This window comes from Lolium rigidum, chromosome 4, assembly GCF_022539505.1.
Source record: "Lolium rigidum isolate FL_2022 chromosome 4, APGP_CSIRO_Lrig_0.1, whole genome shotgun sequence".
Classification (NCBI taxonomy): domain Eukaryota; kingdom Viridiplantae; phylum Streptophyta; class Magnoliopsida; order Poales; family Poaceae; genus Lolium; species Lolium rigidum.
Window position 1 is genome coordinate 251,180,008 of NC_061511.1, and position 72,089 is coordinate 251,252,096.

Consider the following 72,089-nt stretch of genomic DNA (forward strand, 5'->3'; position numbering starts at 1 on the left):
CGCAGGCTTCCGATGTTGGCATTGCCGATCTAGCGCAAGTACGACAGAAGCGCGGGGAGACAGTGGCAGAATACGTCCAGCGTTTCAGGACCATTAGGAACCGATGCTTTTCGGCTCATATAAGTGAGAAAGAAGCAGTTGAGTTGGCGGTGGTGGGTCTCTCATCATCAATCAAGGACGTGGCCTCCCAAGCAGACTACCCTTCGTTGGCGCACATGGTGCAGAAGCTGTCAGCATATGAACAGCGTCACCCAGATGTTTACCAGGACAAATTCAAGCGTGCGGTGACCTTGGTCGAGGCAGACGGAGATGAATGTGCTATGGGAGATCAGGAGGTAGCAGTGGCTGAATGGACTCGAGCGACGGGCCCCGTGACCTGCAAATGGGTGAAGCCACAAGGCCCTCCAAAAGGGTTCGACTTCGACGTGACCAAGACGGAGCAGATTTTTGATCTCTTACTCACGGAGAAGCATATAAAGGTACCCGAAGGCCACAAGTTCCCCACGGTGCAAGAGCTGAACGGAAGGCCGTACTGCAAATGGCATAACACGTTCTCCCACACCACCAACGACTGCAGGGTGTGGCGGCAGCAGATCCAAATGACGATAGAAAACGGACGGTTGATTTTCAACCAATACGCCATGAAGGTCGACACGCACCCCTTCCCCGCCGTAAACATGGTGGAGTATACTTACCATGGAGGGTGCCAGCCGGATTTCTCGTGCCAAACCAATATGGTAGATCTTGGACACCACGCTGGCAAGGATGGAGATGAGGGCAGCTGCTCCCATAACGAGGATACAGAAGAAGCCGCTCCACGCGATCGGCTCCGCCAAGATGGCAAGCGCTACGTAACAGAGGGAGAAGTGAAGAACATAAGATATCAGCGACCTCTCTCGATCACCTCCTCAACAAGTATGTGAGTCGGTACGACCAACGCCGACGGTCCAGCGATGATGATGAAAGAGATCGTCTGGCTAGAGAAGCCAGAAGACATCGTCGGCATAATCGCGATGAGGAGGAGCACGAGCGTTGTGCCAAGGGAAAGGCAAGGGAGCGAGACGACGAGGACAGGCACTCGGGATTGTCCCTTCTTCGAGCACCTGCTGGGATTCGGGAATGAGCCGATTGCCAACAATCGGCAATTGCCCGAATGCAACCGGAAGAAGAAGGAGGCAGCCAACGTGTCCGTGTTCGAGCGCTTAGGACCTCTCCCGCCACAGAGCAAACGAGCTGAGTCCCCTCGGTTGAAAGATCTCGAAGATTCAGAAGACGAGGGAGAAGAAGAAGACAGGTATCACCGGCCAAGGTGGTGCCCTGATGGACTCAGCCGTTCCCAGAAACGCAGGGTTCAACGATTGCGCGGCCTGGAAGAAGCCGAGAGGTTATATTTGCATACATTGAGGAAAGCAAGGCCTGATCTGGCTGCGAAGGTTCAGCGAACCCTGGATGAAGAGGGTCATCCACGGAAAATGGAGTGGCGCCCCAAGCAAAGGAAAGCCGATGATGAAACATCGGCTGGCACAAACTTGGTGCTCGTTCTTCCGACGAAGCTCAGCGCTTCACGATTACACGATGCACCCAAGATGGGCGACAGCAAGCGCACCAACATGATAAAGTCAGAGATTGGGCTGGTTTTGTCTACCGGCTTGAACGAGTAGCAAGAGCACATCAATGAGCAAACGTGGTGAGGCTGGTCCTTGTGATCGGCCCCAAAAATTTATGAAGGGACATTACAAAACCTTCACCAAGCAAGCAAAGTGCAGGCCGATTCCAGCAATCGGCCAAAAAATTATCCTCACCATACATTTTGCCCGGGTTCAACATGTTATCCGACGAGCCGATACCATCAATTCTCTTGACAGAATCGGCTCGGGGGGGCACCCAGGTGGATAAAACACGAGGATATGCAACGGAAGCGTCTCATCCTTTGGTGATGGGTATTGGAATATGGGGGCCGATGCACTAGTCGGCCGTAAAAAAAAAAATTCTGGAAATTCGAAAATTTCGAGATGGATCCACCCGGACCCAAACTCCTGGTCATACAAGGCCAAGCCATAATCGCGCAAATCCTAGGACTTGTAAATGCAGATCTCACAAGATGGCATGTTAAACTTAGCGGCAAAACTCCTGAAATAATGTCCAGTCTCCTTATTAATTTTAAATTTCAGACATTCTTCTGCCGCATTATCCTCTCCGAATTCCGCTCGCTCAGCTCCGGCAGCTCCCTTCTGCAATAATCCACTGTCTTTCGAACGAGCTGTTATGAAGAGTAAACCGATTTCGACAAAAATCGGCTAAACCTCGAGGGCGAGCTGCCCCCCGAGCCTCAGCCAAGGCGAGGATAGAAAAAATGGACCAGATTTCTTACACCGAAGAGCTGATTGCTCTCAAAAGGGAGTGCTAAGGGGATACATTGCCGCGTCTACTGCTACTGATCCTAGCTAGGGGTCCTATCTACGGGCTGTTGCAGCCCTCGTCATCGCCTTCATCGCCGCTGTCGGCGCTGCTCCCGGCCGGCTCGTCGTCGCTGCTCCAGCGGCTGCCGGCAGGACCTTCGTTTTCCTCGTCCTCCTCATCGTCGTCATCGCCGTCGCTGTCGAAGTCACTCAGATTCCCCGGCCAGGGGCAATGGCGCTTGGCCGGCGGCTCGTCGGGGAGGCTGTCGTCATCATCCTCCTCCTCTTCCTCCTCCTTCACCTCCTCGGAGGTGGTGAAGTCTGCCCAGGAGAAGCGATCGTCATCGCTCTCCTCCTCCGGTTCCCCGTCAGCAAGGAAGCGGAGGTCGCTCTCCCCGTCGGTCAAGGATTTGTCATCCTCGGACCAGACGGAGGAGTCGTGGTCCTCTTTGTCCCACGCCGTTGGGGTGAGGATGTCGTACGCCGCCTGCGTACCCCACTCGGGCGTCGACTCTCGGATGGGAGAGGACACGTGGGAAAGATCCGATGAAGAAGAAGAGGAAGAGGAAGAAGACATGGTTGCAGAGGAGGGTTTTTTGGAGTGCTAATGCGGAAGGGGTGAAGAGGAGAACTGTTCGATGCGGTTAAATAAAAGGAGATGGGGATTTAATTTTCGAGCAGTTTTCGAGGACATGGTACCAAAACTGTCAAATCGTGCAGAGAAGTTGGGAAGGCAAGTCGTCATGATGAAGCATGCTGCGACGGTTCTGCTCTGCCATGACATGACCCCTCAGAGGAAAAACAGAGTGGTTTTGAAATTATCATTACCAAAACCAGGGGGCATGTGTTATCACCAGAATTTGACCGAGTCAGAGGTGGGCCGCGATCAAGATGGGCTTGAAGAAATATATATAGAAGGAATACGTGAATCGGCCTTTTATACCAAGTTGGGCTTGTTTGCCCATGTATTTGTAACATATTAGATCGCATCTTAGTTTAGAAGTTAGAATTTTACTCGTGCACGGTTTGGTGCACGCCCACATTAGAAAGTCCGCTGGACTATAAATATGTATCTAGGGTTTATGGAATAAACAACAACCAACGTTCAACCACAAACAAATCTCGGCGCATCGCCAACTCCTTCGTCTCGAGGGTTTCTACCGGTAAGCACCATGCTGCCTAGATCGCATCTTGCGATCTAGGCAGACTAAGCCTGCCCACGTTGTTCATGCGTTGCTCGTACTGAAGCCTTTTTGATGGCGAGCAACGTAGTTATCTTAGACATGTTAGGGTTAGCATAGTTCTTCATATTACATGCTATCGTAGTGCAACCCTTGCATGTCTAGCCGCCCTTACACCTATCTTAGGTGTAGGGGCGGCACCCCGCTTGATCATAGTTTAGTAGATCTGATCCGTTACGGTTGCTCCTTGTTCTACAAGGATTAGTTTAATATCTGCGATAGTTAGGCCTTACAAAGGGTTGGAGGATCCAGCGGCGTGTAGGGTGGCGTTTGCTAGCCCTAGAAAGGATGTTCCGGGGATCAACCTCGTGTTGGTTTTTAGGCCCTGTCTAGGATCGGCTTACGGTCACCGTGCGCGAGCGCGAGGCCCAATCGTGAGTAGGATGATCCGATTATGCGGTGAAAACCCTAAATCGTCGTAGATCTAATCAGCTTTACCTTGATCAAGCAGGACCACCATATATTCGGACACCTCGTCTGAATCATGGGTGGATCGGCTCTTTGAGCCGATTCACAGGATAACCTGAGAGCCGATCGAGGCTCATATTTAACGTTTACGTGTGTGCCCTGCAGGAAACTAAGCGAGGCATCATCCACACCTTCCTGACCAGGTATAGGTCAGGTGGCACGCCCTTGCAGTTGGCATCGGCGCGTGCGACCAGGAGGCTTTGCGGGCCGTTGCTCTGAGGGACTGGGGCCAGCCGCAGCCCTAGTTGTTCCCGGCTCTACTGTGTTGCCCGTCTCTGCCCGCCAGGGGGTTTCTGACGTCAACACATTCTATTCTGGAAATTCGAAAATTTTCAAGCACAGCCGATGCAGCAGACATCGACTTAAGGATATGAAAGCCGATGCATGGCCATCGACTCTAGAGGAATAACTGTTACGATCAGAGGGTCAATGGAGCACGAAGAGGGTCAAGGATGGATTGCATTAGATCCACCAAAGGAAAGGAGCCGATCTAGCCGGCAAGAACTGAAGAAGCTCGGGGGGCAGCTCACCTTGAAGGCTCTCTGCTTTGAGAAGCCGATTTATGTTCAAATCGGCTGGCTCTGCATAAGAAGCTCCCTCAGACATGATCAAGCCCAGGTCCATACGACTAATTTGCGTATCCTCGTCTCTGTTTTGCCTTGGCTGAGACTCGGGGGGCAACAGGCCTGGTAGATGCTCTATTGAGGAACCGATTGAGGTACCATCGGCTGATCTTCGTTGCAGCCTTCTTCACAAAATAATAAGCGCTCGCTAAGAGGGATCGCTGAAACCGGTGGAAGAGATTTAAGGGCTCTCTTGGGAATCCCACAGTATCTGCCGGAAAGAGAATCATCAGTTGAAGAATGGAAGGGTAAATGTCGAGGGACCGATGCGTTGCTATCGGCTCGTTACGCATTGGCAAAGGAGGGGAAATCGACTAAGATAAGCTAAGAGGAATCGGCAAAATCAGATTGGGGAAAGTTCTTCATTGATAGATTTCTTACATAAGGAGTTGATTTCTCCCAAAAGGAAGCACTAGGGGATACATGGCCCCACCTACTGCTACTGGTCCTAGGCTAGATGTCCTATCTACGGGCCGTCGCTGCCCTCGTCGTCACCGCCGTCGGTGCTACTCCCGGCAGGCTCGTCGTCGCTCCAATGGCCGCCGACCGGGCCCTCGTTGTCCTCGTCTTCTTCGTCAGCTTCGTCATCGTCACTGTCGAAGTCGCTGAGGTTTCCCGGCCAAGGGCAGAACCGCTTGGCCGGGGGCTCGTCGGAGGAGGTGTCATCCTCCTCCTCCTCCTCTTCTTCCTCCTCATCCTCCTCGGGAGAGGAGAAGTCGCAGGAGAAGCGATCGTCGTCGCTCTCCTCCTCCGTTGTCCCATCGGCGAGGAAGTGGAGGTCGCTTTCCCCGTCGGTCAAGGACTTGTCGTCCTCTGACCAAAGGGAGAAGTCATGGCTAGACTCCTCCCCGGCCGCAATGGCGCGACGGGTGTTGGCTGCGTGGACCTCCGCCGGGTTCGGCTCCGGCGTCGGCTCGCGAGACGAAGAGGACCGGGCGGAAAGATCCGATGAAGCGAGAGGAGGAAGAGGACATGGTGGCACAGGAGGGCTTTTGGAGTGCTAATGTGAAGAAGATGCAGGAATAAACTGTGCGGAGCGGTTAAATAAAAGGGGATATAGTGAAAGTTCAATGCCACAGCAGTTTTCGAGGAAGTGGTGCCTAAGAAAAAAAAACTGCCAGGTCACGCGGAGGAGTTGAGGAGGCAGGGCATCATGATGACGGATACTGCAACAGTTCTGCCACGACATGACCCGACGAAAGAAGAGCATAATGATTTTGGAAATGTCATTTCCAAAACCAGGGGGGCATGTGTTATCACCAGAATTTGGCCGAGTCAGAGGTGGGCCGCGATCAAGATAGGCTTGAAGAAATATATATAAAAGGAATACGTGAATCGGCCTTTTATACCAAGTTGGGCTTGTTTGCCCATGTATTTGTAACATATTAGATCGCATCTTAGTTTAGAAGTTAGAATTTTACTCGTGCACGGTTTGGTGCACGCCCACATTAGAAAGTCCGTCTGGACTATAAATATGTATCTAGGGTTTATGGAATAAACAACAACCAACGTTCAACCACAAACAAATCTCGGCGCATCGCCAACTCCTTCGTCTCGAGGGTTTCTACCGGTAAGCACCATGCTGCCTAGATCGCATCTTGCGATCTAGGCAGACAAGCCTGCCCACGTTGTTCATGCGTTGCTCGTATCGAAGCCTTTTTGATGGCGAGCAACGTAGTTATCTTAGACATGTTAGGGTTAGCATTGTTCTTCATATTACATGCTTTCGTAGTGCAACCCTTGCATGTCTAGCCGCCCTTACACCTATCTTAGGTGTAGGGGCGGCACCCCGCTTGATCATAGTTTAGTAGATCCGATCCGTTACGGTTGCTCCTTGTTTCATCAAGGATTAGTTTAATATCCGCAATAGTTAGGCCTTACGAAGGGTTGGAGGATCCAGCGGCGTGTAGGGTGGCGTTTGCTTGCCCTAGAAAGGATGTTCCGGGGATCAACCTCGTGTTGGTTTTTAGGTCCTGTCTAGGATCGGCTTACGGTCACCGTGCGCGAGCACGAGGCCCAATCGTGAGTAGGATGATCCGATTATGCGGTGAAAACCCTAAATCGTTGTAGATCTCATTAGCTTTACCTTGATCAAGCAGGACCACCATATATTCGGACACCTCGTCTGAATCATGGGTGGATCGGCTCTTTGAGCCGATTCACGGGATAACTCGAGAGCCGATCGAGGCTCGTATTTAACGTTTACGTGTGTGCCCTACAGGAAACTAAGCGAGGCATCATCCACACCTTCCCGACCAGGTATAGGTCGGGTGGCACGCCCTTGCGGTTGGCATCGGCGCGTGCGACCGGGGAGGCTTTGCGGGCCGTCGCTCTGAGGGACTGGGGCCAGCCGCAGCCCTAGTTGTTCCCGGCTCTACTGTGTTGCCCGTCTCTGCCCGCCAGGGGGTTTCTGACGTCAACAGTGCCTTGCTCATGAGAGCTTTGCACTTGCAAGAATATTAGCTTGCCTTGGTTGGGATAGTGATCACAGTTCTCTTCTTCCTCTTCTTGGTATAAGCCTTCCTCCTCTTGGTATTCTCCGGTACTAGCGTCTAAAAACGAATACGAGATACAATCACCCAACAAGGTTGAAGAGCTATACTAGGCACACACAATGGGTTCACACAACTATCCTAGCATTCCACACTTACTAGTATGTGAGTTGGCTTTGTTTTCTTTTTAAGAGAAAAATAATTTCCTCTCATTACAATCATTACTTTAGGGTTTCTATTTAAGTCTTTGAGGAAATAATTTCCTCTCATTGAATCTTATTAAGATTTAGGCTTCTCCAAAAATTATGCATGAATCCATGTTGACCCAAGTCAACCATTCATCATCATCATTTGGGTAAAATAATTTAAATGAGGTAGAATACCTCATACCATTTATCAATACCACTTATGATTTAATATCACCAAGTAATTCCATGTGAGAGTAATTACACCAGGGTCACAACTTCATATGAAAGTACTTGGGACAAGATTTAAATGAGAGCAAGCCTCTCATAAAATTTACATAATAGTTTTGGACAATATCAATTGACTAAAATAGCCATATAGTCCTTTATTTAAACTAGGACATGATCACTCAAAGTAACCATGCCATATTTTTGCAGAAACAATTAGTGTAAGTGAAATGTGAGCTATGAGAGTTGAAATCAACTCAAAAGCATTTATGGTTGATTTTTAATAATTGTTTGAATGTGCAAAGTCCCTGACTTGTTCTTTTTGTCACATTAATTCCACAATGAATCTCAAGATGAGACCAGTGGGGTTGTGTAGATCTTTTCTCTAGCTTTCCAACGGTATATAACTCATCAAATTTGACTGAGCCAAATTGATTCTATTGAATTTTGAAAACAGGGCCAGTATTGAAATTTGAAATAAACTGGAAAATACAAATTTGAATTAACGGGTCGGTGGGAAACTAAACGGGCCGATTTCATTTAAACAGGCGAAGGGCCAGCCCACAGGTGAGGGGCCACCCGTCAGCGTCTATTCAAACGCGAAGGGGTACGGGAGAGGTTGAGCCGTTGGATTAGATTGGGATCTAACGGTGCTGGGTCGTCGTCATCGCCGGCGAGAAGATCTCACTAGCGCGGCGGAGCTAGGGGGTCGGAGAGCTCACCGGGCTCCAGCGGTGGTTGGCAGTGTGCTCGACGAGGGTGTAGACGACGGCAAAGCTCCAGGTACCGGCGGCGTGTCCTGGGGCGGCTCCAATCGACGGCGAGCTTCCGCGGCGGTGCATGGCAGTGGTGTGGCAATTGGCGAGCTACGGCGAACAATGTCAAGCGGCGAGTGGCTGAGGAGGTCGAGGGAGAAGAGGGGAGTGTGATGGTGTGCAGAGAACGTCGAGGGGAGGCCTCCTTTTATAGGCGCGGAGGTAGCCGTGGGTGCTGCGGCGAAGTCGACAAGGGCGCGGCTTCTCCGGCGAGCTATTGGGCTAGGCGAGGGTGGCGTACTGCTCAGCGTATCCAGGCGATCCTATGGGCGGCGCTAGCTAGCTTAGGCGGTGCCAAACCTGGTCGGGATGCTGCGAGACGTTGCGCGCCCGAGGCGGGGTTTGGTCATCGTCTCCGGCGGCGGCGGGCGCGGGTCTGGGTCGAGCGCGTGTCTGGCGGCGTCGGCATGGCCTGGGCGCCATGGGCGCGTCCGTGTCTGGCGCGTGCATGGCTTCTCTCCGGCAATGGCACGCGTAGGCAGGTGCAGTAGGGTGAGGTGGCACGAATTGGCAAGGTGGCCAGGGTTGGGGAAGGAAGGAGAGAGGAGAGGGTGGACATGGTGCTCATGGCCGGCATGGCCATGGCATAGCCATGTGTGGCCCTTCTCTTAGGGTTGCTATGTCATGTGTAGGTGGAGAGGGAACCAGGGGACATGTTTGACCAAGTGGTGAGAGTAGGGTTGGCCAAACACTATTTGAAATAGTGTTTTGGATTTGAGCATATTTGAGAATTCAAGTTTGTGCCAAATTTGCTCCATGCAATGCACTTCCAAGATTTGAAATTGGGTTGGTTGGATTGGTTTCAAATGACCAGAGACACACAAAGGTGGTGGTGGAATTTCAAAAATAAAAGAAATGCAAAATTTGCAAAGTGGGGTGATGTTGAAATTGTTAAAAAGTCCCAACTTTGCTTGAGCATAGTTTTTGATCCAAGATGAATTTGATATGGTGGTCTTTACAAAAGTTGTTCACCTTGATGTGTACTTGGATGTGGTGCAAAGAATTGGATTTGTTTGGTTTGAAAATCTCCAAATACAGAGGCTCAAAGTAGTGACCAGATTGCAAATGGCAGAATTGACCATCATTGCATGTGATCCCAATTTGAGTTCAAATTTGATTTGATTTGAGTTTCTTTGATTCCAAAAGTGGTAATAAGTGTTTAGTAACATATTACAACTAATGGTGAAAGTCAAAATGGTCTAGGTTAAAGATTTGCAAAAATGGCATAAACCATATGTGAGGTTTTAGGGTTTCTCCATTTTATTTTCTTTCTTTTTCTTTGATTTGATTTGTGATCCTCTCAAGATAAATTTAGGGTTTTAGGGTTTAGTATATAAACACACGAGAAATCATCATGGCATATCACACAAAAATGCACAAGTCCTATTCATAGCACTATATGCAAATAAAAGTTTTTGTTGGTTCTAAAATTTGGATAATTGAAATTCATCTTCTTCATTTGATTGAAATTTGGGATGTTACAAACCCTTCCCCCTTACAAAAGATCTCGTCCCGAGAACTTAAAGAAAATTAGGTACTAAAGAGATCTGGGTACTCCTTCTTCATATAGTCTTCTCGCTCCAAAGTGGCTTCGTCTTCGGTATGGTTGCTCCATTGTATCTTCAGAAACTTGATACTCCTGGTGCGAGTGGTCCTGAAAGCTTCCTCCAGTATGCGAATCGGCACTTCGCGATACGTCAAGTCCTTGTTTATATCCACCGATCGGTGATCGATGTTCTTGAACACTTCGGTCTTCTCGGGTACTTCTAGGCACTTCCGGAGTAGTGAAATGTGAAACACGTCGTGCACAGCCGACATTTCTTCCGGTAGTTCCAGTTGATAGGAGACTTCGCCTCGGCGACTCAGAACTTTGAAGGGTCCGACATATCGGGGTGCAAGCTTTCCTTTCAGCTGGAATCTCTGCATTCCTTTCAGGGGGGATACTTTGAGATAGACAAAATCTCCGATCTCGAAGGTCATCTCTCGGCGTCTCTTGTCGGCGTAACTCTTCTGTCTTGATTGCGCCGTCTTGAGGTATTCGCAGATCTTGTGTACCTTCTCTTCGGCTTCACGAAGAACATCTGGTCCAAAGACTTGTCTCTCTCCGACTTCCGACCAATTCAGGGGGGTACGGCACTTCCTTCCGTACAGGGCTTCAAAGGGGGGCAATCTGTAAGCTGTCTTGGTAGCTGTTGTTGTAGGAGAATTCTGCGTAAGGCAGGCAGTCTTCCCACTTGGATCCATATTCCAGTACACAAGCTCTCAACATGTCTTCCAGTATCTGGTTGACTCTTTCAGTCTGTCCATCGGTCTGCGGCGCATGCACCACGGCGATCTCCGATTTCAAGCTGCAGATGTGGGACAGGTTCAAGATGAGCGATCTTGGCCTGCTCACTCTGTACTTGGGCATCGAGGTGTCACAGAAGCCCGGCTACATCACTCTTAAGCAAAGCGCATTCACTGCCAAGCTCCTGGAGAAGGCAGGAATGGCGGATTGCAATGGAGCACAGGTGCCGATGGAGCCAAGGCTGAAGCTGTCCAAGCAGAGCTCCAATCCACCGGTCGATGTCACTCTCTACCGCAGCATCGTCGGTAGCCTCCGTTACCTGGTACACACGAGGCCCGACATCAGCTTCGCCGTCGGCATGGTGAGCCGCTTCATGGAGGCGCCCACCACTGAGCATATGAGTGTTGTCAAGCACCTACTCCGCTACGTCGCTGGGACGATGGACATTGGCTGCTCCTACACCTCAGCACCGGGTGGAGCTCATCTGATCGGTTACAGCGATGCAGACTTGGCCGGCGACATCGATGACAGAGTACCTCAGGCACACTTTTCTTCTTCGGTGATTGTCTGGTGTCCTGGCAGAGCCAGAAGCAGAGGGTTGTGGCGCTGTCATCCTGCAAGTCTGAATATATTGCAGCAGCAATCGCAGCTTGTCAGGGAGTCTGGCTAGGGCGTTTGCTCGGTGATCTGTAAGGAACTGATCCTCTGGTCGCCGATCTACATGTGGATAACAAGTCTGCAATTCAACTCATCAAGAACCCAGTGTTCCACGACCGCAGCAAGCATATTGAAGTGCGGTACCACTACATCAGAACTGCGCTGAGAATGGCACCGTCGTGGTTCAGTTTGTTGGCACTGAAGATCAGCTCACAGATATCCTTACAAAGGCTATGGGCCGTGTACGTCTCCAGGTGCTCCGTGAGAAGATCAAGGTCGCTAAGGTTCAGTAAGCGCACTGCATCTGCCTTAAGGGGAGATTGTTGAATAATTCAGTGCAGTGCTAGTGTAGAACTTGTTTTTCGTCAGACATAAGCAGGCTAGCTGCAGTAGTTTCAGTTTCAAACTAGGTTCAGTTAGTCGTTTTGATTCAGTCAATTTAGACTTGGTCTAGCTTAGCTACCTTGGATGCTCGTGGGGATGGACACGACTTGTTCATGCAGCTAACTTGTAGGGGTGATGGATCTGAGCGGTAGTGGGATGGCACTGTCCTGTAGGCTCGGGTGTTGATCCTATTTTCTAGCTTTTCAGTTGTACGCAAAAAGAATAAGAGTCAGAAGGGAATACAGAAAAGTTGAGTCTTTACGCAACTCAAAACACCTGAGTCCCGTCGTCACCAACGCCACTGCAACGCGCCCTCATCCGGCGGCGCGATACACGGCGAGGGCCACGGCGTCCTCCTGTAGCTCCGGCAACGTCCGCTCTTCAAGGGTCAAGACTCAAGAGTGTATATTTCGAAAGATAAAGAACACAAATTTAATATATCTGAACTTAAGTAGCATAAGTGCATAACCAGAAATAGAATTGAGTTGCCATAGGTATCAAACATACAGGTTCATGATAGGACACTGGTAGAAATATAGGAGAAAACAATAGTATAACAGGCTTAATTGTTGTCGTCGTCGCCATCATCAGGATTGTAGTCCTCGAAGTCATAGCCATCAAGATCTTGGTCCAATCCAAGATCATCTCCACCTGTGAAGAAACAAAAATAATGTTAATTTATAATACAAAGCAGGATAATATGATAATATTGTAAAGTAACTCCACGTACAAGCTTCAGTTAAATTATTGACCATATTCTCAACTTCCTGTTCGGGATCAGCCTCTTGTTCTTTCCCTGATTCCCTATGGGCAATTCTGTCTAGAGCACGCAACCAATTCTTCTGTGGAGGAAGAACAGGTTCCTCTTTTTCAGTTATCCATTCATCATCAGAAGATCAGAAGATACATCTTCTGCATCATAGGTCACCTTTGCTCGTCTTACTCTTCTAGCTTGGCTATCTAACAGCTTCAAATTATACATGACAAAGACTAGATCATTCATCTTCTCTTGGTGCAAGCGATTTCTTTTTTTAGAGTGTACCTACACAAGTTTCAGAATAACATCATTAGTGTGTCGCCATCATCAGGAGTATAATATTGAAAAGGAACGAATTAAAAAATGAAGGTCTTACTTGCTCAAAGGCACTAAAATTTCGCTCACAACCTGAAGAGCTACAGGTTAAGCTCAAAATTTTAATAGCAAATTTTTGCAACTCGGGGACATCGTCTCCATATGAATCCCACCAATCCGCTGGTGCAAGAAATTAAGACAATGTTACTTACACAAACAATAACATGGCTATAAAGTTGTGCAAAGTAACTAACCAGGGGGAGCGGCGATTTGGCTCCCGGGAGCATTTGCTCCCGGTTTTTTCGAAAAATCAGATTAAATCGAAAACTTATCAAAAAATTCCGAAAAAAAATCATGCACGTACGTGACCATGGCACGCACCACCGTGTAAAATATCGTTGCAAAATATCATTGTATGCGCCCTGAACAAAAATGACAAATTTCTGACATGAAATGAGATCCAAAAATTTGAATCTCAGATCTGGAAATTTGTCATTTTTGCCCAGGACACATGCGATGACATTTCGCATTGAAATTTCACAAGGTGGTGCGTGCTATGGTCAGGTATGTGCATGACTTTTTTCGAATTTTTTTGAAAAGTTTTGAAAAACAAAATTTGCTCCCTAAAAATCCGAGAGCAAATGCTCCCGGGAGCCAAGACGAATTTCCGCTAACCAGGAGCTTTCTTTGTTCTAGTCATAACTGCTGACTCCATCCCAAAAAGTCCTAATCCATTTTTAAATGCATCAAGTTGTATGTCTATCTTCACTCTTTCATCTAAATCAGGAACCATTTTCTCGAGGCATGTGTAAAGGCCACGTTTTACTTCTGCAGCCTTAAAATTGGCACTATAATGGCAATGTGGATTCAGGTAGTATGCAGCGGCATGCAAAGGCCTATGGAGCTGTGTATTCCATCTTTCATCAATAATCTCGAATATTTGCTTATACCTGTACAGAGAAAATGCAGAGTATTAAACATACAGTATAGATATTAGGACAAGAATCTACACCATACTTAGCATAAAGCATGAATAAGTGATGTACCTCTTTTTCACATTGCCAAAATTATGCTTTATCTGTTCTTTTGCATGACTCATCTCATCAAAAATAAAAGGCATTGCAGGCTTCTCATCTGAATCAACTAATCGAAGAACTCTTATAAGTGGCAATGCAGCTTTCAGACATAGTGCAACATTAGGCCAAAACCAACGGCTATCCAATACAATTTGCTGAACTTCCTTGCCTTCTTTTGTAGCAGCAAATTTGCTACCCCTTCACTTGTTTGAACTAAACATGTTGACTAATGCACCTTTCAGCTCATGTAGACAACCCAGTGTCAAATATGCAGTAGCAAATCTTGTGACCGCAGGCCTAATTAACTCTCTTCCTTTAGTGAACTCTCTCAACCAACTAAGTGGCAATGTTCGCGAATAAATATACGTGCAGATTTTCCGTCCCTTTGCAATTGTTGTGGCGTGCATATTAATCTTTTTCTCAAAATCTTCAAGAATTAGATCAATGCAATGTGCAGCACACGGTGTCCAGAATAGCTTTTTTCTCTTTTCCATCAATAGATCACCAGCTGCCTTGTAGTTAGCCGCGTTGTCCGTCACAATTTGCACAACATTATCCTCTCCTACTATCTCAACAACATCATCTAGCATTGCAAAAACTTTGTCTGCTGTTTTGGAGATATCAGAAGTATCAACAGAGGCCAAAAAGACAGTACCCTTTGGACTATTCACCACAAAATTGCATATGGATCTTCTCTTTTTATCGGTCCAGGCATCCGACATGATTGTGCAACCTATCTTTTTCCACTCTTCTTTAAACTCAGCAACTAGATTCAGTGTTCTCTGAACTTCTAGCTTGAGATATTTTACTCTTACTAGGAAAGTTGCCCATGCGTTGCATCGGGAGAGATAACATCAACTTTTAGCGCCAAAGACTTAAAACTATTTTGGTAATGATGTTGTTGGCATCTTCGGCACGTGACCCGCGAGGTTGAATGCAGTTGCTTTTTATTTTTACACATTCATTTGCTAATTATTAGAAGAGATATGTGTTTTCATTAAGCCTTGACAAAATGGCCAACATTGGATATTTTGGGAATATTTTGATGAAAAGCACAAACCAAAAATCTAAATTCTAAATTTAGAACAAAAGTGACCTATTTTTTCTCATATTTATTTAAAGTAGGACCAAATTTACGGGAGCAAATTGTATCATATCCGTATAGCGGAACTGGAGCAAAGAAATATACTCCTATATGAATTCAATCTAAAGTCCCATATAACTTTTTTTTATCATATCTATCAAATTTATCTCCATACTACCATGGTTTGGAATTTCAATTTTGGATATATTTCGGCCACTATGAAATCACTGGAATTTAGTGAATTTTAGTGATTTAGGTTTTCATCCTAGCCAAAGTGCCAATTTTTTTGCCAAAAATCATTTGAATATTCAAATTTTTGAAAACAATTTTAAATTAGTGTGTAGTACTGAAATGCCTGAATTATTTTGACCAAAATGTAATTATTTCGAGGTCTACGGAAGTTCAATGAAATTCGATGAAATGTTGATATCCATGGTATCTACTCGAGCGAGGCACTCTACATCCGACGCATGTCCAATATAGTTAAGAGTTGAGTGGCAGAAATCCTCTTTTTAATAGTGGCTGTCATACATACCTTTATCCACTTCCGTCGTACACTACAGCATGTAGTTTCTTGTCAGCTCCGTCTCACTTATTCTTCTGTTTACCCGAAATTGAGGTCGATCCAGGAAAATCTTGGACCGTTCGTGGAGAATGGAAATGGTTTTGGAGCAGGCCACCGCACCTGAGCTGAGATGATTTAGTTACCTGTCCGTGATGGATTTCGAGCTGCCTTTTTGACAGTCCCACCATCCGTCCTGCGTGGGTCATGTCTAGCCGTCGACGAGCGCTAGGTGCCACGGTGTTCTGTCGCGAGCTGCAGCCTGCAGGCCCTGCTCCCAGTGCGGATGCGCGACTTCTTTATCCTCCAACTCTGTCGGCTACCTTCCCTCCCGTTGCCGTCTCATCCCCTCCGGTCGAGCTCGCCCCCAACTTTGAATCCTACCTCCTCTGCATACGGCGCCGCGCGTGGCTGCTCGCCCACCGCATTCTGTGTGGCCTCGCTGTCGGCCGCCGCCTGCTCCTCCACATGAGTTCGTCGACGGATTCGGTGAAGGTTCCAGTCCAAGATGCGGGACGACCTGAGCGGGGATAGGCCGCCCGCGGTCCCGGATGCTGAATTGCACCGGATCCGCGAGGAAGACTGAGGATAAGCCTCATAGGGCAGGGTGATGGGGAACCAGGGAAGCGCTCACCGTTGTGGAGGCGCCGACCGGCGCTGTGCGGGTCGGGGGAATCGAGCAGGGAAGGGATTCCTCCCGTGCGTGCCTTGGTCTGCTTTTCGTCTTTTTTTTTCTGCGAGACACACGAAGCGGTATCCAACTTACCGGTGGAAGTGGATTGTAAATTTAGCCAATTTCAAAGGTATTAAAAAACGGACCAACAAGAAGCTCTTTTGCTTTTATTATTAGGTATAGATTTCATGGTACGATGGAGGCTTTAGATTTTTACCATATTGTCCTATCATTTGAACCATCTTTACGAATTCTGGATTCTTCACGGCATTGAATGAAATAGCTGGGGTATAGAAGAAACGACAAATCTGAATGCAAACCTCCTCTCTCTCTTGTTTTTTGTAGAATTGATTCACAGTTGTCTGGGATTTACGCGTGTTAGCCAACTGATCTCCATCTTGACCTTGGTCATTCTCTGCTGGAGGATTTTGTTCTTGAGAACCGCTGACTATCTGCTCCAACTTCCTCTTCTTTGCATCACTCTCTTCTTCTTGACAATTTAAAAGCTTCAGGAACATTGCTCGGACTTCATCGGGTACTTTTGAACAAGGCTCCACATTAAAGCGAGTCCCTGCTAAATGATGCTTCAACCTATAAATCCCTCCTCCTCTAACAACAGAGCAATATCTGCATTTAACTGTTTTCTTTTTAGGATCAACTTCCTCTCCATGACCCCATCCAACGTCAGACCGATTTCCAGGAGCATTCTTCCTTTTCGTTCTACTGCTAGAACCTTGGATAGAAGCTCTAGTAGACATAGTGCCCTAATGCAAATAATCACTGAAAAATTAGATACATGCTACTTTCTCCGTTCCAAATAAATTGACTTAGATTTATCTAGATTCACACGTATCTAGACATATTTTAGTATGTAGATACATACGAATTTGGATAAATTTAGATCAACTAATCTGACACGAAGAAATAATTACGGAGTAAAGCTCCATGTGTAGGCTAGCTAGCTGATTACTATTTACTAGCTTAAGCCGATTAGTAATAGAGTTGCTGCCGCGCCCATGGACGCAAGCCTTCACTTCATACCAGATCTGATTATAAATAAAATAATGAATAGTAATAAGCTGAACATTACGTGTGAAGTGGAGCACCTTGTGACCTTGTCGTCAGTCCTTTCCCCTCCACGTGCTTACCACCTTGGCATGGATCTCATAAGCTCTAGGTCAGATGCAGATGAATGCCTGGATTAGAGCCTGGGCTAGAGTCGTGCACGGTAGCGACTCAGTGCGCGATTTCATACGATCCGGCGACCCGTAGCGCGACCCTACGACGACTCCAACAAAAACGACCCCGCGTACGTTTTGGATCGTTTTCCAAATCTAGGATCGTAAAGTCGGCCGATTCTACGATTTGCCTCACGACTTTGACAACTTTGCTCTCTCCTACTTAATTAGCTGCCACATCAGCATTTTTGTGGGACCAATGTGCATGATACTAGCACTATGGCTAGCCTAAGAAAAATAAAGTAAAAATTGGGACATCTAGGAAATTGAAAAATGACAGTCGTTTTTTTATCAGTATTGTAAAGCCAAAAAAACTGCATTATATGTAACCTTCTTCTGTACTCTCCTCAAACTTAAAACTAAAGCATGAAATATATATACTCCCCTAGAACTTATAGTTAGTGGAATCATAATGCGAGATAGAATCACTCTAACCACCGAGGAGGCGAGGATCGGCCTCATGCGTAATTTCTGCATGAGACTTAATAGTTAAACTCAATAGTTTCTTAATATTAGTATCAGATGGCTACCCCATTTCTCGTAAATGACAATTACCCCGAAAACAATAATGAGAACACACAAATGCAGGAACAGAGTGGTCGCCTTGGCAGCAGCCATAAGATCCCTGCTATATCCCTTGTGTTGCTGTTATGACCGGTCTGGTCTACCGCCGGAGGGGACCCACTGGCCCGGCCGGCCAGGCTTAGTTAGGGGCTTAGCCCAATTAGCAGATTAGGGTTTCGTAGTTTCTCTTATAAATACGAGTTGTAATCGACAAGATCAATCAAGCAATAAACATCTTTTGTTGCTGACTCCCTCAGGAGTCGGAGTCCCCAAACCCTAGCCGCCTCCCTGCCGTGTGCGTCGCCTCTCCCCAAGCCGCGCGACGGCGCCCTGCCGCCGGCGCCCTCGCCTCCGCACGCACACCGTCCCCTCCTTCCCCTACAACCTCCGCCCTAGGCCTGGTAGATACGCCGGTTCTACCAATTTGGTATCGTAGACCTCGGCTTCGATCATGTCTTCGGCCGCCCCACCGCCACCACCGCCGCCACCTCCGAGCCGCCGCCGGCCTCCACCGCCGCCGCGCACCTGCCGCCGCCCTCCACGGGCGACGCGGCGCCCCTGGTGGATGCCGCCGACGCCGCTCCCCTCCTCTCGCAGCGCAGAGCTCTCGACGGCCATCCGCGACCTCGCCACCGCCGTCCAGGGCATCCGCCTGTACTTGATCAGCACGCAGGGGATATGACCGCTCCACCCCTGCCGCTGCCCCTCGCCGCGTACCCGGCGGCGCCGGCGGCCCCACCCGCCCAGGGCGTGCCTCGTGCCGCCCTCGGCCTCGCCGACTCCGCCGCCGTGGGCGCCGTGGCGGCCGGGCCCCGCCGCGGGCCCCGCATCGTCGCCCCAGGGCGTGCCCATCCAGCGGGTGCAGTTCCCGCCGTCACCCTCCCGGCTTCCGGCTTGGGTGACCGCGACGGAGCCCCCGCCCGTCTACTCGGCCGCACCGGCGCCTTCCCCCGTCTACACGGCCGCCGGGGACCATCCGCGCCCGTCCTTCCCGGACCCGACGCACTCGCGCTTCGCGGAGCCCTCCGCGGGTTGCGCGGAGTACCCCGCCCAGGGCGCCGCCGGCCTCGCGCCCCCACGCTACGCCAAGCTGGACTTCGCCACGTATGACGGCGTCGAGGACCCCCTCAACTGGCTCAACCAGTGCGAGCAGTTCTTCCGGGGACAGCGTACCCTTGCTTCGGACCGGACGTGACAGAAATTCAATAATTATAGTGATGTACATTCAAATTTCAGTGAAGGAAGTGTGAGCATCCATACCAAACTTTATTGTTTGGTTTAAGAGAGACATCAGGGTTCGAAGTACGCTCTTTGCAGTACTCGTCAATAATAAGATATGCATGAATATGTATGTGATTTGTACAGGTCACGTAAGGAAAAAAAATCCTCATTAAATAGATGTATCACCTCTCATGACATATCAACCTACAAAAAACAGCCATTAGATTAGTCAGTTTGTGCAGCTACTCAATCAGCAGGTATTCCCAATATGAATAATGGATGAGAGGCTACAACTTGATTACAAAAATTATATTAAGCCAATTCTATGGAGTTAGAGTCAGACAAACAGGAGAGAAGGCATCGGAGCTACTAAATCACCTTTGGGGACAAGGCCAAGGCCACCAAAAGCTCTGTTGATGCCATAATGCCATACCAATGAGTGGCCGAGGCATGGCAAATACAAATTGATCCAAGAAAAGGAATAGAAACCCCAACTCTCAGTATGTCACAAGCAGATACAATTCTTCGGCATAAGGCAGCCATTTCTGATAAAAAGAATAGTATTTGCAGGCTTGAAACATGGAGAAAAACACTAGGCAGTAGTGCACTGAGAAATTGATTGTGCTTTGCTGCTTTGGTCAGTTAGCAAACCTCCAATTGTTGCATCAATTTGTTAGGTAGAAATCATGGTTTACAGAGGAAAACACTAAGAAATAGTGCAGTAAGCAACAAACTGTGTTTCACTATCGTGGTCGGTTGAGCAAACCTCTGATTGTTCCATCAAATCATCAATTTATGAGATAAAAGTGATGGATTAATTGCTCGTATTAAAAATATGTGTGCATGAATATTTTACAAATCTCCCAGCTCTGAGTACGTAAAGGAGGCTAGAAGAGCAAATCAATATCCAAGCGTGGTCAGCAGGGTTGGTCAGGAGTTCATGTTGGTCAAAATTTTGGCTGTAGAGTGCAGAAAAGCAGGTGCGTAATTTGGGCAAGGCGGTGGTCAGGAAGGTTGATCAGCATATAATGTTGGTCAGGATTTTGGTTGTACAAGATAATAACTAGGGATAGTGGAGAAAAGTAGGTGTGTAAACCCCGTTAAATAGCCAAAAATTGGCATGCCCCGGGGAGAGTGTGAGAAGAAGAGAGGAAAGGAAAGATGAGAGGGGTGGTAGTGGTACTCATGGCGGCCTTGGCGGTCGCAGCGACGGCCAACATCGCGCAGGAGCCGGTGGGACCGGCGGCCACTCCGGCCGCAGTCGCGGCCACTCCGGCGGCCACTTCTGGAGTTGCCGATGGAGCCAACACCGCCGAGGAGGGGGCACACTGCTGTGCCCCCTTTTGCTGCGGAGAGTGTTGTGCGTGGGAGCCGCCAGGACCGCCGCCGGCGACACCGACCTCGGCGGAGAACGGCGACGGCAAGCAGATCCCGCCGGCTGCCCATGGAGCCAACACCGCCGAGGAGGGGCACACTGCTGTGCCCCCTTCTGCTGCGGCGAGTGCTGCGCGTGGGAGCCGCCAGGACCGCCGCCCGCGACGGAGAACGGCGACGGCGAGCAGATCACGCCGGCTGGCGATGGAGCGACTCCAGCTGCGAACGTCGACGGAGCTCAGCTCCCGGCGACTCCGGCGGCGAACGGAGCCGGCGCGCAGCTCGCGGCGAAGGATGATCCCTGCTGCACCTGAGAGCTGCCAGAGCCGCCGCCGGCGCCCTGACCGCGGCGGTCCTGTGAGTGTGAATGAGAGATGATGAGATGACTCGTGCTTGGTTAGTTGAGTGAGATGTGATTGGCACCCATCCTGTATGGCCAATCGATGGATGATGATGAATAATAAAATAAAGAATATTTGAGACACGCAATCTAAAGGTATATATGATGCCCCCATAGGGGGCCTCACAGCGATTAACACTTCTGAATCGTCGGATCTTTTCTTCAAGGAATCCTGGCCATCAAAATCTTCACCGTGCGGTATAAAAAGGAGCAGCTCCCGCCGTGAAACCCTAGCCGCCAGCCCCCCAATGAACATCTCGATGCGCCTCCTCCAATCTCTTGGCTTCGCTTCTCTCCCCAATCCCCTTCGTCGTGCTTCTCCCCCAATCTTCTTCCTCCTCGCGTCGACGCCACCACCACCAGCCACAACCGCCAGCAACATCCCTCTCCTCCGTGCGCCTTCTCCTCTCTCACCTCGTCATCCTCGCATCGTGCCTTGCCCCGAGAGCAGAGCATCTCACCGCGACGAGTTGCATCGTTGCCGGAGGAGCGGTTGAGGGCTCGCAGCCGGAGGAGCGGCTGGGGCCTGGAAGGAGCATCCCAGGTCGTTGGGATGAGCCTCCTCCTGCCATACCATACCATTGGAGGAGGAGCGGCTGGTGTCCATCAAGAGGAGCAGCTCGCTGGGATGAGTCTCTCCCTGTTGTACAGTCGCTGCAAGATGTCCAGGTTGGGTTCGACATACAGGTCTCTCTCTCCCTCTCACACACAAAATATCCTTGTCCTTCCAGAAATTCAGAAGGGGAAAGTGGGAGGTTGCAGGGAGATGAGGTAGACCACATGGATTTGCCTCTAGAAGACATGAATAACTCGATTCAGTGACGGTTAGCTTCTAGGGAGATCTGTGCCTTTTACTTTAGTTGTTATGATGTACACTATATGCTCTGTATTGGAGTTTGGACTATTTTTCTTCTCAATTGTTTTCTATTTATCTGTATTGGAGTATGTGCATTGCTGATTCCGTAAGATCATTTGAATGTAATTATTATTATGATTCAAAAAGTAGCTCGAGTGGCCTCAAGTAGTTCAGATATAATATGGTTCAGATATAAATCAAGTGACCTTGAGTATCACAGTGTAGTTCAGGCATATAGAACTCTTTCAGGTGTTTATCTATAAAAGCCTACTTGATATTTTCGCATCAATTCAGATATAGTATGGACTTTATCTTTTTTCTACGAATTTAATGTGCTCTGATATGTGCAGATTACAGTAATGATGATAAGCTGGCCTCAAGTAGTCCTCTGCCTCTCCCTCTGGAAAATGTATGCATACTCTATGACTAATGGAGTGCTCCCGTGGCTTATATGGATAATTTATAGTTAACTAATTTGAAAACCTGATTGTATTAAATGCTTTACCTAATGTTTGCATGACTCATGGTGGATTTCAGGTTTGGGCGATCTGATAATGGCCCATTTGATCCTTCTTCTGAAAGTAAATTGGCTACATTAGATAAGTGTTAGTAATTAATCTATGTTTCTTTCCAGTTTCTGCCATTATGCATAGTATGGTGAGCAATGGTCTACTCTAAAATACCATTGAGACAGTAAAAATGGTGAGCAATGGAATGTACTCTATTTTTGTAGAATGATCTTTAAATTTGAAGAGTAGACATTCTGCACTCCAATGTTCTATGTTGGTTGTTATTTATTTTGAGGAAGAGGAAGGGCATGTGCTGTTTCTTGATGTATTCATTAGTAGCTTCACTATAATTTATACCTCACTGGGAATTAACAACTGCTTTATTTTATTTTCCTGTAGGCAAGAAGGGTTTGAGTGGCATCTGATCTCGCTGCTGGTAATCAACAATTATATTCTTGGCATCAATGCTTTCCAGGCAGGGCTAACATTTCAATGGGAGCAAAGCATCCCAAAATGTATTTCGCTTCTCATGATATTTACTGTATATACCTATATTGTTTTCTTTCTTAGTTTTATAATTTCTGGACCATGATCCTTGATTTTGGATTGCTAATACGCCAATTGTTTCATTTTGCAGCGTTGTATTGGGAGCTGGTAGGAAGTTTGCCATATGAGAGTACCTACAAGTTGCAGGTTTTATTCTTCATTATCTTTCCAGCATTGTTTGGGTATTTGGGAGCAAGTTTACAATCTGAAACTATCTGCAAGCTATAAGTTTTCTTTTCTTATACTTCCTATTTATTCTGGATGCTACATTTATCTGAAATGTCTTATCACTGATATATAAAAGCTATTCTTTTTTATGCTATCATGACAGTTGATGTATGATGTATGTCATGCTGGGAGGAGCTGATGCGTGCCGTGCCATCGCCCAGAAGAGCTGTCGTGCATGTCGTTTGGGAGGAAGCCAGACGAGCAGGTGGTGGCTGGCCATAATATATGTTGCTCATTTTCCATCTATATTGTCCTGATGCTCTGTTTATACTGTTCTATATATATCGAGCAGGTTAAAAAAAAGGAGAAGCCTGACTTTTATTTCGTAATGTTGGTGCTTTGTTCAAAAGGAAGATATGATATCTAGGTAAAGGCAACCTATTTCTGTGTCCACTATTGACTCCGAAACTTATATGGGCCATTGGTTGATCATTATAACATTGATTTGTCCCAAAACGCCATTTAATCATTATCATGGTGTATACTCAATTTCAACATTTTCCCGAGCTGATTGTTGTAATTTCCATCTTACAGGTTACATAGACGTTATTTCCGATAATATATTCCAGGTGTACTATTTGTCTTTATGCTTCTCTTGATTTATGTTTGCTTGGTTTATTTAATTTCTTACAGTTACTTTTTTGGTAGATTGTTTTGCTAGACCTAGCTGTTTCTTACAATTACTATCATCTCTATTGCTGCAAGGTTCCCTTCCTGGTTTGTAGAATTTGTTCATCTGCAGTCTTATATTTTACAAAACTAGAGCACAAAAGATCTATTGGCTGGTGTGTCAATAAATATATAGAATTGAGGCATTGTTGTTTTCAGTATTTATGATACCTGAAAAAAGGCCAAATTTGCAGGCAAGTTACAGAAATATCAGCGATAAAAAAAATATAACCTGCTAGATTCACTCATCACCTTCTAAGTCACCTGGACACGTCTATTAACAAAAAATGTTTGATATTGCAGCTTTATGTAACTTCATGTATATTGCATACATTTCTATTGTCCAGGCTTGCCATTGTGCAGACTACAGATTTACTTATTTATTATATTGTTGAATTATTACATCATGCTTTTGTCAAGTTTGGCCGGTTTTAGCATCTCTTTGTAGTCTGGTACGGGACTTCATATTTCATCCTTGAAGGATTTGTGAGATTCTTCACTATTACGTTCCTTGAATTGCATTTCAGATTGGTGCCCTGTGTCCCCAAAGAAAGTATCAGGCTTGACATGCCAAGAACCAAAGAAGGTATCAGGCTTGACATGCCAAGAACCAAAGAAGGTATCAGGCTTGAGACCAAGAACCAAAGAAGTGGAGTGCGCATCGCGTGCCACTGATGAGTCCATTGTACGGGCTGACTACACCACCCGTCATAAGGAAAACATCGCTTCCGTTGCCTGGATGGATGTCGGTTACCCCGACGACGACAGAGCGAGCGTCCATATCTCCGTGTGCGCAAAGTACCGAAGTTGGTTATCTCAGTATCATATTTGTTATCTTCTTTAAGATTTTGTCACCAAATGTATGTCATGTTTTCGAGTAAGCCTGCCATTGGCTATGCTTTGTTTATCCGACAACCTGGTGAAAAAAGATGTTTTATTGTTAAGTGTCTCTTTCTCTCATGTATGCAAGAACCTTCCAAGCGATGCTACTTGCCCAACTATTTCATCTATTTTTGTACTGCATTTGATCTTTATAATCAGTCCATTTAGTGCACAGTCATGGTCTCTGTGTATTTGGTCTTCTGTTTTGCCTTTTTAGTTGTATAACATATTCTACAGGGAGAGCAGAACTGAGTATACTAGACAACTGGAAAGTAAATTTGAGGAGAGTATAGTTGTTTCCTCCAGCTCAACAAAAACAATCCTAGGCTGATTGATGCAGTTAACTGGTGCATGTAAATGAAGGCCAATTTCAGCAATTCAAGGGCTCTAGCTTAGTGGAAAGGATGGAGGGATGATTGTTTACGTTATCTGATGATACCTGTAAAGGAAGTTTAATTTTAGTAATTCAAGGAAGAGGAACATACCAGCTGCTAGCTCATTAGCTGCATTCACTCTCTGTGGCTCTCTGTCAACTGCGACCACCTGCTGACCCTGTCTGAGAATTTGACTCCTCCACAGTTCACATTCGGCCCCTCATTACACCACAGTTCACATTCGGCCCCTCATTACAGGCCGCCACAAGTTCTAAAGCAGCAAGCAAGAAGTGGAAAAAAAATCAGGAGCCAGCAACTGAGTCAACTGAGAAAAGGTAACTGCCTCTAAAAGAATACTACAAGAGTGTAACTGATCATAACTATATAAAAAGAAGAGTTAACCATGGCCATGCTTTTTATTATTATTATAATTATAATAGGTCTCAGATGTTATTGTATAAGATCTCTGCAACTCATCTAGCATTGTATAGTACCACGGTCTCTTTAGTGATCTGTTGTGCTCAACCATTGATGTCTTTGTTGGCTGTTCTATACATCTATATATCTTCTTAGCATCAGCATCGAACCAGAACCAGAACCAGAACAACATGCAGCTTCGTAGTTACTAAAAGATAGATATGCAACATCTGACGAGATCCTTCTTTCTCAATGTATAAGACCTTCGTTTTCTAAAGTTAGTTCAAATGATGTAATGAGAACTCTGTTTGTTTGTCCTCACGGGTGAGCTACAGAGCTACGCTATAGATTTAGTTGAAGCATTTTTCTGCTGTGATTGGGAATCGCACACAAATTTCATCAGTTGCTTTATATTCTATAAGCTGCTTCAGTTTGTGAATAATAGCAGAGTCACATATCGTCCAGCATCACGACGTCCGCATCATCATCAGTATATGTGAGGAAAAAATCATCACTGGGAAAAAACTCAAAAGCATTTGCAATCTTTGACCAAAATATCGCAGGAATTAACCAAAATCGATATTTTCTGTGTAAACATGTAACAAGAGGGGAACTATACTTTTGTTTAGGGGAAGAAGGGAACTATACATGAGGAGGATACCTGCGCTTGCTCGAAGGATGCCAGTGCCATGGGTTCGAGCCTGGCCAGCGCCTACATCACTGAGAGCCTGGCCCTCCTTCCGGCGCGGACATTCCCATCAGACCGCCGCCCAAATGTCGTGGTTACTGTGGCCTCGATGTGGATGGGCTACTTTGCTATCCACGGTCGCGCCTCGCTTCCCAGCGACCTGAAGCAGTCGGTCAGCTCAGACAGCGGGTTGGCCCTGCCCCGGCCTACCGACTGCGCCGCCATGGTCGACGAGGACGCAATCACCTCTAGCGGCCACCTCTTATGGCCCATTCCTTACATCTCGAAGCTTTCTGCCCCTCCGATGCTAGATTATCCCCTTACTTGTATGCGAGAAATTGACAGAAAGCGGCAACAAATTGCGAACTAGAGTATAGGGTCAGAACGAATCGAGAATTCAGAAGGGCAAGGAGCACCACTGATAGGAGGAGAGGAATGCATCGGCGGGAGAAAGAGAAGGGGACAGTCAGGCAGTCACGGTTATGCGAAACAGTGAGGTTGATTAGGTGGAGTATGGAATGATTCGGCAAGGCGGTAGGCCTGTCGGGTTCCGGCCGCAAGCGCCTTGCATTGGGACTTGGGAGAGTAGTAACTCTGAAGTGGTACCGTGCTTTTCAGATTGCGAGTAGACAATAGTACCACTTACTACATACGAGCAGTTCCCAATACTAATCAGAGTGTGGAGGCCATCCATGCTACAGTTTTCAGTTGTCTTTGCAGGGGAGAAGCCGGGGAACAGGTGTATGATCTCAACACAAATATTGTTTCTGTAGTGGATGAGGAATACAGAACCCAGCGTGCAGCTAACTCCTTGGGTTCCAAGGGTATGTTCCAGTTTATTCAACGAAAGGGGTCTTCGAGGAATCTTCTGGCTCTCCTTAAGCATGATGGTTGAGTTACTAAGGCTTGGCAGGTACTACCTCTGGTCCCTATTCCCTATTAATCGACACACGGTCACTGCACTAATCTAGGTGCATGCACTGAACTCCTCCACGTCGATTAAAAACGACCGGGGGAGTAGATTCAAGTGACAGTAATGGTAATTGTTTCAAGCAGTGATAAATCAGTCAGAAATCCTATGGTTAATCCATCACAAATTGGGAAGGCGGAGTCAGTTAACCTCCAATTTGGTTCTTTTCGGATCACCGAGTGGCTTTGTGATAGGTTTCTTTCAAAATTATTACATTAGCTTTGTGCACATGTCATTAGAATACAACCATATTTAATTATCTTACTACAAATATGATCACCACTGTACCCAAAATCTTTGTCAAGTGTTCGTCTGACTAGAGATAAGGTGCACTTATCTGACATGAGTGTAGCATGTACATATTTAATCAAATTGCACTTTATGTCGTATGGTTGCTCGAAACAGAGGAGGGATGCTCATACTTTGATCTTTAAGAGTTCTCTTTATTCTGTTCTGCTGAGTTTTGATTACGGGGTTTAGAATTGGCTATCCCAAATAGCCAATTGGTGTGACCTCTTATAGCAAATGGACCATCACCACCAATTGGTTTGTTTGCAGGAGTAAATATTTGTTGTAGTTTTAATCGATCTACAGTTTCTATTCTTGTTTTCTTCAAAAAAAAATCCCTTATTTAAAGTCGTTACATGTTGGCCTCTAATTCATGTTGTGCAGCTAAAAAGGACACACGTAAGATTCTATTTTTGTTTGATTCTAAGTCTCTAACTATGTTGTATATTGAAAAAAATTGAGGCTGGGACTCCTGCCATTGGAGAAGCTATTGCATTGGGAGCAGCAGTAGATTATCTGTCACAATTCGGCATGCTGAGGATTCATGAGTATGAGGTTAGTTTAAATTATTGAAGGGAGGTAATCTGCACCTTCGAAGTTTAATTTGTACCCTGAGATTGCTAATATGAAAGTGTGATCACAGCCTCGGAAAATTCTTGACATACCAAAACTACATTCTTCGGAGAGCATTCGCAGGCATGTGTCTATTTACTAATTTACATCAAACCTCATGAAAATTGAACTTGCTTTAGATTTTGGAAAATCATATTTCAGGACCTACATAATCTATTTATGGGTATCGTATTTGAGTGCAGAATGTGGAAGTGGCTAGGTTTCTGTCTCTACTTACCGATATGCCAAGTTGTGGGATATACAGTACTGCCATGTTGCATTTGAACAAATAAATTACACTGCCCCTGCTGAGTATCCTTGTCATGGATGTTTTCAGAACATATACATATCAATTTGTTGGTCTCGGTATATGACACGCCAAATCTTTTTTCCTTTGTCCAATTGGTACAGAGCTAGGCATCCCTGTCTAAAACTACCTACATTTTAATTTATTCACCAATGGAGGCAACTCTCAGACTTGGGTTTTGTTGGTATTCTATACCACCGAAAAATGGGTTGTGCATGTTTCTTAAATAGGCATTGTGTAAATTTATAAGTGCTGGCGTACCTGGAGCGCTTTGGTCCGTCCTTGCTCCGGCTCTCTGCTTCAGACACAGATTTGTGCAGCTCTTCGGGTGAGCTGTTTGCGCATGGTATGGCTGGGGCACCATACCGTGCCACGGTCGCTGGAGTGCATGAACGCTACTATTTCTCCGTATATTTTACATGCCCCCTTTTATTGGAGTTTTTGGTGCCTGCAGAGTTTATATGACTGAGGTGCAAGCATTGTCAGTACTGGATAACAGGTGTTTTGCTTTTGTACTAATGCGGTCAGCTTTCTATTCATTATTTAGCTCTTGATACCTACCGGTTTAGAAAAAACAAGATCTGATTGTTCAAAATTAATAGCAGGACTAGGATCTCAAGCAGCTACATCCAGATGTCTGCATATGATAGCTACAGATGTTCGATGCTCAGGCTACCTAGAAGAGTTTTATCAGCCGTTAGTTTCATGTTAACCTGCAAGATCTGATGCACTATGAGAAAACACTGTCTATATAGTAGTGCACCTATGATACATCAATTTTTCATCAGTACTTGGTTTCATGTTATGCTGTGGTCAGCAGTTCTCTTGTGTAGTTCATGTTTTTTTCTCCATAATTGTAATGTAATCAGTATGTGTTGAGGACTACCTATCGACTCTTTTGTTTGTTGTGTTTCTTTCATGGTTTGCGAGTCGACGAGTCGACCGGTCGTACTGGGCCAGCGACTCGTAGACTAGTCTAGACTAGTCTCGACTCAGCAAGACTCATGTTTAATAAAAATATATAATTTAGGATAAAATCATAGAATATAAGGCTGGGGACAAGGGAAAAACCTGGGCAATTCCTTCCAATGGCCAAGGCCTTCCTCTTGTCCATGAACCAGCAGCCTACAGGTTGGGGACAGGGGAGTGGGGGAAAACCTGGGCAATTCCTTCCAATGGCCGGCAGGTTCTTGCAGAGGCGGCGGCCAAGGGAGAGAACACCAAGATGTGTTTTGGCTTTTGGGTATGAGTGAGGGAAACTGTCTCTCGATCTTGGTTTCATGGGGAAACACTGGGGAAAATGAGAATGGGAGGAAAGAATGGAAAAAATTATAACATGTGGGGTCATTTTTTAAGTCGACGGACTCACAAACCTAGACTAGTCGAGACTAGTCAAGACTAGTCGATCGACTCGATCGACTCATCAAATGAGTCGAGTCGACAGGCCGAGTCGACCTTGCAAATGCGACTCGTAGACTAGTCGTCGACTAGTCTCGACTAGTCTTTCGACTCGCAATCCATGGTTTCTTTCTTACACTGATTCATGTTATAAATTTTATCAGCTCAGTCAATCTGAAAGCAAAATTCAGAATATCACGGTTTCCCCCCTGCAACTTTATTTCTTTGTTCTTCTCAGTGTAGAGGTGCTAATTAACATGCAGATATAACAATGTAGTTATAAATATTTGCTTCTGAAAGTGAACTGCAACATAAAATTGTTTCCATGCTATCAAATTAACAGTGGAATTAGGTTTAGTTTCAGATTTTGATCTCTTGCACCCTTTCAGCATAAAAGAAATTTACTCTCAGTACACAACTTCATAGTAGATGCGCAAGAAGTAGTTACATACCAGTCAATTTGGATTTGCTTGCATTTCTTCTCTCTTCCATGTACTGGAATCATCCCTATATAGGTTCCACCCCTCATTGCTTGAAGTATTCTTCTCCAATATTTTCTTGCTGCTCAGTATCCCACACTGTCCCCAAATCCCCCGCACCTCAGACCTCTCTTGGCCACAGCTCCCCTCCGGCGCCTTCTCCGACGACGAGCTAGAGCCGCAGCTCCCCTCCGGCGCCTTCTCCGACGACGAGCTAGAGCCGCAGCTCCCCTCCGGCGACTCGGAGATGTGGGCCCTTCTGACGACGGCTCAGAGCCCCAGCTCCCCTCCGACGACATGGCTAGGTTCATTTCGATTCTCGACCTCCCGCTCCGTCCTCCACCCAGGCCAAGAACGAGGCCATCTCCGGAGCTGTCCTTGGCCTTCCAGAGACCATCGTTATCCTCTCCGGCACGGTGGTGACAACCAACTGCGTCGATTGGAAGCTCCGGCGGCCGGAATTGAGGACTTGACTCGACAGTAGCTCACAGGAGAGCAAGGATAAAGGATAAACCGTAAACGGAAAGTGAGTTGAGCCTTTCCCGCAAAAGGACGCAAGTCGGAACCAAGAGTGCTGAGTGTGTAACTCTGGGTCTCTGGGATGCTGATGCAGTGATGCACTTATGCGGATTAGGTTGTGTGAGAAGTGAAAAGTGTGCTGCTCTCTATGTGCGTGTGTGATACGTGTAAATTAGGTGTACTAGATTTAGATGTGCGCCTTGGCGCACGACCCCGTAGAATTCGCAACATGCATTTTCTTTATATACTGTAAAGAGTATGTTCAGATTTTTCCTAGAAACAACATGGCACTCTATAAAAAAGAAAGGCCTATTGCAGCAATCAGATAAGATGCCAGTGACATTGCTAATATGAAGTTTCCAAAGAAGCACCATTGCACGGTCAAAGAGCCTAACAGAGTGAGTTCCGGTGTTTATAGTGGCAAGCAAACTTAGATTCTGTTTGTAACACGGCAATCACCTGCCTAGTGCAACATGTTTTTTTTTGTCTAGGATTTCTTCCTCATCATCTTCCGACGCTCATCCCGAGTACCCAGCAAAGGTCAGCTTCTCCCCCGCGGCTGCATATTTTGGAGGCTTAACCAGCTCAACCTGAATTTTAACCTGCATGAAAAAACAACCCATGCACAATTCAGAACTCAATAGCATCATGCGACATGCATCTTTCTCAAAGAAAATGTATTTAGGAGAAAATGTGAACCATGCAGGTGAGTGTAGAAATGATAACCAATTAGAAGAAATTCTTTGGTATGCATCTGCCCAGGATTTAGGGACAATCCAGAAGTACCTATCCATGTTCTAACATGTGAACATGACATCAGTTTCTGAAAATAACAAAGCAATAAACATCTACATTAGTATATATTTCTACAACTTCACCAATTGATGTATCAGGAACAAAAGACCATTATTATCAAACATCATATGATCTGGTGCTCACTTCACACGCTCACTGAACATTCAAATCATGCAAGATCACAAGAACCACACACAAACACATACTTCACTGTCAGATAAACTAATCAGAATGATGCATCGTACCTTCAGAAGCCAGCCAGAGGATTTCTCATACAATCATCGAAGAACAACATCGAGCAGCTGGGCACCAAACGGGACCAACCATGGAGCCACATAATGGTGAATACCACCACACGCTATGGAAAACAACAAACAACAATAGAAAAATAAGAGCATTATATCAATAGGTCACAAATTTAATAACATGCCAGCAAATGGATCAAGGCACGGCGTTTGATGCCCAACATCAACAATAAGCTGGTTGATATATGTCACCCTCTATGGAAACAAGTTCTGATGTTTTAAGAAATAACATTCCATTAAGGTACTCGCTCATGTCATGATATTTTACCCAAAATGGGCACAATTACTTCATTTCAGACTTTAGTTCTTAAACCAAAGTAAAATGCATTCAACCTTAGTTGTGTTCGGCACCATACTTCTTACGTTGTTCATGAAAAAGAACAACCTCATTGACAAAACTACTCCCAGATGTACATGTAGAAATCCCCTTGCAAATCTGTTAAAACTGATATTATAATATCTACGCAAAAAAGGAACCAAGACCCTAGAACATCTTGTGATCGATCGCATAAAACCTCTAATGTTGTTTTTTTACCTAAATAGCCTGCATGTGGAGGTGGAATGAAAAATCCTTTATTTTGATAGCTTCGAACACATTTCTAGAAAGAGTTCAATCGGAGAAAACCCAAGTTAAGTATTCGGTAGGGGTTCAATATAACCGAGTAAAAAGGGTCAACTTTGCGCAAAGTTTATACTAAAAACATATTTGTCCTCTAAATGTAATTAACAGTTTCAAGGATCAAGATAAGACATAAACTTTGAACAATTCAATCAGTGTCACCAGATGCACAAAACAAATACAGTGAGTACCAAGATCCCCATAACTTCACGAGACTCATCCCATGAAGACGAGGGGGAGAACATTGGCCAAGGAAGTCAGTAATTTACGTAAAGCATAATAAGGGTCTTGAAAAATAAAGGAAGATGGATGCAACAAATATTTACCTGACAAAACTGTAGGCAGTTGCAAGAAAGGAGGCATATGACTGGAATTGCATATCCGATCAGATGCAAGTGCAAGTCAAAAATTAACATGGATATCTTGATCATGGATCCATGTTAATTTTTGACTGAGAAACTGTGTCAGACTTAGAAGGAAGGAGGGATGGGTCTTGAACTTCAAAGAATATAGAAGTTGAATCCAATATCCAGATGTGCACTCGAAATCGATAAACCGATATTGGATCCTTGAGCAGGACAACAAGGTCCACTATATCGGAATCCCGGTTTGCACCTAGGCTGGTAACAGTAACCACCTCCCATTTTATGAGTAAAGGATGTAAAGTATAGTACCGACTATAAAAAAACTCATGTGTGGACTGAAATAGCACAACCTCAATAAGTCCAGAATCAATTGTCTAGAAATAAGAATTAACCAAGCAATGGAGAACAAAGCCACACAAAACCAAGTAAATTATGGGCTTGACTTATTATTCTTAGAACATGTTCAGATCAACTTATGCTGATATGAATGATATAATATTGAAGAGTAATTAGAAGTGTCGATCGATAAAGACATTTTCTATGCACACCATTTCACGAAAAGGTTGATTAATCCTTCCTTGCTAACCTAACTTATCACCTATCATCTAGAACACTATAAGAAGAAAACACCTACCTATTTATGGTAGTTTTCACTTAGATCGGCGGTGGCATATAATGAACTTGTTAAGCATGAGATCAGAATAGTATGTTTCAGCGTCAAACAAGTTTAATAGACACCGGCCACCTCCGTCCCTTATGTTCTACAAAGTAAAGAAACAACTTTGAGCAAAGTTAAGGGGAAATAATGTAAGCATCCAAGCATAATACCTCACCTTGGCTTTGAATAAAAAATGGGATGCAATCAAGGGTGAGCATGCATACATGTATGAAGTGGTGAGCATGCAGATATGTTTACCGACACATTCATTTTAAATGTCTACTAAAATAGTAAGGCCTTACGCATCATCTTAGTAGAGGATTATTCAGCAAACTTTATGCATCATTAAAATTAAACGACTCATAGTCGAACACCAAAATCCAAATGCCAATATATTATATGCATACCCTGTGGACATATGTTTCAGCATTCTTGGGGAAATCCGATAACAACATTAACAACTTGGATATTTACTACCCTTGTAAAGAATCTGCAAAAGAAAACACAAATGTCGGAACCGAAGTTCATCTCACCCAACACGAATAATCATATGACCCATCTAGCTTTACATAAAAATAGGTCAAGAAACTAATACATTATATTCTCAAGTAATGACTAATGAATGAAAATGCGAAGAGCAGTGATTCCTGAATGTTTTCATAAAAGGTAGAATACTACTGAATTCTAATTCACGAAGCGATGAAATATATTAGACCATTTCCAAATTTCACCACCCATAATAAAATACAAAATTCCTCAGATCAAAGCATATACACTCAACTATAGAATAAAAGTAAATTCTCCGAATATAAATTACACCAAAGTTGCAACTAAAGTCAAGTACTTTGGTGTAAAAGATTAATACATTAAACACATAAATGGATAGTAAGGGAAACGCTAAAATATTGCAGATTGCTAATCATAAGTCCTACACATTCTGATGAACTTTTTTTCCTGTATTAACCGTAGGCTGTAGTCAAAGGCAACAAACATGCAAAGTTGGAAACCGGCAAATACCTTCAAACCCATCCAACCGGTGATGCTTTGTGATCATCCCCGGACGGGCTTATAACAGCGGCATAATCTTTGTCAGCGAGGTGCCAAAAACAAGGTTTAATCGCACCACAAGAAGTCCTCGAAAAAACACGTTATTTAATTATAAGAAGGCAATACACAATATAATTGCAAAATTCAGCATTTTCTATTCCTCATAACAGTAAACCTAAACCTTTGGAAATTGCAGTCCTCCTGCCAGCATCATGTCACTATCTGCAGGTTCTGGTAAGTTGTAACCTGGTAACACCATGCAGTTCAGATACTAAATAGAAATAATTTTGCAAGGAATTGCTACTAAACAAGCCAATGCCCAGAATTCATTCTGCTACACATATTAGAAGGAAAAACTTATCAAGCATACATATCGTACAATGGTTCATCAGGCTTAGTTGGAAGATTTTCAACTCTTAGCATCTCTTAGACAATCAGATTGCCGATCACAACTATCACTGTCTTCCAAAAGTAAGACTGCTAATGAAAGACCATGATAATCTACACTCATAGACACAAGACATGATCTGATAATTTAGGAGTAGCTACTATCAGGTTACACATGATACCTTGGACGCAATAGCCTCTGTTAGGCTTGAAACCATGACCATCTCAAGCAAAGCCGTCATTAAAATCTGCACCAAACAATCCAATGTTTACACACACTATATAAACTTTGAAATAAAAAATCAAAACAAGATTTTAAGTTCATGGTAGCAACTTCAGTTTTTTTTCCCTTGCTTAAGCCCATGATTTTAAGTTCTAGCTGAACCCAAGCAAGCACAAAAAATAAAGCGGTACTTCTCAAACAATTTTTTGTATCATAGGTGTGCAATTTACAACTTAATTGAACATGGTTAAGACCATTTAAAGCACTTTAATCATAAAAACATGATAATGAATTTTACCATAGTTGTACAGTTTACAACCTGATTGCCTCACTTTTGCTAATTTGTGAAGGCAACTTTTCATTTCAGAAGTTTAGGAAACATGGCTAAGACCATGCAAACCACTTTAGTCTTGATCATAAGAACACGTTACCGGTACTACCCGAGAATTATATGGCTACTTTATTTATTTTTATCGTACCTCTACAACTTAATAATTTCCACACTACTGCTAATCAACTTGGCTTTTCGAAGCTCGGACAACATCTATCCCCCAAGTAAAACATCTGCTAGACAACATCAGAGCTACAAGCCAGCAAACGAAGCAAAGACAGTAATTTCATGCTAGAAATAAATCATCTTTCCTCCCCCTCTCTTTCTCCACGTCTCTCTATCCTCCACACACCTTGATGGAAACTAAGATAAGATAATATGGGCTGATCTCTGACCAGCGAAATAAACAGGTACATCTATCACTGTGTGGCTACAATTAGTACAGAGGGTTTATTTTCGACCTGATCAAACGCACGAGGATGGAACAGAGGACACTACCTCTCTTCCTACGGATGTATCCGTACTCGCACACCAAGATGTAAACTAAGGAACGAATGAACTACTTTCATAAGGGAATAGCTATATTTCAGCAGATTAATTAGGTGTGGTTCTTTACTACCCGTACTCACGTTTCTTTGGCTCTATCGATATATGGATACACATAAACCGGCAGCTACACCGGTAAATAGGAGGATGGAACAGACCAAAGTCATCAAGATTCAAACCAAACAGCAGGCCAACAAAAGCAGCCGCATCCACCCGACGTGGTAATTCCGAAACGGGAGGACCCGCAAAGACGAAAAACAGGACATGGGTAAGCTTCAAGGCTAAGGAAAGAACATGCCTGAGTAATCACGACTGCGAAGACCAGGATGAAGAAGTACGGAAATCCAGGCGGAAGAACAAGGAAAGAAGAGAAAAGGTCTGCAAACACGGGATCGTCCGCGAGAAAAGCGACAGAACGAACATTCCCAAAACGGTTGGCACGACGGTGGTAGGCAAAGAAGAATCAAAGGAGGGGAAAAGAGGGCCGGGAAGATCGGAAGAACCGAATCCACAGCAGAGCGCCGTCCTCGAGAATCGCAACCAAACAAACTTTGCCAAAACGGCCGGCAGGACGGTGCCAGGCAAAGAAGAATCGAAAGGAGGGGAAAAGAGGGCCAGGAAGATCACCTCAACCAAATCCACAGCCCAGCGCCGCCATACTGCAACGCCGGTGCCCGCCGCCATCCTGCACGCCTCCGCCGATGCCGAGGAAGTGTCTGGGACGGACGACGGCGGATCTTCGTCCGATCTACGGTGCATCGAGCGGGTGGACGAGGCGAGGAGGAGACGACGGTGACTGGTGGCCGCAGATGATGCCAAGGAAGCGGCCGGGATGGACGACGGCGGATCTGCGGCTCCACCGGCAACGACGCTCCTCGGCGCTCGCGACGTGCTCCACCTGCGGCGGCGCCGCTCCCGCTCTCAACCGGCAGTGCAGGGAGAGAAGGAGAGGGAAGAGAGGTGTGCGGCGGCGGGGATGCGGGCGCGAGGAGAGAGGAGGAGAACGAGCGAGGCGGCCAGGGATTGGGTAGGTTTCCTACCGGAAGCGAGGGATTGGTGGAGCGCGACATCGGGCCGAGCGGGCTTTTTAGCGACCCATGGATAAAATGCGGGTTCACGGGAGGGCCTCACGCCCTGGACGGAACGGCCGGCCGAGATCGCTCCACGTCAGCTCGATCGGACGGCCCAAAATCCAAACGCCTGTGAGAGCCCCATGAGGGTGCAGCAATCATACCGTGAGATGTGTTTGAATCATTACAAGAATAGAAATCCATTCATAAATTTACTCCGAGTCATTCTTGAATTCCTGTTAAGAAACCCGAAAAAATTGTTTTGTGATGCCTACTAAATAATCAAAATTAGAATTCAAGATAAGATAAACCACTCTAAAAAGAGGGAAATCCAATGATAAATTTACCTCAAATAATTATTGAATTTCTCCTAACAAACTGAAATAATTGTTTTTTTGTCATGCCTACTAGGTTTTCAAAATAATTATACTATATCTTTACTTGATTGGACTCTTCAAGCCAATGTATACATACTTGAAAACAGATGCCGCAACGCCCGTGCAGGAAGGAGGCACGGCATGGTAGGAAGGGACGAACCGATATGGAAATTGCCCGTCAGAGTCCCGCCACATAGGCCTGCCCCGCCCTCATCAAAATTTTGCCCAGTTGCGCCGTTGGTACCACGGGAGACACGCGGCATGTAGGACAGCCCAGGAAAGTGATAGACTGATGCGAGACACGTGATATGTTCTGTTCTTCCCTCCAGTAAAATTAAACAAGTAGTTATTCACTTTTTATTTAATGATTGCTTATCATTGATGTTTATAAATATATATAATGTGAACTTAATAAAAATTTCACGGGATCGTGCGCCAAGGCGCACATCATAATCTAGTTTCTATTACTACTCCCTCCGTCACGCCAAACTTGTCGGAGGCGTGATTTTGCAAAATTCCCCTCGGCGTTTGTCCGAATCCGACCGAACCCGAGTCTTGTGCACCATCATGGAAATAGCTGAAGATGGCAAACTGATTACTCCCAAGGCTCACGCAAAAAAATTTGTAAGTCAATGTGGAGTTATTGTTAGGGACACCATCCCGATCACCACTCAAGAAAGGAAGAAACCTGCAAATGCGGAAGGAGTTAGTTATGTCGACACGAGATCCAAAAATCTGATGTTTATGAAGCTCCTGGTAAATTTCATCTTACCGGAGCCAACTGACTCTGAATGTGAGAATGACAGGCCAGACCCTGAGGATCCGGAGCTGAATATCGTACAACAAAGAGTCAAGAAGTGGGCTCTTAAGAAGATGGCAGTACAGTTCAACGGCTACAAGAAGAAATTGGACAACTTGTTTGTCAAGGAAAACAAAGACTCCGGATTTCAATGGCCCCTATGAGAAGATAAAATACCACTAGGAGGAATTTGTGAAGTACAAGACATCGGAGAGGGCAAAGAAAAGGTCAGCCACCAATAAGAAAAATGCTGCTAACATGATGTACTTCCATACCATGGGGCAAGGAGGCTACAAGGCAGGCCGGCCTAAGTGGAAGAAATGGGAGAACGACCTAATTGCTAATGGGATCCAGCCAGAGGTAGTGAAATGGAACCAGCGGTCAGGGGATTGGTTTTACGCGCATGGGGGCACGTTGAACTCACAAGGGAAATGTATATATAGACCAAGACATAAGGAAAACCCACTTCCCATCGAAGCCTTTAGAAATATTACAAAGGAAGTTGAAGAGGGGAAGTTCCATCCCGAAAGAGAGAAGGACGAGCTCGCACGCGCCCTTGGGAATCCTGAACACCCAGGACGAACACGAACCATACCAGGTGGCAAGCCGTACTGTATTAGGTTTCCTGTAGAAACAAAGAAATATCCCGATAGAAGCTGTCAGAGGTAAAAAGGATGTGATTCAAGAACGTGTTTCTAAGCTAGAGGAGCAAGTGAGGCAGATAATATCAAGCTCCCAAATGGTCATCCAACCTCAAGCTAATCCGCAGATAGAAGAAGCTGCATTCGATGCTAGCGGCCAGGGATCTTAGCGGAAAAGCAGCGTGGCTTCCACGGAGCTACCGGGTGATGATGCTGATGTGGATCCGCAGATGGCTCCTCGCTACCATGTGGATCATATCACAGAGTCGACACCTTGTGAGCTACATGTCAAAGTGATGGGCTATTTATCGCTGAAGGAGGCGATCGGCTATGTCTTACCGCCAGTACCTGGTTCCACATGGCTACGTTGTTGCCGGGTGGATCAAGTTATGGATGGGTATGGTCCGCTGAAGCTTGACCACCCTGCTGGTGAAGGGGATTTGCTAGAGCTGGGAGAAGCCAAGAACACTACAGTTCTATGGCGAAAGGAATTCATTGTGATTCTGGGTCGGACGGCGCCAACAAGGTCTCCACCGAGCCAGCATTCTCCACCGATGCAGCCGTCTCCAGTGCGTTAGCCATCTCCATGCGCCACCCGTCTCCAGTGCATCAGCCGTCTCCAGTGCAACAGCCGTCTCCAGTGCAGCATTGTCAACCGATGCAGCCACCGCTTGAGCCTTCTCCGCCGCCGCGTGAGCCTTCTCCGCCGTCGCGTCAGCCTTCTCCGCCACCGCAGCCCACCATGAAGTCTAAGAGCAAAACGCGGAGCGCTCCGGCAATGAGTCGTAACCGATCACCGAAACGCCGACGAGAGCCCCTCCCAAGAGTACCTAAGGTTCCTCCCAAGAGACCTTACGACTATACAGAAGAGTAAAATGACAAGATCGCAAAGGAACAGTACATGAAATCCAAGTTTGGCAAGAAAGATCCCCAGCCTGAGCCCGAGCCGCCTATATATAAGGAAGAAAAGTTGAAAATGCTGAAGTACCTTCATCAACCTCAGCCAAGTCTTTCATCGAACTATGACCACTCTATTCGCAAGTCAAACGTGGTAGCAAAAGAGCGGTGGGAGAAAAAAGTAAGGTAGAAGGGAAAGCAGTTCCCCAGCTTGGAAACCAGAAAAACTTGTGCCCCCCACTCCAAGTGTATCCCGATGTCCTACAGTGCCTTGATCCGACGCTGGTAGCACAATACAAAGAGGAGGCATATGCGTCCGATATGAGTATTCCTGAGTACTTAATCCGCATCGAATTCATGCACACGAATGATGTCCAAATAGCATACTAGTACTAGTACAGGAAACCTCTTGTCAGAGCTGAGGAGTTGCCTTATCTATCAACACAACTGCGAAGACTGCATAAGTGGTACTTGGATGCATGTGAGGACGGTCAGAACGAGATCATGATGGGAATCAAAGATGAGCACTACGGGCGAAATGACGTGATAAACATCGAATTTTCTGAATTATTTCAGTTATTCAATCAAGACGCCCTCGACAAATCTATCATCAGTGCCTATTGTCTGTAAGTATTATTTATGTAATTAAGTCTCTACCGTGGCTCGTCCATTGCATGCATATAACTATAGTCACTATATTATGTAGAATGAAGATCCGTGAATACCGACTTGGGCAAATCTATAACATTGGGTTCGTTGACCCATATACTGTGAATGCGTATGATGTCAGCCGCTTTCCCAAGGACACGGAGAGTAACTTGGTATATGCCTTAAGGAAACACTCATACAAAAGGGAAATACTATTTCCTTACAACTTCAGGTGAGTGTTACTGTCTTCACACATTAAATCTTTTTCGCTTACTCCATGTGTTAAGTGTAATTGATGAGTTATGCATATGTCCGCAGGTTTCACTATATCCTGCTAGTCATTGAATCGGATGCCGGAGTAGTAGAAGTCATGGACTCGAAAAGTAAACCCCTTGAGGCGTGGGGGGACATGGCTAATATGCTCCAGATGGCTTGGAAACGGTTCACCAACAAGGCTCCGGGTTTGTGGAAAAAAGAGCTTGAAATTAGACATGTACCGGTAAGTACTACTAGCTAGGCCACGCATCTCTTTAATTCTAGTTTCAATACCATTATTACCATCCTTGATTATTATTTTGATTAAACTTTGTTCTCGTAAAGTGCTTGAGGCAAGAAGACGGGAATAATTTATGCGGCTTCTACGTTTGCGAGTTCATTCGCCAGACGTCCCACCAGGGGCCAAAATTTTAGATCAACTTGAAGTACGTAAATAACATTCATAACTTTATTTTATCACATTGTGCTTCATTCACATACATATATGTATACTGACCACCTTCTTGAAATTATTAGATCCAACGGTTGCAGAACGGTCTTCTAGCAACCGAGCGTGTGATACGTCCATTTTGCATCACTATTTTATATCATAATTTACTGTTATTCATTGATATCTTTTCATATTTAGAGATGATACTTATGTTATTTCATCTATTTTGCATGTTTCATGGTCATTGGAGAATCGCGCACCGGAGTCAGGATTCTGCTGGAAAAAGCACCGTCAGAATGCAATATTTCGGAAGATCAACAACTGACGGAAATTATACTGAAAATCCTATTTTTCCAGAAGACAGGGGTAGCCAAAAGGAGGAGCCGAGGAGGTCCGCCAAGGGCCCCCCTCATAGGCCGGCGCGGGCCCTGCCCTGGCCGCGCCGCCTTGTGGGGAGGGGGCCCACAGCCCCTTCTGGCCTCCTCTCCTTCGCGTACTTCTTCGTCCCGAAAACCTAAGCTCCGCGAGGATAGTCGCGAAGAGTCACAGCCGCCTCTGCGGGGCGGAAAACACCAGAGAGAAAAGAGATCTCCGGCAGGCTAAAATCTGCCGGGGAAATTCCCTCCCGGAGGGGGAAATCGACGCCATCGTCACCGTCATCGAGCTAGACATCATCTCCATCGTCATCGCTATCATCTCCATCATCATCACCGCCATCTCCACCGCTGCACATCGTCACCGCTGTAACAATTTGGGTTGGATCTTGATTGTTTGATAGGGGAAACTCTCCCGGTATTGATTTCTACTTGTTATTGATGCTATTGAGTGAAACCATTGAACCAAGGTTTATGTTCAGATTGTTATTCATCATCATATCACCTCTGATCATGTTCCATATGATGTATCGTGAGTAGTTCGTTTAGTTCTTGAGGACATGGGTGAAGTCTAAATGTTAGTAGTGAATTATGTTGGGTAATATTCAATGTTATGATATTTAAGTTGTGGTGTTATTCTTCTAGTGCTGTCATGTGAACGTCGACTACATGATACTTCACCATTTATGGGCCTAGGGGAATACATCTTATATTTGTTTGCTAATTGCGGGGTTGCCGGAGTGACAGAAACCTAAACCCCCGTTGGTATATCGATGCAGGAGGGATAGCAGGATCTCAGAGTTTAAGGCTGTGGTTAGATTTATCTTAATTACTTTCTTGTATTTACGGATGCTTGCAAGGGGTATAATCACAAGTATGTATTAGTCCTAGGAAGGGCGGTATATTAGCATAGGTTCACCCACACAACACTTATCAAAACAATGAAGATTAATCAGCTATATGAAGCGAAAGCACTAGACTAAATTCCCGTGTGTCCTCAAGAACGTTTGGTCATTATAAGTAAACAAACCGGCTTGTCCTTTGTGCTAAAAAGGATTGGGCCACTCGCTGCAATTATTTCTCTCGCACTTTATTTACTTGTACTTTATTCATCTGCTATATCAAAACCCCCTAAATACTTGTCTGTGAGCATTTACAGTGAATCCTTCATCGAAACTGCTTGTCAACACCTTCTGCTCCTCGTTGGGATCGACATTCTTACTTATCGAAAATACTACGATACACCCCCTATACTTGTGGGTCATCAAGACTATTTTCTGGCGCCGTTGCCAGGGAGTGAAGCGCTATTGGTAAGTGGAATTGGTAAGGGAAACTTTTACTGTACGTGCTATTTTTATTTCTGTCCTCGCTATAATTCATTATGGAGAGGTCTTCTCTTGAATTCCTCTTTGGAAAATCTACTACTACTGCAAAGGTAGTGGATGAGGCGCCAGGTGAGAAAGAGGTTCCATACAAAATACCTATGAAAATTATTGAACGTGTTGTGGATAACCGCTATGAAGGGGATGGAACTATCCATCCTGGTGATCATTTACTGTTTTTACATGAATTATGCGGGTTATTCAAGTGTGCAGGTATTTCTATGGATGAAGTGAGGAAGAAGCTATTCTCTATATCGTTGTCTGGTAAAGCGGTGCATTGGTACAAATTGCTGAATAATGGGGATTCTCTTGAATGGAATGATATTGTACCCCTATTTTATTCTAAGTTCTATCCTCCAAGTGAAATTCACAAAGACCGGAACCGCATATATAATTTCTGGCCTCATGATGGAGAGAGTATTGCCCAAGCGTGGGGGAGATTGAAGTCTTTAATGCTCAAATGCCCCATTCATGAGCTTCCTGGTAATATTATTATTGATAATTTCTATGCAAGACTTTCTTTTCAAGACAAGACCTTGCTGGATACTTCTTGCTCTGGATCATTTACACGCAACAAAGAAGAGTTTAAAAGGGACCTTCTTGATCGGATCCAGGAGAATACTGAAGGATGGGAGAACGACAAAGATAGAGAGTTAGGTATAAACTATGATTATAAATGCATTGAAGTTTTTATGGATACTGATAAATTTCGTAATATTAGTGCTACTTATGGTCTTGATTCTCAAGTCGTTGTAAATCTTTATAAAGCTTTTGCCTCTCATTATGAATTGCCTAAGAAGAACTTTGATAAGTATCATGAACTATATAAAGATAAAATTGATTCATCTATAAATAAATGTGTTGTAATTGAAACTGTTGATCATGTTATTCCTGAAGCTTATATTTAAAAAACTCCTTTCCCTGCTAAAATGAAGGAGTATTCTGTTATAAATAGTGCGGTTAATAAAAGTGAAAAGAAACCTATAGAACCTGAAGAGCAAATAAAAGTTGAACCTGCTGTTGCAATAGTTAAAGATCTTGTGATTGAAAATGTGGAAGATGGTCATATTATTTTCTGTGAAGATGCTTCTAATATTGTTTCACATCCTAATAAGTCTAGGAAAACTAGTGTTCCTATGCTATCTGTTAGAATTGGTGATCATTTTGCTGTTATGGTTTATGCGATATTGGTGCAAGTATTAGTGCTATTCCTTATGAGCTTTACACGGAGATTATGCACGAAATTGGTTCTTGTGAACTTGAAGATATTGATGTGGTTATTCGGCTAGCTAATAGAGAAACTATCTCTCCAATTGGTATTGTTCGAGATGTGGAAGTTCTATGTGGTAAGATTAAATATCCTGCTGACTTTTTAGTACTTGGTTCTCGTTGCTAGTAAGTATTGTCCTATCATTTTTGGTAGACCTTTTCTAAATACTTGTGGAGCTGTTATAGATTGCAAGAAAGAGAAAATTTTGACTAAATTTGCTGGTGAATCTTATGAGTTTAATTTCTCTAAATTTGCCAAAACTCCTTATAAAGCTGATTTGCCTAATAATGATTTTAGAGTTGAACAAGGTGTGCGTCTATTGCTCTTGCTCCTAATAATCCTTTGCAGCAACATTTGGAGAATAGTGAGAGTGAAGTCTTTAGGGAAGAAAGAAATGAACTTGATGAAATTTTCCTTCGTCAACCTATTCTTAAACATGACTTGTCGGTAGAAGATCTAGGTACAACACTACCACCAAAGGAGGATCCTGTTTTTGATTTAAAACCATTGCCTGATAATCTTAAATATGCTCATATTGATGATAAGAAATATATCCTGTTATTATTAGTTCTAAGCTTTCAGAGATTGAGGAAGAAAGGTTATTGGAAATATTGAAGAAACACCGAGGAGCTATTGGCTACACTCTCGATGACTTGAAGGGGATTTCTCCCTCTATTTGCCAACATGCTATCAACATGGAAGATGATGCAAAGCTTGTTGTTGAACATCAGCGTCGTCTAATTCCTAAGATGAAGGATGTGGTAAGGAATGAGGTATTAAAACTTCTTGAAGCTGGTATTATATATCCTATTGCTGATAGTAGATGGGTTAGTCCTGTGCATTGTGTTCCTAAGAAAGGAGGAATGACTAGTTGTGCCTAATGATAATGATGAGCTCATCCCTCAAAGAGTAGTTGTAGGATATAGAATGTGCATTGATTATCGAAAAGTTAATAAGGTTACTAAGAAAGATCATTACCCTTTACCCTTTATTGATCAAATGTTAGAAAGGTTGTCTAAAAATACTCATTTTTGCTTTCTTGATGGTTATTCTGGGTTTTCACAAATTGCGGTTAAAACTAAAGATCAAGAGAAAACTACTTTCACTTGTCCTTATGGAACTTATGCTTATAGGCGTATGCCTTTTGGTTTATGTAATGCTCCTGCTACTTTTCAAAGATACATGTCTGCTATTTTTCATGGCTTTTGCGAGAATATTGTAGAGGTATTCATGGATGATTTTTCTGTCTATGGGAATTCTTTTGATAATTGCTTGCGAAACCTTGATAAAGTTTTGCACAGATGTGAAGAAACTAACCTTGTTCTTAAATGGGAGAAATGCCACTTTATGGTTAATGAAGGAATTGTATTGGGACATAAAATTTCCGAGAGAGGTATTGAAGTTGATAGAGCTAAAGTTGAAGAAATTGAGAAGATGCCCTATACTAGGGATGTTAAAGGTATTCGTAGTGTTCTTGGTCATGCTTGGGTTTTCCGAGAGATTTATTAAAGATTTCTCCAAGATTTCAAAGCCTCTTACTAATCTTCTTCAAAAAGATGTACCTTTTTTTGATGATGATTGTAAGGAAGCTTTTGAAACTCTAAAGAAAGCCTTAACAACTGCTCCTGTAGTTGAACCTCCTGATTGGAATTTACCTTTTGAAATTATGTGTGATGCTAGTGATTTTGATGTAGGCGCTGTTCTTGGACAGCGAGTAGATAAAAAATTGAATGTTATTCATTATGCTAGCAAAACTCTGGATGCTGCTCAAAGAAATTATGCTACAACTGAAAAAGAATTATTAGTTGTAGTCTTTGCTTGTGACAAGTTTAGATCCTATATTGTTGATTCAAAAGTTACAATTCATACTGATCATGCTGCAATTAGATACCTTATGGCAAAGAAAGATGCTAAGCCAAGGCTTGTTAGATGGGTGCTTCTTTTGCAAGAATTTGATTTGCATATTATAGATAGGAAAGGTGCTGATAATCCTGTTGCTGATAATTTGTCTGGATTGAAAAATATTACTTATGATCCTGTTCCTGTTAATGATAGTTTTCCAAATGAACAATTGGTTGTAATAAAGGTGAGCTCGCGAGATAGTCCTTGGTACGCCGATTATGCTAACTTTATTGTATCCAAGTATTTGCCTCCAACCTTTTCAGCTCAGCAAAGGAGGAAATTCTTTTATGAGTTGAGGCATTATTTTTGGGATGACCCACACTTATATAAAGAAGGAGTGGATGGTATTCTGCGAAGATGTGTTCCCGAATATGAACAACAAGAGATATTGAGTAAGTGTCATGGTAGTGTTGATGGAGGACATCACGCCGGAGATAGGACTGCGCAAAAGGTTCTACAATCAGGTTTCTATTGGCCAACTCTCTTCAAAGATGCAAGAAAGTTTATTTCATCTTGTGATGAATGTCAAAGGGTTGGTAATATCTCCAGACGCAATGAAATGCCTATGAATTATACTCTTGTTATTGAACCATTCGATTGTTGGGGATTTGACTTCATGGGTCCTTTTCCCTTCTTCAGAAGGTAACACTCATATACTTGTCGCTGTTGATTATGTTACTAAATGGGTGGAAGCCATACCTACAAAAAGTGCTGATGGTGAGACTTCTTTAAGAATGCTTTTAGATATTATTTTTCCTAGATTTGGAGTTCCTAGATATCTTATGACTGATGGAGGTTCTCATTTTATTCATGGAGGTTTTAGAAAAACTCTTGCTAAATATGGTATTAATCATAGAATTGCTTCCGCTTATCATCCTCAAACTAGTGGGCAAGTAGAATTATCAAATAGAGAGATTAAATCTATGTTGCAAAAGACTGTTAATAAATCTAGAAAGAATTGGGCTATTAAATTGAAGGAAGCACTATGGGCTTATAGAACTGCTTATAAAAATCCCATGGGTATGTCACCGTATAAAATGGTTTATGGGAAAGCTTGTCATTTACCTTTAGAACTAGAGCACAAAGCTTACTCGGGTCTGTGAGAGAACTAAATAAAGATCCTAAACTTGCTCGGTAAGAAAAGATTGCTACAATTGAGTTCTCTAGATGAATGGAGAAGTGAAGCATATGAAAATGCTAAACTCTTTAAAGAGAAAGTTAAGAAATGGCATGGTAGAAGAATTATCAAAAGAGAATTTAATGTTGGGGATAAAGTCCTATTGTATCGGTGTCGTCTCAGATTTTTTGCAGGGAAATTACTCTCAAAATGGGAAGGACCATATGTCATTGATGAGGTGTATCGTTCAGGAGCAATCAAAATTAGCTCTCTGCAAGGTAATGCCACACAAGTGGTGAATGGACAAAGACTCAAGCATTATATCTCCGGTGATTCTTATAATGAAGATGTTGATGTTATTCAAGTGGTAACTCCGGAAGCCTTCATCAAAGGTCAAGTTGACAGTCCTGCAGAGTTCGATTTTGAATAGGTAACAATACTGGTAAGAAAAAAGTCCGCGTTTAACTTTCCGAACAATGTTTTTGCTACTTTTGGAAAATATGAAAAAATACGAGATCGAAACGGAGTAGAGGAGACGCACGAGGGCGTGCCCTCATAGGCCGGCGCGGGCCCCAGCCTGGCCGCGCTGCCCTATGAGGAGGGCCCCTCGCTGCCCTTCTCCGACTCTTGTTCGACCTGGTACTTTCCTTCTGTCGTGAAAATTTCTGCTATATAATCCCCCGGACCCCTGGAGGTCCGTATATCATTCTCTCGACGTGTTTTGTTTCGAGCTGTTTCTGCCAGGATCTGTCTTTGATCTAGAAGCACCATGGTCTCCAACAACAAGGGCAAGGGGCTTTCGGATGAAGATTTTCAAGATCCCGAGTGGAAAGAGGTGGATGAGAGTGTCAAGGAAGAAGATGAAGAAGTAGTGGAGGAAGACTCGCGTGCATACCCGCGTGCCACCATTGCAAGCATCGAGGTGGTGGAAAACCCTTTCAGTACCAAGAAGAGCGCAAGAATTCGCACAGGAGGAAAGGTTCCACGTCACTACCTAGCTCCCAAGACATCTCCTCCAGGCACCTACAACCCCTTCCGCAATCTAATTTACAATAGTCAAATTGAAAGGATTCCCAAGGCAGTATTGCCTAGCAATTGGGATATAGATCGTTCTAACACTGCAGGAAGGATGAAGCCTGAAGCTGAAGAGTGGGGAAACAATTCTAAGAGTTGGGACTCGCCGTCGGACATACTTCTTAACCGCGTCGAGCACAATTCTGAGATGATCCGCAACCTCACGTACAGGATTGATGAGCTAAAGGAGCTTGTTGAGAAACTTATCAAGAATTCATCACCACCACCACCGAAGGAGTAATTCATCATCGGTATTGGCACCCCCTTGGTTTGTTCCAAGCTTGGGGGAGTGCTGCGGTATCACATCATCACTACCTTTTACCTTTTTACTATCAAGTAGTGTCATATCATGAGTAGGGAAGTTCTCATATAAGATGTGTTGCGGTATGGAAGTATCTCTCTTTAGTTGGTTATCTATGTATCCCTTGGTGTGAGTTATCGTTATGGAATATTAATGAGAAGTCTTATCATTTACATATTGCACATCTTATTTTAGTTTGCAATCTCTGCTATATGATTGATCTTGTTGTTAGTATTGGTATCACTTTGGGAGCATTGTGTAAATCTATTTGGTTTTGTCAAACTTAGCATTGGTCAATAGCAACAACACTTTGAGTTTAAGTAGAAAAGAGGAAGTACATGTAGATATGTTATTATCTTTCTTGTTAGTTCCTAGCTTAGTATTCTGAAGTTAAAATTATTTGTGCTTACAAGGAAGATGCATGATTGTTTCTATCACATGTATATTTGTTTGTTTCCCTCAACTCTTATGCTTGCTAATCAACCTTGCTAGCCAAAAACCTGTACTGAGAGGGATTACTTCTCGTGCATCCAAACCCTTAAGCCAAACCTATGCCATCAGTGTCCACCATAACTACCTACTATGTGGTATTTCCCTGCCATTCCAAGTAAATACTTCGTGTGCTACCTTTAAACAATTCAAAAAGTTATCATCTCTTATTTGTGTCAATGTTTTATAGCTCATGAGGAAGTATGTGGTGTTTTATCTTTCAATCTTGTTGGGCAGCTTTCACTAATGGACTAGTGGCTTCATCCACTTATCCTATAATCTTGCAAAAAGAGCTGGCAACGGGGTTCCCAGCCCCAATTAATCAACTTTCATTAATAACTCTCTTCACATGTTTTGCCCTGATTCATCAGTAAGCAACTTAATTTTGCAATAGACACTCCTCCATGGTATGTGATTGATGGAAGGCACCCGAGATTCGGTTAGCCATGGCTTGTGTAAGCAAAGGTTGGGGGAGTGTCATCCTTAAATAAACTAAAATGCATGTGTAAACAAAAGAGAATAGGGATGATCTACCTTGCTGGTAGAGATAACGTCCTTCATGGTAGCCGCTCTTTGGAAGTCTGTTTGGCAAGGGGGTTAGAGTACCCACTACCATTCGTTGACAACAACAAACACCTCTCAAAACCTTACTTTTATGCTCTTTATATGATTTCAAAACTTAGAAAGCTCTAGCACATGATTTAATCCCTGCTTCCCTCTGCGAAGGGCATGTATTTTACTTTATGTTGAGTCCGTAAACTCAACATAAACATGTGGTCTTGTTTACCGAGTTCAGTTTCGCTTGGGGACAAGCGAAGTCTAAGCTTGGGGGGTTGATACGTCCATTTTGCATCACTATTTTATATCATAATTTACTGTTATTCATTGATATCTTTTCATATTTAGAGATGATACTTATGTTATTTCATCTATTTTGCATGTTTCATGGTCATTGGAGAATCGCGCACCGGAGTCAGGATTCTGCTGGAAAAAGCACCGTCAGAATGCAATATTTCGGAAGATCAAAAACTGACGGAAATTATGCCGAAAATCCTATTTTTCCGAGAAGACGGAGGTAGCCAAAAGGAGGAGCCGAGGAGGGCCGCCATGGGCCCCCTCATAGGCCGGCGCGGGCCCCTGCCCGGCCGCGCCGCCTTGTGGGAAGGGGGCCCACAGCCCCCTCTCGGCCTCCTCTCCTTCGCGTACTTCTTCGTCCCGAAAACCTAAGCTCCAGAGGATAGTCGCGAAGAGTCACAGCCGCCTCTGCGGGGCGGAACACACCAGAGAGAAAAGAGCTCTCCGGCAGGCTGAAATCTGCCGGGGAAATTCCCTCCCGGAGGGGAAATCGACGTCATCGTCACCGTCATCGAGCTGGACATCATCTCCATCGTCATCGCTATCATCTCCATCATCATCAACGCCATCTCCACCGCTGCACATCGTCACCGCTGTAACAATTTGGGTTGGATCTTGATTGTTTGATAGGGGAAACTCTCCCGGTATTGATTTCTACTTGTTATTGATGCTATTGAGTGAAACCATTGAACCAAGGTTTATGTTCAGATTGTTATTCATCATCATATCACCTCTGATCATGTTCCATATGATGTCTCGTGAGTAGTTCGTTTAGTTCTTGAGGACATGGGTGAAGTCTAAATGTTAGTAGTGAATTATGTTGGGTAATATTCAATGTTATGATATTTAAGTTGTGGTGTTATTCTTCTAGTGGTGTCATGTGAACGTCGACTACATGATACTTCACCATTTATGGGCCTAGGGGAATACATCTTGTATTCGTTTGCTAATTGCGGGGTTGCCGGAGTGACGAAACCTAAACCCCCGTTGGTATATCGATGCAGGAGGGATAGCAGGATCTCAGAGTTTAAGGCTGTGGTTAGATTTATCTTAATTACTTTCTTGTATTTGCGGATGCTTGCAAGGGGTATAATCACAAGTATGTATTAGTCCTAGAAAGGGCGGTACATAGCATAGGTTCACCCACACAACACTTATCAAAACAATGAAGATTAATCAGCTATATGAAGCGAAAGCACTAGACTAAATTCATGTGTGTCCTCAAGAACGTTTGGTCATTATAAGTAAACAAACCGGCTTGTCCTTTGTGCTAAAAAGGATTGGGCCACTCGCTGCAATTATTTCTCTCGCACTTTATTTACTTGTACTTTATTCATCTGCTATATCAAAACCCCCTGAATACTTGTCTGTGAGCATTTACAGTGAATCCTTCATCGAAATTGCTTGTCAACACCTTCTGCTCCTCGTTGGGATCGAAATTCTTACTTATCGAAAATACTACGATACACCCCCTATACTTGTGGGTCATCAGCGTGTACGAGCAATTCAAGAAGAACTGGCGGGATTCTTACTTGAGCAAGTCATAGCTCCAGACGGAGCATACTATCAACACCCTCCCAATTTTGGATAGAAATTATTTTGGAAGTTGATGTAGACATATATGCATGAACGTGTGTCACTTCGATCGATATATTCATAATGTTTTTTATGTGATATAATGGTTTCCTATATATATGTGTCTGCATTATAACGTGTTTCAAATGGAGGCAGACTCTGTCACGGCATCGTTTTAGTGTAATTCACTGCCGCGGCAGCGTTTTAGTCCAATTCCCTGCCGCGACAGGGAAGGATCCAAAAATGCTGCCGCGGCAGAAACCTTTAGCACCGGTTCGTGTTACGAACCGGTGCTAAAGGTCCTCCATCCGGACGCTCCTCTGCGGACCACGTGGTGCCCCTTTAGCATCGGTTCACAACTGAACCGGTCCTAGGGGGGGGGGGCTTTAGCACCGGATGGGTTGCACCGGTTGCCCATCCGGTGTATATGGCCCTTACAAACCGGTGCTAAAGCCTCGATTTGTACTAGTGGCAGCATGCCCAGTGTCCTCCGTACTCTGAACGTCTGCGGCGAGCGTGGGAAGCAGATGCGTCACGTCGGCGTTGTAGAAGAGGATGGGAACGAGAGGTTTTGGGACGGAACGAGATGATGAATATAGTGAGGCCTATCACTTGAAGAAAAAGAAAAGAACGAGCCTAAATCAGACATCTATTGGCCCACCGGGTTGTGTTTTCGGCCCGATTAATCAGAGAACGCCCAATTCAACCTCCGGAGAAGCAGCCCAGATAATGTTGGACAGCAGGACAAGCCCAGTTGACGGAAATTTACGGCCAAAACGTCTTCCAACGATGATTCGGTAAGGTGGGAAGATCTGAACCGTGTATGGTTTGGACCCTCAAATCGCTGTGGAGGCTCCTAGTTAGTTCCATCTTACTGCTAACTAATCTGGAAAATCACATACAAAGTTGGAGAACACTTCAAGCATGTGCTCGTAAATACACAAGTATGCATCTTGTTCATTTTTTTTACCAACTTGATTTTTGACTTTGACCAAATGGTTTATATACATGATGAATACTTCATCATTTCAACAACATAGAAAAGTAACTTTTGGGTTTGTCTGAACAGTCATTTTCATTGCAGTCGTTATAATCGTTAGAATCTTGCCAATTTGTTGTAATCTCTAAAGATGCGATCACGTCATCTAACTTGTGTCACAACTATCAACCAATATAAAAACATGAGGGCCTGATGAATGTTATTCAAGGCAAAAACATCTTGCTTGATGATCCAATAGTGTGGATAGTCCCACCGAGAGTTACACAACATTTATTCAATCAAACACAAGGAAAATGTGGCTAGGAGGAACCCTAACGAGTAACAGGACAACCTTTTGCTTCCACTCCTGGTTCAGTAGGACATGTGGCTAGTGGGCAATGATCAGAGACGGCTGAACCCCACCAGTTTACACCATTGATGCCTTGCATTTGGAGAGCCAATGTTGTTAAGAATGCCATTGCAGCAGCGCCAGTGTCCAAGGCAACAGATAAGATTAAGTTGTACTTTGCCCACCATTCTTTAAATCTCCGGAAAACAAGATAGTTAAAAAGAAACCCCACTGTGAACCAAGATATGTAGTTAACTGCTGAAGCTGGAGGTATCCGAGAACCTGCCATAAATAAGGCAGGAACGATGATGAGCTTGATCCACTTCTTTCTGGGGAATGCGCGGGCCAAGATCCAGACAGGTATCGGTGCAATTACGCCAATCAAGAAGAAATATATTAACTTTGAGTATACTCCTGAAGGGTACAACATCCGGCGTGGCCCAATGAGACCCCAAATAACCATACTGCTGTACATTAAACGCTCATTAGGGCATGTCCATATACTTCCTCTAGGCAGCAACTCTGGGCGACACATATTCTCCACGGAGGAAAATATCCACCATGTTATCGCAAAGTCTAAGCTGCTTGCTATCAATGAGCCAATGACCTGTCACATTTGAGCAAGTTGTTAAGCATTATTTGAGAAATCAACTTCAAAAATTGCATAGTTTCCTCTTACACAAATGAAAAAAAAAACGTGGTTCTATTGGAAATAAACTAGGTTCCACCATCCTAGGAAAGAACCACACCATTTCATGCATACTCCCTCCATCCTCAAACAAGTGTTTATCTATTATCCAGAAAAGAGTGTATTTTTCATTTTTAATGAACTTTAAAGTAGGAAAAAAAATGCTTCTCTTTCATCACATGGGAATCAAGACCAATAACATTTAGCACATGGTTTCCTTGTTTACTACAGTATATGCACTTAGCTCATTAAATATGGAGAAATTAAAGAGATGATAGATGGCGGTTAACAATTTTCAATACAAAATCCTTAATATGTCTTGAAAAACTAAGAAGTACACTCTTTTGTTTGAGGACGGAGGGAGTAATAGTGAGGAGCAAACGGTAAAGTGGTATTTGTTTCAGGGCCTTGTGCATTTCAGGTGCTCGAAAGCACCATTTGCTAGTTAGACAATGTATAGCTAATAAAAAGTAGGTATTGATTTTAATTTAGAAAAATAGGAACCTATATACTACCTCCATCCTAAAGCTTAAGGCTTATATATTTTTAAAAAGTTAAACCAAGTAAAGTTCGAGCAAATTTTTAGAACAATCTACCAAAAAATATAATATTTTGCATGTTAATATTTTTTGATAAAAACTTCTTAAGATAGTTTAAATTTCTAAAAATAATATAAACCTTTTTAGGATGGAGGTAGTATAAGTTGGAGAACACTTTTTTTTATAAAGGGAATATATTAATATCAGAAGATACCAATTATACCCAGCCTCTGCAACAACGCAACACCCTAATGGCAGTACGGATGCACACAGCCAAAAAAAGAAAAAGAAAACTAAGAAACAAAAGTCCCGCTACAGCATTCTAGGCCTAGCAACAACAATACATCCACCACCAAGACAACACCTGAAATACAGACTCTCCAAAAGCGACGCCTCCAAGAAGGAAACATTGCATCAGCGCCGTCGTTGCCCGATCAAAGATCTTAGGTTTTCACCCTGAAGATAGTCCCCGCTCTCAAAAACAATGCCTCCAACAAGGTCATTGCCAGGCACAACCAGTTAAGGCCAGACCTTGGATTTTTACCCTGAAAGGTAGGACTCTGAACTTCACCTGTGTTGCCGCCCCCACTTGCATACCACTGCTGCGAAGCCCGGAACACCAAGCAAGTCCCTCAACAGCGCGGAGACTTAAATCCCCATTAGCTAGACCTCCGATCCAACCTTCATGATATTCTCTTCTTCTGCCTTCACCATGGACCAAAATGTCACTTGGTGTCAACACAGAACAGAGCTTCGCACCGCTCCCTCCAGAACCAAACGGCTGGAATAAAAACATGGGTGCGCACGACCGAATACCACCCGATCCAGCAAACTCCAGGCAAAAAAGCACTGTTACATTCGCCGGCGGCGCCTTCCGAAACTCAACACTCCGGCTAGATCAAGGAGAGCAGGCCTCAGGAGGTCTCCATCTTCGCGCAAGAGAAACCCTAGGACCACCACCTTCAAACTGCGAAACAGATGAACAGGCCCCCTCACCGTCATCTGCTAGCCAGCGAAAACGAAGGAGGAATCGGTGAACGCACCATCCGAGACCCACGCGACCCAGATCAAAGATCGGGCCTGCCACGCCACGCGGTCTTGGACGCCGGTACCACACCATCCACACCTCGCAAAGTCGCTGCCCCCTCCTCGCGCCGTCAGGAGAACCGACGACGGATATGTGTGGGAATCAGACCCGCAGCCACCACCACCCCCCATCGCCGGGAAGCCATGGAAGGGGCAGCTGCCGCCGCACACCAGGGGATCGCCGCCCCTGATGATGCCGTGCTCGCCTCCCCGCAGCAGCCGCCCCAGCCGCCACAACAGTTCGACGCCACGACCACCCCCTGACTCCCTTTGGCGCCGGGGTCCGCCGCCACCCTGGCCAGCGCCGACGGCAGCAGCGGAGGGAGGGGTACGGAGGGGAGGCGGCAGCTGGAGGCGCTAGGGTTCGCCCAGGCGTCGCCCTGGGGAACGACGCAGGATGTGCTCTTAAATGTACTACTGTATCATTTTGCAGTTGTGATGGGCTTTTCTGCGTGGGAAATGAAAAACTGGAGTGCAAATGCTACCTGCAAATTTTCTGTTCAGCATCGGGGATGGACATACCTTTTCTACCTTGCTTTGACACTGATTTCATACAATACCTAGTTCGCACACTAGGCACCCACGACCATGCCTATAGTGCCAGAGGCCTCTCTGGTTTGCGTGACAAATACAGTACACATATAGACGCTCACATATGTACAAATATTCACCCTATAAACGTACGCAAACCCTACACCTATGAGCATCTTCGAAAGACTGAGTCCAAGAAACTGATCCGGCGGGTCTTGAGATTGACGAAATCACCACGCGCGCCACGTTGTCGACGGGAAAGTCGGTTCCCCCCACTACGGCAGAACTGGACGTTGCCGTGCAGGCAAAAGGCACGGCAAAGGGCAAAATCTGCTCGGCAACGCCTTTGCCGTGTGGCCGTGCACGGCAAAGATTGCACGGCAACGATCCGTCCGGCAAAGATGCCTTTGCCGTGTGTCGCAGGCAAATCACACGGCAACGCCTTTGCCGAGCGACGCAGCTTTGCCGTGCGCTGTGGAAGCTTTGCCGTGCGCGTTTCTTTGCCGTGCGCCCGTCGCCTTTGCCATGAGGATCGTTGCCGTGTGCTTTACCTGCCCGCACGGCAAAGAGGTTTAGCAAAATAAATAAAAAATGACGCCGCTCGCCGTGCTGCGGATGTCGAGCATGGCGTAGTGGCTGGCTAGCTCCCGCCACCAGGAAGTTGTCGTGCCCGCTCGCTACCACGCGTGCTCGCCCACGCCAGGTCACCGCCGCCGCGCGTGCTCGCACACGCCAGGTCGCCGCCGCGCGCCCGCCCATGCCCGCTGGCCGCCGCGTGCTTGCCCACGCCCGCTCGCCGCGGCGACGCTCGAGGATGGCCGGGACAGGGAGGAGGCGGCGACGCCCGAGGATGGTCGCCACGTAGCTCCGGCGCCGCCGTACTCAACTCCCGCACCATCTCTGGGAGGAGTCGGGGATGAGAAGCTCGGAGAAGAGCTCGGCGCGCTCCGACCAGCCGACCGCCGTCGCCGCCACAGGAACCGGAGTCGAGCGCCGCCGTGGGCCGGGGACGAGCGCCGCCGTGCGCCGGAGATCGAAGCTGGCCGACGAGGCCGTGCTCCAGGACGCCGGCGAGCGAAGGGCTCTCAGTACTCCCGCGTGTGTGGTAATAGCTAGGAGATAAAGGGTGTGTGGTGAGAGATAAATGGTGTGTGGTTGGCCTGGCGTGGGTATAATGGGTGGGGAGCAATGATATGGTTGGTGTGGGTCTGGTGATACGTGGGGTAAACCACGTCAGCAATCCCCATGCATATTTTTCAATACTTTGCCGTGCGTGAGGTTGATGCTCACGGCAAAGCCCTGCACTGCCGTGTGATCCCTTTGCCGTGTGCCTTTTTGACTTTTGCCGTGGTTTTATTCTTTGCCGTGCGCCGAATTATGTCTTTGCCGTGTCAAACCTTCTTTGCCGTGCGTCGTCAGTAGTTTTACCGTGCAATGTTATTTGCCGTGCGCCCCATTTTGCTGATACACGGCAAAGAAATCTTTGCCGTGCACAGCCGCATGGCAAAGGCGCGTCGCACGGCAACGGCTTTTTTTCCCGTAGTGCCCTAAAAAATATTTTGCCTTTTAAGGCGACATCAAAGTGTCAAATCTGGGATTTCAACTCTGGTGGGCTGGTGTGCCACTGTCCTCCTAACCACCCAACCACAGGTTGGTTCTCTAAGTCTGATCTTTTTAGAAATTAAACTTTGGCGTAAAATCTATCTATACCTAGTAATAAAAAAATAAGATTTATGTTCGTCCATCTGTTTTCACCCTTATTTTAGATTGAAATTACGGCCAATGCCATGGCTTTAGTTAATTGATGTTTCGTTCTTCCTTAGTGGCCTATCATAGGGGATTACTGTCGCGTCAGATACAAGACGGATCCAAACTTGTTATCTCCAAACAGCCTTGGGTTGGCTCTTCCTTCTCCGAGCCTTTAAATATGGGAACAATGGATTGCCCAATAACAAATCAATCCAAGATTGCGATTAAAATCGATGATTCGACAAATCAAAGAGTAAAATTCATCGACCAACCATGGAGGAGGAAAGCAAAGTCGACGACAGTACTCCCGACATGTTCAGGTTTTGTTTGACACCAGAGTTTTTATTGGGCATTAGTGGGGATAATCCCCTCGAGTGTTGGGTGAAACTCCTACCCTCACTCAATCCCAATAGAACCCCATCCCCAATTCACTAGATAGGAGTAAAGTATCAACGATAAGCGAGGATTAAACTCGCTTAACACTTTAGTACAAACATGTTTTAGAAATAAATGTGGATTTGGTGGAAATTATCCCATTAATCTCTTACTATTATACGGGGATCGGTCCTCTACTTTCCTACCTCAAGAAAACCATATCCATCATCGATATATGGAAAGTAAACAAGGAAGGCTCCGGTAGAGTTTTGTGTACATATGCAGTTCATGGTAAAGAGGAGGTAAAGCGAGATCTTAACCGATCTAGGAGTCCAAAGTACCTACGGCGGGATGCCTCCTCCGGATCTAACCCTAGCTCGCCATCTAACCTGGTGCACTACATAAATCCACAATCGAAAACTCAGATCACACAGGAGACCCAACCGAGACAAAGGAATAGATGTGGGACATCCAGGACGTGGAAGGAAGAAAAGACAAACAAGAGGTGTTGGTGCAGCACCTCGGCTGCACCTTCCTCTTTCTCACTCACACCTAATGAACGGAAGGAGACGATGAAGTGGAGACAGAGTTTTCTCGGCCGGGCGCAACCGTGTGCGCACATACACCCTACTCTTATTCCTCTTTAGTTCCGCTCTACACACACGACGCAGCCCTCTATAAAATAGCCTCGCACACGCAGGTCACCGAGGCACCACACTCGGCCACTAACACCACTTAGCCATGGACTCACGCCACTAAAAGCCCGTACCTGTCCTAGTGGATCATGCACACACATGACCAATTCCCTTGGCTACTACCAGAATACTAGGACCTAACACACGCGCATGTACGTAGCTAGCTTAACAACTTCATGTTAAGATTATGGCTAACAATCTCTACCTAATCTTGACTCAGCTAGTCGTCGTTGTCGCTTTGAACGCCTGACGCCATGGCACGCCTCTATGCGCCACTGCATCTCCAAGGTCGCCGCTTCACGGTAGTTGCACCTGCAGACTCCGTCACCGCGCGGCACCTCCATGCGGCCACGCCGCCGTGTGCGTGCTGCACCATGTCGGACCTCTGCAGCCTTCTCGCGGCGCCGCCGCGCATCGCCTATGCAGCCTCCATGCTCGTCGCACGTACGACGCCGCCACAGACTCAATCTGACGCACATACGCCGGTCACCACCGTCATGGACTCGACCTAGCGCACACACGCCGGTCCTGACAAACGCCGAGCTCCTCCGCCGGCGTCACATGTCGGGCGTTCCGGCCGCACTCGGACATGACCTTCCCAGGCGCCGCTGCATGTCGTCGCCGCGCCTCTGCATGCACCGCATGAACGGCGTCACAACGCGCCACGGCCGCGGCCGTCACCGCCTCCGTGCTCACCGCGGACTCGCCGCGCCACATCCCCGAGCCACGAGACTCTGATACCACATATTGGTGCAGCACCTCGGCTGCACCTTCCTCTTCCTCACTCGCACCGAACGAACGGAGGGAGACGATGAAGTGGAGACACAGAGTTTCCTGGCCGGCGCACGAACGCCACCGTGGGCGCACATACACCCTACTCTTATTCCTATTCAGCTGGACTCTACACACACGACGCAGCCCTCTATACATAGCCTCGCACACGCAGGCCACCGAGGCACCACACTCGGCCACTAACACCACATAGCCATGGACTCACGCCACTAACAGCCCGTACCTAACCTAGTGGATCATGCACGCACACGACCAATTCCCTTGGCTACTACCAGAATACTAGGACCTAACACACGCGCATGTACGTAGCTAGCTGCAACAACTTCATGTCAAGATTATGGCTAACAGGAGGTGTATCCGCTGTCCACAGTACCAAATTTGCGCCGGCCGAACCGGTGGCCGGCATGCCTGTGTGCTTGCTTAGGCTAAGCTGCAGTGCCGGCCAGTGCCGTTGAGAGCATCTCCAGTCGCGTCCCCCAAAGCGTCCTCCAAACCGCGCCGGATTGAGCGTTTGGGGGACGTGTTTTGTTCGTGCCGCGTTTGGGGGACGTCGCTCCCCAGCCGCGTCCCCCAAACACCGCCCCCAAACAGTTAAAATAATTTTTCTTGGCATTTTTATTTCAATTTCCACAAACTAATACATAATTGGGAACGTGGTTTACACGAAGACATAGTTTGGAACATGGTTTTCCACAAACTAATACATAGTTTGAACCATGGTGGACACAAATATAAAATATTGCAAAAAAACTAAACCTAACTAGGCCGTGCATCGAAAGGTTTCCTGTGTTCGCTGCTAAGAAAGAACACTCGAGGGCACACCCAGTCACCTAAACTGGAAAATCCAGCGGGAGGATGGTGCCCTTGTTGGTTCTACCGATGAGGCGAACAGGCAGAAACCTCCGTGCACGTATTCGCTGCGAAGAAACAACACTCAGTCGTCCTCCTCGTCGGTGCTGTCGTCGTGGGAGTCCCTGTCGCCGTGGTAGTCCCGGAGGCAGCGCCTCTCGTCGAAGACCTTGACGCTCATGTCCCTGTTGCCGAAGTAGGAGAACACGAGGATGAAGCCGGCTTCGAGGCTGTGGTGGCGCGCGAACTTCTCCCAGCCGATGTTGAGGTCATCTTGCCGCGCGCGTCGTAGATCGCGTCGACGATCCACCGGCAGTAGCCGCACGAATGCTCCCGCAGATGCATCTTGCGCGGGCGTACGCCGCCGACGTACTCGGCGAAGGAGTCTGGCAGCCTCTGGATGTCGCGCGGGTCGCCCTTGAGGACGTGGACGAACTCGAACAGGACGTCCGGCTCCACGTCCATCTCCGACGATGAAGACGACGGCGTGGGAGGCGACGGCGAGCGTTCAGCTATGCCGCGGCCACGACCACGACCACGACCACGGCCGCGGCCGCGAGGTCGGCCTCCGCCTCTATCAGACATAGCGTCGAGTCTTGTTGAGAGATGGTGGCGGCTAGGGTTTGGGAGAGAGGCGCTAGGGTTTGTGTGTGAGAGGGACGATGAGAGGCGCCCCTTTTTATAGGCCGGAGGGAGGCGGAGGAGCGGTGACGCTCATTAACTCCAGCACGCGTCGCTGCGCCCTCTGCGGGAACTGCACCGTCGCTGCGCGCCAATAACTTCCGTCGCGAGGTAGGCGACGGTTAGGTTTAAATTAATTGTGCCGCTGACGGGTCGGCCCCGCCACTCCCCGCCTCGCTTTTCGTTGTGTCCGGCGTCCCCGGTGCGTCTCCTGTGGGACGGGGACGGGCTCGGGGCGCCGGACACCGTATAGGGGCGCGCCGGACAAAAAAGGGCTTTGGGGGACGCAGCTGGAATGCATTTTTGGTCCGGCGCGCCCTAAATCCCTTTGGGGGACGGTTTGGGGACGCGATTGGAGATGCTCCGAGAACACGCACACAGCCGCCGGCGAGAGGAGACACAGGAAATCCTCAAGGCAAAGTTGCATCGCGCCTGATAAGAAACTATGCAGGATCCGGGCGTGAAAAACCAACATACGAGCACACGCTATCCAGGCGCTCTATCCAACCTGCTTGAGCTGGCTGTCGAGTGCACCGAGACGAGAGCATGCGTCACGGCTTGCTGGGAGGCCGCCGCAGTCAAACCAAGCTGCGCAGCCGGAGTGCGTGAGGGTAACACCGACCTGCAACCTGCGTGCAAATCATTCACCTACGAGGCTGGCACATTGACAGTGAAGCTTGCCTGGTCATGCAAGACGACGACCCTACCCAAGAGAGAAAGTTTGTCTACTAGATAAACGACCGGAGCTGCAATATCAAATATTCGAAGCCCACCACAAGAAGTAGCAGGAAGCAGTATCGCCACTTCATGGTGAACGGCCCGCCACAGGAGGTTCGATGTCTACCACATGACCCTACACTCCATCTGGCTATATTCTTGTCTTCTTTTGTTTTCTAAAATTTGATGATAAGTTTAATTTATAGATTCTGGTATTCTGTGGCACCGAGAAAATTGTGTGGGCCGTAGAGTTTTATTCGAAACCTTGTATACAACTATGACTAAATTTAACCTAATATAGATTAGCTACATACAAGTGCAAGTTCTAAGCAGCGCTACCTTCTTTTTTGACAACACTTATGAAAAGATAGTAAGCTAGACGATCGTTTAGAAAATATCATCCAATCTCAGGAATCTTTAATAGAGCATGTGCATTCAAAGTTAGAAATTCTGGTAATATTTAAAAAAAAAATCATACTACCTCTGTCTAAAAATAGGTGTTTTAGTTTTATCTAGATACGAATGTATTTAGTCACATTTTAGTTAGAGATATGTTTGTATCTAGAAAAAGTTGAGACATCTATTTTTACATCAAATTAGTTTTGTAGTGATATATCTGTATCTTTCTTTTATTAATAGCCATTTTGATAAGTATAGTGAAAAACAAAAACAAGAGAGGTTTCATTGTTTTCGCTATTCATAAGGCGGCACAAAAGTCAAAACTTTTATAATATTTCGTTTGCAAAACGGAAACTATATTATGTTGTTATGCATATGTATAGGCATCCTTTGAAAATTCAAAGCAAAATATCTAAGCTGATCCTACTTACAGAAAATGAGTAATGAATATGAAGAAGAAACAGGCATGTAAAAAGGAATATACATTTAAGAACAACAGTATAAACAAATGTAGCAACACAAAATCTGATAAAAATAGCATGATTTTCCAACTGGTCCTTTTCTTTCATTACCTGAGCAACAAACATTTCTCTTGGAGGAATTTTCATGTAAAATCCAAACTTGAAACTGGAAAGAGTTCCAAGAGCGTATTCAATATTCCTCGAGCTATACAATAAAAAAACCATGTTGGCCAATGGTCGTCCGGGGCACAAGTATCCAATGATGATATGTGCAAATACTTCAGTTACTGGTTGCTACAGAAAAAACAAAAAGACATAAAAATAAAACAAATGAATACATAAACAAATGTAAAATTTGAAACAACAATCCCTCATGTTCGTGTGGCTCTTCAGCCGAAACCGGGGGCCAACAGGAATCCTAGAAAGAAGGTCAGCATACACTGTGTGACCACACTCTCGCCCATTCTGAAAAATCGATTCTAATCACCCAAGGATGATGCATGAATGAACTCTCAGACGCCTTCATGTTTTATGTTCTATCCTAGAAAATAGGCTTTTGTCACTCAACCTATTTTTGGTGCAATGTTTACTCTCTATTGTCAGTACCATTTACTTGGGTCCCTGACAACAACCACAAGCCTTGGTCAAACTTTAGTTTTACCTCAAGTGGCACGTTGAATGAAGATCTACCTAAAGTGACTAAACAAGGAATTTGTGCCTAAACCTCAAATGAAGAAATATGATTGAGCAAACAAACCAAAATTTAAGAATTACATCCGTGTGGCTCTGATCTCTTGACCTTCCATCTTTACTTTGTTACAAAAAAAAAATCATATGTTTTCCTTCATACTATTATTGCATTCCAGATTGCTCGTAGACAACTTACAAACTTTAGTTAATTAAAGTTTCGGTCTTTCATTGTCCCCACTGTAGAAGATAGAGATTTGACCTTTCATACCTCAATAAATGGGCATATATCATTCTTATTTATGAAGAGTAGGAATAATCTACCCTCTTCAAATAAATGGTAATGTTTTCACTAAAAACATCAAAAAGAAAAAATATACCATAGAAAATTTAATTTGGATTGCTTCTCTGGAATGGTCCATTGTATAGTAATTTAAATATCTAATGTTGTATAAATTGGTCATATGATAAAAAAAAGTATTTGGATTTGAGCAACCTACCTGGGCAACAGTGGCACGAAGTGATGCAAAAGGGGGTATAAGCAGAACTACGAGAAGGAATGCAAGAATAACTCCCCAGTAAGGAAGCTGAAGTTCATTTCCAAATCCTTCGCAAGCAAATAGTGATAGGCCCATCATTGGTAATAGAAGAAGAACAAACCACCACGTTGGAATGCTTTTATATCTACTCATCATTTGCACATGAACATCACGACTGCCTATGTCTTCAGTTGATTGGTTTAATTGATCCCAAAATGATCTACATATAAGAAAATAAGGGCTCAAATAGAAGAAATTACAAGAATATACTATGGTGTAAATAAATACCAACTCCATCATCTAAATGAAATTTTGTGGTACTGTAGTACCATAATCTGAATCTAGAATTGACAATAATAAATATGAAACGTGGGTAGGTACACACGAGGCAAAATTGTATGACATTTTCTGACAATGCATATCTTCCAAGTTAAGCAATATTAATATCATTTTCAGGAAATTACTAAAAAATTACAATAATAAATATATTAAAATAACCTTTTTAGTATCATTATATATATGAACTAGTTTGTACTCTTATCTCGATCAAGAACTATTTCCTATTCTACTGAAGACATCCATTTGCATATTAAGGCATTTGGTTATCTATTGCCTTAAGTGCTACATGTGGTCATATTCTTGGTGGAGAGTCTAAGAAAAAATAAAATTTCCTTTAAAATAATTTAGACCAAAGACTCCGTGCAGATAATTTTACAATTTTGGTATGACTGCGCTGATTGTTTTGATTATTATTTTCATCGTCAAACGGAATGTTAGCATTTCCAATTAAATGAAGAATGATAGAAACATAGAGAGAAACAATATAGAGTATCCGGCGATCGAACTATGTAATTAAAAGTCTGTTTCTTCTATATGTATGCAAATCAACTTGTATTCAAAAGGAGAGATATAGTTTCTTACTTGCCATGAGAAAGTACTATATCTGTAAGAGATGCTCCTAGTGAAGCAAATGCAAATCCCATAGAGCATGCCCTTGTAATACTCAAGTAAAGCTCGGAATAGTTGGCATAGCCTTCTTCCTTCAATTCAAAATTACTCTCATCGAGAACCTTAGACATGTTATATCTACCACCATAGACATCATACATGTCCATGCTGACAATCGGAAATCTCTTTGCATTAAACGAGTTGGTCCAGTAAGAAAAAGGGACAACAATATACATGAATACGATAAATCCGATCATTGTGTTGGCAATGACAAAGAAAGGGAACATCAGAGGACTTCCAGTGAAGCCACTAATTGCCGACCAATCAATGCCAAGTGAACCAATCCCCAAACCACTGATACCAGAACCAAGTTGTTGAGCAGTGATAGACCTTTTCCAAATCCAGCAAACAAATGATAATGCGCTGATTGAAGGGAAGAAGTAACTTGGAATGATGTAGTAGGAAAAACTAGTGACAAAGACCAAGAAGAAAAAATGTTTTCTTGATAGACTTGTGTGTGATATTTCCTCCTTCTCATGGATTGTCCTACATTAAATTTAAGAATCAATGCGACCATGTTCTTAACATAGAGAGAAAAGAATGAAGTACACAACTTAGCTCAAATTCTAGCGCGGACAAACCTAAAGAATGTTACATTAGGCATAACTTCAGGCCACCACATATCTGACCGGTTCACGAAGAACTTCATAAACAAGCCACCAAATGCAAATGAAATATTCTGTACAAGTACCAAGACTTTATTAAAAAGCACATATAATAACATATAAAATATAGAATAAACTGAATATTATTCGTTGGCAATATCAACAAAATGTTTTAGCTTTTCCTCGTATTTTATATTTAATTCCATACATTTCATGTCTATGATAACTTGAGAATTATTGTTTATGTTTACAACTTTGGGAGAATGTTTGGTGCTTACCTCTGTTGTGAATAGAAGCAAAAAGTATGCAGCTGGGTGAAGAGATCTTCCAAAAGAGGCCCGTGTGGCAACCACAACTTCTGTTGCAATAGGGGTTCCTAACCCAGAAGTAAAGATTGTCCAACACAATATATGTTCCTTTATACTGAAGGGGCCAGGGTTTAGCGAGAATATAATTTTGGTTCCCGGAACCCTCACAAGTTTGGCAGGAAGCAGAGCTGCCATGAACTTCCCTAGAGAGTAGCACACGAGTATAATTGCAAAATTTGGGATATCAACCGGGTTTTGTCTAAACGAAGTCAGCACACTGACAAAAGAGATGATGATGCAGCCTGTGATCCCAATGATCCACACTCTGAATGTCAGTGTAGGGAGTGTTGGATCATCAGTTGTAGGTACAATCAACCGCACTTGCTCAACCGGAGATTGGCCTTGAATAGGTGCTAAAATATTGTGCACTGAAAGTGTTAGTCCTAAATAATGAAAAAAATTGATAGAAAATATACGAGTTCAACTATGTTTGTCATAATAAAATCATGGAAATATTTTGACAATGAACCAATAGTGGATAAAGAAGTGATAGAGGCCTATCAAAGTAATAATGTGTACAGATAACATAACAAAATTTTAGGATATATTTACCCCTGCAATCAACACATATAACAAATAAAATTAAGAAAGAATGCTTTAAGCCAACCTATATACCGACAAAGACGGACATAACCCTAATTTGATAATAGTTGTGCTCAGTAATTTAATAGGCTAATTAAAAGTATTAGTAAAGTCTCACAAAGAACATGACAACAAATTTCTGTGCAGTAATTAGCCTAATACAAAAACTCCACTGCCAAGGACCTCACAACTTCGTCATATGGGAATCTCCAGTGGCCCGACGCAAACAAACCGAGGTTGTCCGAATGTGTCCGTGCAGACAGGGGGCATGGCCCAGCGGCACAACGCTAACTGACAGGGCGGTCCACGATCACCCGCCTACTCGATGTGCGATCTTGTATCTACTCCCTCTGTTCAGAATTATTAGGCCCGAGAGATTTTTTTTTAATTGTTAGAAAATATAAGGCCAGTCTCATTTGTTGTCCTCTCTTCCCCCAATGCATGTTCTTTTTTCTCTCTTCTCTCATGCATGTGAAATATTGGTGCATGTAGTAATTAATGAGGTGAGTTATGGACTTTCTTTGTCTTATAATATTGGCCCTCATGCCTTATAATCCCAAACTGAGGGAGTATCTTAGTTTGTCTATTCCGTATGAAACCGTGTCTTGCACTATGGTTCGGTACTATGGCATGTGAACTCACTAATAGGAAAAGGCCTATAGGCCTCGAATTACGGCCGGCGCACCAAACACTGGTTGTCTGCCGGCGGCATTTTACCGCTGGCGTACCTCCAATTTTTCGCGTCGGGGCTAAGCCTCACCCAAGCCGGGGCCATGTCACCGCCTTTCCCTACACTTACCGTCGGTACACCATTATAGTGGTACGTTGGTGTGGTATATTTCTACCGCCGGCGTACCACTATATTGGTGAACCGGCGGTAAGTGTAGGCTGAATTTGCACTTCAAAATCCTTTAAGATATCTATATGCTACGTCATCTAGTTAGGGACTCCCTCCCAACCCTAACCCATCCCCACGCGGCGGTGCCGCGCCGCCGCCGGGGCGCCCATCTCTACCCGCCACTCCAGCCCTTCCCCGTTGTTCCCCTCTCCGCCGCCGCTGCCGGGAACATCGCCAGGCAAAGCCTGGGCGGTGTGGTGGCGGCGGCGGACATCCTCTGGCGCCGAGATGACGGCCACGACGACGCTCGTCGTCTCTTCCCGCAGCGTCGGTGCAGCGAAGGGACGTCGAGCACAGCGGAACCGGTAGCCGCAAGATGCAGCGGCGGCTCCTTCCAATGTGATCCGGTCCCCATGGGGCTCGGGCGGAGGGGATGGGCGGGCCTATGCGGGCAGCGATATGCGGTCACCGTTTGTGTTCCTTCCGCTTCACGAGGATGGCTGGAGTTTCTACTCTAGGCATGGCGGTGGTGGTCTTCTCTTCTGCCGGAGGAGATTGGCTAGTTGTGTGGCTAGCTTTGGCGGATCTCGCGATCCGTCGTCTAGTTCCCGAAGGTGAGGCGTAGCCGCCGGTGAAAGCCGGCCCTGACTTCGGTCATGGCGGATGATGGCGGCGCATGTTCACCGTTACCTTGTTGAAGGCATTGTCTCTGTAGTCTGTGTTCTTCGCCTAGGCTGCTCCAGGGGAAACCCTAGACCCGGGTCTCCCGGATCGGACGATGGCGGCGTGCAACACCGTTCTCTTTGTTGGGGGCATCGTTTTGGAGCAGACAACGGATGGTGGTGGTGCTGAGGTGGAGCGGTGTTCTTTGCTGTGTCGGCGTTGTCGAGTCTCCGAGGCATGGTGCAGTGGTGTCTCGGAGACGGACGCAGTGTGATGGACGCGCGCATGATGGTGTTGTCGTCTGGCGCCGTGGCGGCATCGATGGCAGGCCTACCAAGGTCAATGCGATGATCCCTCTTGAAGATGGAGTCGAGGAAGACGGTGGTAGCAGCTTCTGTGGCGTGTGCGTTGGCGTGCGCTGAGAGTTTGCTTGACTGGATGTGCTTCTCATATACTATTGGGCGGCCTGGGAAGGCATTTGGTTTTTGGGATGATGTGAGTTGTTGTATTGTCATCCCCTTCATCCCACTGTAGGTTTAGCGAGGTGGTTTCGAGTTTGATCTTTTATATTGCTTCTTGTAAGGTTTTGTGAATAATCTAATAAAAATTCGTGTGCATCCCTTGGATGCAGAAGCTGGGGCGATATTTCCCCCGTTTCGAAAAAAACGTCATCTAGGTGTTAGGAAAAATAAGAAACATGCATTTTGATATATTTTGCAATATGGTGCCATGTTTCGGTAAAATGGCTTTAGATCTTGCATATGATGCCAGATGAAAATGTTTTTTTAGAGTCCTCAAATTCAAAAAGAACAATAGAATTTTTAAGATTTTAGATTTCGATATAAAAAAAATCAGGTATACCCGAGAAGAACTAATCTCCTCTTTCTCTATGTTGCTTATCTCTTCCCTCTTTCCCTCCTCTTCCTCTTCCTCCTCTTCCTTCCCTTCCTCCTCTTCTTGCTCTTCCTTCCCTTCCTCTTCTCCTTTTCATACCTTCTCTTCCTCATCGATGAGACCTCCTGCACGTCGCGGGAGACGATGCCGTCGCCGCCTCGAGGGCCTCCTCTGAGCTGCGCTCCGCGGATCGGCCCCGACGGTGGCGAGCTCCTCATCATCAACGGCCTCCATCCGAAGACGGCCATGGACTCGGTCGTTTTTTAATTTTGAACTCAGGGTGCTCTTTGTAAAGTAGCCAACCAACGGCAACATTTTTTTATTCCAAAACAACCTATCCCGGCTCACCTGGCTGGTGCGCACGCAGTATTTTTGCTACCGCCAGCCTAACAAGTTGGTGTGTCGGCGGTAGCGCATTACCACCGGCGTATAACCGCTGGCGCGCCGGCGGTAGCCAATTTTGGCCTGCCAGCGGTGGCGTTTTCCCTAGTAGTAACTATGTGGTTCTCTAATTAGTGGTAACTTGTTAGCTATTAATTCAGTTTTTTGGGCTAGTTTTTTTTTTTCGAGGTTGACGGGGGGAAAATTCCCACCGCTTGTTATATTCCACGAAAGTAGCCTGGGAGGTCCATGTTCTTACAACAGATGTGAGGAGATACACGGGGATACATGAGAGAAGGAAACAATAAAATACAGAAAAAAAACAAACTAGAAAAAGGAACACAAAGGGGAGGGGGAGGTTAGCAACCGAAGCCAACCGAACCCCCCGGGAGGTCAGCTCCACAAAGGACAGTCATTGCGACTTGGCATGGCGAGCGAAGGACGACGACGAAGACCTGCAGAACCGAGACCAAGCTCGGCCGAAGGGCGTCGGATAGCCGAGACTGGGGCGACGACACCGGTGTGCCGACCCCGTGGTCGAAGGGCGATGCAGAGACGAGTCACGCCACAAGCGCAAGCCAGACAAAGCCAAAACCCGACGTCACCTTGAAGACCTCACGCCAACCGCTAGCGAGCAACTCCGGAGAGAAACCACACCGCAAGCGGCACCGAGGGAGCAGGGCGGTGGAATTCGTGGAACCCATCGAAGCACACGAAGAACCATCCCGGCACGGACGAAGGGCGTCGGATAGCCGAGTCCGTGCGGCGACACCGGTGTGCCGCCGGCGATGCCGAAGGCGGTGTGCCGCCAAGACCAACACGGCCGAAAGGCGTCGGATAGCCGAGACCGGGGCGACGACACCGGTGTGCCGCCCCGTGGTCGGGGGCGCATACCGAGGCAACCCCAGGACGTCCAGGCGGCTCGGACGGGGTCACCATGACAACGGCCTAGGCCCGTAAATATACGAGCGGGCGGCCAGCGGGAAGACGAGAGGTAAGCACAGTCCCGAATGCGGCGAGGTGCACAGAGCCAAAAGAACGCCTCCAAGGAGGGGTATGGCGACAGCGGCGTCATCGTCCATGAGCTTTCGCTCGGATGTGCACCTACAACCAGGCATCAAGACCGGCTGACCTCCTCCACCCAGCAGGAACCACGGCGAGGGGTGGACACAGGCCACCGGAGAAGGGGAGTGGTCGAACTGCAGGGAGCCCCCACCCCGGACGGAAGGGCAGAGGCAAGAAGAGAGGCAGCCACCCAGAGGCCCGTCGCAGGGGCGTGGCGCCGACCGCGCACGACGGCGAGCCACACACCAGGGGCCGGGATCAACACCCGGACACCCAAGGCGGAGACTCGGAAGGAAGCCGGACCACGCAGCAGCCGGCTTGACTAAGTCGGGAGCCGAGGTGGAGAACGTCTTGACGGCAGACGACGCCAGGGAGCAGCAGGGGGCAGCAATTGATCCCGACGAGGCGCCGAGGCCTCGGCGCGACGGGCTGGGCGGGTCGGACCGCGCACCCACGGGATCAAGGCGGAGGAGAGAGCGGTGGCGCCTGTTTGCGCGCGGGCTTGGGGGCGGAGCGGCGGCCATGGCGGATCTCGACGGGGGCGCCGTCGATTGGCGCAGGTTGCGCGCAGGATGCAGCAGTGGCCCCAGGCGGAGAGCAGCCCTTGCGCACGCGGAAGATCCCGGCGGCCGCCGTCGTACGGCGCGACGGCCACAGTGCGCGCAGGCCCGGAGCGCCAAGGCAACCCGATTGGGCTGAAACACGGGGTTGGGGGCTTGGATTTGGGGAGGAGGTGGCCTCCCGCTGCCGCCGTCCGCCGCTGGGCGGCTTCCTCCGACGGCAGCGGGGGTGGAGGGCGCGGTGGAGGGTGGGGTTTGGCGGCGGCGGCGCGGGCGCCTCGGAGTCGCCTGGGAGCGACCCGGAGGCGGGTTAGGGTTAGGGTTTCTAACTGTAGTAGTAGAATTTTTTTTGGGCTAGTTTTATTCATATGTTGACCAATTAGGTGAAAAGGAGAAAAGGCAAATAGCCATCTTGGACCAAAGTGGATCTGGCCGCTTAGTTTTTCTCCGACCAAAACGGACCACAAAGAGAACATGGTTTCGTTCCTGTTCGGCGTACCAACCAAAATGGATACATTGGTTTCGAAATAGGCGTTGCTGGAGGTGGGCCTCACATGATGCAAACTTTGTTTTGTACAAGATACCATCCAACATTTGTCATATGACTACGACGGCATGGGTTTCTTTCTTCGCGCGATATTCACTCAGGGTTTAATATCACCCCACTTTGTAGTATACCGTACATTTCTTGTCATGGCTCTGGGATCGATGAGGAGAGAGAGGGAGAGAGGGAGGAAGAGAGAGAGGGAGAGAGGGAGGGGTCAATGTTCAGGTTTCATGCTGGACAAATCATCAAAATTTAGCATTCAAAGTTGACTATATTTACGGAGGGAGTACAAATGTGCATGTTCAGGTTTAACCTGCTAATGGGTATATGGAATTAGAAGATTTGGTAATTGGCCTGTCGATGAGTCGACAATATCACTTACAACTTGTGATCAGGTGACCAGTATGCCTCTTCAAAGACTTTTCACTAAATTAGGTAATATGTGTTGCAAATGTACAGCTTAGTGGAAACCCGGAAGGTGAATTCACGAAAAAGGTGGAATTCACACTTTTGAGAATGACCACGATATGCTGAGTTCCACTAGAGGCCAGAGCTATGTATACAACGAAGCGGACAGAGATATTGCTAAACAAAGTAAGGAGAGACATATTTTCTTGAATGGTTCATGCCAACAATATTTAGTACTATTAAACAGAGGAGTAATATTTATTTCAGTTACTCCTAACTAATTAAAGTACTCCGTACTCTAGTGTGACCAAACGAATAGCTCATACATATTTAATTAGTTAATTACTGCTTGACTTGTTTGGAAACTGCTACTGCATGCAAACGAAGGCCTCGTGTTCTCTTCGGTTTCATCTCGAATCTAATTGTAGCCTAGAAATTGCATTTTGCAGATCTCAGTTCCTTCAAAATGGCACCAAAGTGTCTCTGCAACCCCGTCTGGTCTCACAATCTTAGCAA

At 45.6% G+C, this 72,089-nt stretch overlaps 3 long non-coding RNA genes and 1 pseudogene across 4 annotated transcripts; 1 reads left to right on the forward strand and 3 right to left on the reverse strand.

The window, feature by feature from the left end:
* Positions 1–12,341: 12,341 nt before the first annotated feature.
* LOC124648586 lies at positions 12,342–16,764 on the reverse strand (annotated as a pseudogene).
* An 11,295-nt stretch (positions 16,765–28,059) lies between these two features.
* LOC124650224 lies at positions 28,060–29,288 on the forward strand. The gene is made up of 2 exons (XR_006986906.1): positions 28,060–28,912; positions 28,995–29,288. It is a non-coding gene; the product is annotated as an uncharacterized LOC124650224 (long non-coding RNA).
* Positions 29,289–31,136: 1,848 nt separating this feature from the next.
* On the reverse strand, positions 31,137–33,031 carry LOC124650225. 2 transcript variants are annotated; one of them, XR_006986908.1, is made up of 4 exons: positions 32,831–33,031; positions 31,826–31,938; positions 31,512–31,608; positions 31,137–31,387 (listed from the first exon to the last, which is right to left on the reverse strand). It is a non-coding gene; the product is annotated as an uncharacterized LOC124650225 (long non-coding RNA). The 2 variants fall into 2 exon arrangements; XR_006986907.1 differs by having other exon boundaries at positions 31,485–31,608.
* Positions 33,032–34,593: 1,562 nt separating this feature from the next.
* On the reverse strand, positions 34,594–36,304 carry LOC124650227. Its single transcript, XR_006986909.1, has 3 exons — positions 36,220–36,304; positions 35,144–35,209; positions 34,594–34,820 (listed from the first exon to the last, which is right to left on the reverse strand). It is a non-coding gene; the product is annotated as an uncharacterized LOC124650227 (long non-coding RNA).
* Between the last annotated feature and the right edge of the window lie 35,785 nt (positions 36,305–72,089).